General features: G+C 37.6%; 4 protein-coding genes across 6 annotated transcripts; 3 read left to right on the forward strand and 1 right to left on the reverse strand.

The window, feature by feature from the left end:
* The first annotated feature begins 8,491 nt into the window (after window positions 1–8,491).
* Window positions 8,492–31,799, forward strand: LOC116309032 (QRFP-like peptide receptor). 3 transcript variants are annotated; one of them, XM_089036305.1, is made up of 4 exons: window positions 8,492–8,592; window positions 12,027–12,220; window positions 27,262–29,453; window positions 29,806–31,799. In XM_089036305.1, the coding sequence occupies exon 3, from the start codon at window positions 27,827–27,829 to the stop codon at window positions 28,976–28,978; it is 1,152 nt and encodes a 383-aa protein (XP_088892431.1). In that variant the 5' UTR covers window positions 8,492–8,592; window positions 12,027–12,220; window positions 27,262–27,826; the 3' UTR covers window positions 28,979–29,453; window positions 29,806–31,799. The 3 variants fall into 3 exon arrangements, with proteins under 3 accessions (XP_088892431.1, XP_088892432.1, XP_088892433.1); XM_089036306.1 differs by lacking the exon at window positions 8,492–8,592 and having other exon boundaries at window positions 12,022–12,220; XM_089036307.1 differs by lacking the exons at window positions 8,492–8,592; window positions 12,027–12,220 and adding an exon at window positions 21,632–21,711.
* Window positions 31,709–54,880, reverse strand: LOC116309031 (nuclear receptor subfamily 2 group E member 1). The gene is made up of 5 exons (XM_089036304.1): window positions 54,707–54,880; window positions 53,952–54,179; window positions 34,932–35,418; window positions 34,110–34,309; window positions 31,709–33,643 (listed from the first exon to the last, which is right to left on the reverse strand). Exons 1-5 carry the CDS (start codon window positions 54,747–54,749, stop codon window positions 33,402–33,404), a joined length of 1,200 nt encoding a protein of 399 aa, XP_088892430.1. The 5' UTR covers window positions 54,750–54,880; the 3' UTR covers window positions 31,709–33,401.
* On the forward strand, window positions 39,275–43,833 carry LOC116309034 (uncharacterized). Its single transcript, XM_089036303.1, has 5 exons — window positions 39,275–39,416; window positions 40,138–40,223; window positions 40,336–41,463; window positions 41,534–42,533; window positions 42,840–43,833. Exons 1-5 carry the CDS (start codon window positions 39,356–39,358, stop codon window positions 43,736–43,738), a joined length of 3,174 nt encoding a protein of 1,057 aa, XP_088892429.1. The 5' UTR covers window positions 39,275–39,355; the 3' UTR covers window positions 43,739–43,833.
* LOC148906837 (uncharacterized) lies at window positions 48,312–50,901 on the forward strand. The gene is made up of 2 exons (XM_089036389.1): window positions 48,312–49,390; window positions 49,676–50,901. Exons 1-2 carry the CDS (start codon window positions 48,439–48,441, stop codon window positions 50,899–50,901), a joined length of 2,178 nt encoding a protein of 725 aa, XP_088892515.1. The 5' UTR covers window positions 48,312–48,438.
* Window positions 54,881–72,089: the final 17,209 nt, after the last annotated feature.

Consider the following 72,089-nt stretch of genomic DNA (forward strand, 5'->3'; position numbering starts at 1 on the left):
ATTCAATTAACTGGATATAAAAGTCTTTAATGGATTTCTTATATGAGCATACCCGTCCAACATAATAAACCAGTTTCGGGTTCTTAGTCGCGTTCGTTTGTGTGTTATAATATTCAGCTATTCTACTACTCAGATTCTATTCTTCTATTTTAGCATTTTAATTAACACGTATTGTTACGTAATGCTTATATACATTTCCTACTATACAATGGACCGTAATAAAAGAAAAGAACACATACAGGCTAGGACTGAGTAAAAGCGATATCAATTTGGGAGTATTAGCGCAAGCATGATGTTTTTAACTCGCTCGTAACGCGTCAAAAATACTCGGGTATTTCTAAAGTTAGCCATGTAGTAGCTCCACAGGGAACCCGGCTATATTTGTTTTCTTCTTTTGGAAAAGTAATTTGCTCTTTGTGGGTTTCCTGTGTTGTGATCGGTTTCCTTTTACATAAGCTGTAATCAGATCTCTGCGCGCTGTGATAACCGTTGGTGTTTTGTTTCTTACTATGGGTTGCCTGTGGTGTGTAACGCACTTTCTAGTAAGCAGTCAAAAGAAGAGAAGGGCTGAAACAAAGCAAGTGTCCGATTTTAAAACCCCTGTCCAAATTATTCATGAAGGTAATTTATTAATAAAAAACCCACGAAATGTTTGCTCAATCAATAAACTTTGGGTCGGGATGTTTTATTTTGTTGAACTCGTAAAAGTAACGATCCTAGAAAGTGATATTTAAAAACTAAGTTTTAGTTATATGTTCACCTCCAGTTGCTCGGACCGCTTAGCTTATGAAACAGGATGTATCTGGTGTACGTCCAATTTGAAACAAAAGAATTTGACAGCTTGTTGACAGAGAGATCTAAATTTCCATATATTGTGAAGAGTAATCGTAGGGAAAACTTGCTTTAGTTATCCTGCCGAATTCATTCTCAGGCAAAACATTTTCTTTATCTGAAGTCTACTTGTGCATCTTCAAGATTTGAGATACTGGCACTGTTCCTTCTTTACACACCGAAAAGTTTTTCAAAAGCCTTAAATCAAAAAAAAAACAAAAAAACATTTTCTTATTAGAACTGATAAAATATAATTGTTTTAGTTTAAAAAAACGATTAAATTTGAAATAGCCGCTCACCAAAATACGAAATTTGAATTCCCTTGTTTACAGGATTTTACATCTTGAACTTTTTCGAACAACATGACGCAATAGAAAAATGAAAATCATCAAGACTTCCTGCTGGTTGTACTAAAGTAGCTGGTCCGAGCAACTGGAGGTGATGATCATACAATAAGACTTGCTTTGTAGTATGGAGGGGGATTTTGGACAAAAATGCCATTGGATACAATTTCCTTCCATTGCATGATATATTTCATTCCATTCGATCGTATTTCATTCCATTCGATCGTATTTTATTCTGTTGGATAATATTTTTTGTGTGGATTAATATCTGCCATTCCATTGGATCATATCTTGCATGACATTCGATCACATCCGGCCATGCCATTGGATTATATCGGCCATGACATTGGATAATACTCTATGCCATTGGATTGGGTGTGGCAATACCATTCGATCACATCCGGTCATGTCATTGGATAATACTTTATGCCATTTGGTCGATGCGAACAGTTGAATTTGAAGATCTGTGTATAAAACCGGAATATGAAATATCGCCGTTCGTCTGAAAGAAACTCCTGCTTTCAATAAGTTGTTTTCGTAGAATTTAGTTTACCGGATATTACCTAATGCAAGGGGATATGTAAGGGTCAAATAAAGGTCACAATTATGAAGAAAGAAAGCAGCCATGTTATAACTAATATTATTTGATAAAGTTTTGGTCGACTACTGAAAAATTGGTATAAGTATTGAAAAGCATTAAATCCTTAATTTATCGCTTCAAAAGGTTCTCAAAGTATTCGAGAAAAACAACATTTATCGTAGCAGCTTTGAAATAATAAATTCGATCGCTGTTCTGGTATTTGTCATCTTTTTTTTATAGCCACTGTTAGGGAAATCATGAAGGATATTGCTAATGCACAAATCCAACTCCATATCACTCATGTTGCTATACGTGGAGCGCACTGACATCCCGAGCTCTGTTAGCCGTCTGTAGATTGTTTTTCTGCTTACTGCAAGCATTCTAGAAATTTCGGTAGCTGTGAAGCCTTTCTCTAAGAAGTACTCTAGCTTTTCTGGGCTTATCAAGAATTTTGGTCTTCCCTTATTTCCTGTGAGTGTAATATCTACTTGTTTAGAAGCAGATGTATCCCTGTCTACTGAAAGTAGTAACTCACGAGCTTGAATCAGCTTGGGAAGCATAGACGCTTCATATTCTCCTCCCAGCCGCAGAATAAAAGAGGAAAGCCATTCTATTTTGTAAACGGCAAAATCATACCCTGTATATGTTTCAAGACAACGAATGACATCAAGAAGTGCATTTCGCATGCTATTGTTTATAAGATTACGAGGACTTTCTTGTTGGCCATCCACCATGTTCGCCGCCATCTTGGCTTGTTCGTTGTAAGCTTTCATGTGATTTCGTAGTGTTACAGTCACGAAAATGTTGGAAAAATGTGGTCGCTTTGTCACTCTAGCTTGTCCTCTAACATTTGAAGGAAAATTTATTTTCATTTATTTATTTGATTTTCTATGCAGCACCGAAATTTCATTATTCGATACGAAAAAAAAATTCTTCAGGTCTGTTATGGAAACAAAGTGAATTAATCAAGTTGATAACTCCATCAAAAGTTAGTTAAATAGAGTGGCAAAGCGACAACATTGTCCGAACATTAAGGGACCATAACATCACTTAGACGCGTGAATACCACACCCAATCCAATGGCATAAAGTATTATCCAATGTCATGGCCGATATGATCCAATGGCATGACCGGATGTGATCGAATGGTATTGCCACACCCAATCCAATGGCATAGAGTATTATCCAATGTCATGGCCGATATAATCCAGTGGCATGGCCGGATGTGATCGAATGTCATGCAAGATATGATCCAATGGAATGGCAGATATTAATCCACACAAAAAATATTATCCAACAGAATAAAATACGATCGAATGGAATGAAATACGATCGAATGGAATGAAATATATCATGCAATGGAAGGAAATTGTATCCAATGGCATTTTTGTCCAAAATCCCCCTCCATACTGTTGCAGCCCTTCTCCTCCTTTGAGTGTTTACTAGAGAGTGCGTTACCAACGGTTATTGATTTGAATTTAATCGGCTATCAGTTTACAGCGCCGATCTGATTACAGCGCAGATCTGATTACAACTGATGTAAAAGGAAACCGATCACAACACAGGAAACCCACAAAGAGCAAATTACTTTTCTAAAAGAAGAAAACAAATATAGCCGGGTTCCCTGTGGTAGCTCAAACAATTAGGACTCTACTGAATAGTGTATTCAAAATTGTATATATTTTTAGTTGCGATTGCCGTTACGGGCCGATTTTCTAGCACGGTTTTTCACAATCACAGTCACACGACTGTTACTGGATGGCAAAAAAATGAGCTTCCTTTATTTAAAGAGCTTTTGCTGGATTACTAATGTTATATTCAAAACCTTTATCAAAATACTTATAATAATACAATCCTTTACTTAACGAGGGTGGCACTAAATAGCAAAAACTATGATAAAAAACTTGTGGCCCTTGTTTTTTCCCTTATAAGATACTTTCAATTTCAAGATATGAAGCATTTTAAAGTTTGTTTGCCATCCAGTAGAGCCTTCCCCAGGGGACCTTTGGCTGAATTTGATTCGATATCAAAGTGATATGTCGGCACGTGACTGTTTGTTGCAAATGGCCTATTTTGGATCCCTTTTGTAACTATTAGCTTTACTTGATCACGGACGAAGGCCCTAGACGGCGTCAGTAAAATGAAGTCCCTTTTTCTAATTTCAAATGATTCATTTGTTAAATACTTTATGATGGTGGTATCCTGGTCTAGGGCCCGATTCCTAAACCTAGCCTTTGGTTCCGAGAGTTTTCGAGTTTTCCAGGTTCTTTTGGTTTTTCCTCCCTCCGCAAAACCTAAACTAACCCAACCTTGCATAGGCTAAGCTAAATTCCAATTCTATCTGTGAGTCAGCTGTTCCTGGTTCACACGGCCCATAGCCCATTGGTTGTTTCAAGTTGAAAAAATTGAAGGAATACATATAATATGTATGCCATATATATTAAACAATGCAAATAAGTGTAATTTCCGCTTAGGTTTTTGTTGAGTAGGGTTCATCGAAAGCACGAGTGGTCGAACATCATTCAAAATTTGAGTGACCCATAAATTAAAAAAAGAGTATACTTATCTTAAGCGAAGAGTTTTCGAGTTCTCCTGGTTCTCCGTTGTTTTTTTTTTTTTTTTTTTTTTTTTTTTTTTGCCCTCCAAAACCTAACCTAACCTAGCCTAGGCTAAGCTAAATTCCAATTCTATATCTGTGAGTCAGCTGTGCCCGGTTTAGATCAGCCCATTGGTTGTTTCAGGGTTTGATAAACTTGAAGAATTACCCTATCCATGCCATATATGTTATACCATGAAAAGAAGATAAATGAATTTTTTTAGGTTTTGTTGGACTGGGAGCGCTGTAGTAACGGTTAATCGAAAACGCGAGTGGTCGAATATTGTCCAAAATTTTACTTATCCATAAAATTTAAAAAAAGAATAAAGAATGATATTTGTCTTGAGAAAGCAGTTTTCTTCATACCAGGTGTTAATGAATAAGATGGTAAAGCACTTGGTATTAGCATTATCCATTTACCCGATCAAAAGAGTGGACCCGATCAAAAAGAGCCAAATGATTGAGAATTGATTGACGTATCAAAAAGAACCAGATAATTGGCTGAGACGATTGACGTCAAAAGGAGTCATATGATTGGCTGAGAGAATAGACTGACCTCAGAAAGAGCACTTTAAGCACAAATGATTGGTTAAGAGAATTTACTGACGTATGAAAAAGAGCCAGATAATTGACTGAAAGAATTGATTGACATCCCACCCAAGACTAGCTAGCAATCTGTCGTTTCGTAAAGAGGAACATCATTTACGGAGCTTGAACAGAATGATTGTGCATGCCGCGGAAAAATAAAAATGAAAAACATCGATTACGGTTTATGAAATGTATACACCGTTTTTCCTTACGGTTAACCCCTTTTAGAACCTTACAATCAATTTTTTAAATGTGTTGGTTGTCATTTGATCAGCGATGACGTATAATTGAAGTCAATCATTTTGAATCGGTAACAAAATTCAAGTTGTTTATCATTATCCACACTCCGTGTATCGTACTCATTTGAATATTGTTACGTAATAAATATAAGTCCCGGCATGCCGGGCTAGCGACGATATATCTTGGGCCAGTCAGTGATGCGCCCACAACACACGGTCTGGCCAGGAAGACTCGAACCATAAGGTTGCGCTCGTTTGGGTAAGAACTGTTTATCTTTTTTGACCTTAAGGAGCCTGTGGGTAGTTTTGGTCTGGCACACCTAGCCGCATTGAAACGGCTACAACTTCGTCTTGAATAATTCGATCTGCAAGCGCTTTTCAAACAATGTCAGGAAAGGATTAAAGGTTTCAAAAATGATAAATTAGTTTAAAACGGCCTTTTCGTTATGACGTAATGATGATATCATAGAAATCGTTTACCGCTTATTTTCTCGAAAACTAGACCTAAACTTTCAAATCGACTTGCACCAGTCGATAGTATTCATCAAGGCACCTAACATATTGCAATACGAAAAAAATGTATGAGAGCGTTTTCCAAATATTACGCGATGAATATTTTCAACTTAAAACCCTCAAAATCGGGACTTTAATTTAGTGGATTCAATATTTTTAGTAGCTAGAATATAGGTGCGGATATAGACACTGTCCTTATTGAGTATGAATCAAATTGTGACTTTCTTTCTAATATAACGTTATGAATTTCTTGATATGAAGCTAAAAAAGCGATAGAAAATATCGATGAAAACGGCATTCAAAAAATCGTCGAATGATTTTTTTCTAAATGAAGTCTCCGAAAGATGTATCTTTTACAAATATTCTCCTTTAATTTCGTATGCATTGAATAAAAATAAGTACGCTTATAACTATTTTCGCTTACGGCTGCTTACTGATTATTCACGCTTATATACGGCTGGCTGCACCGCTTACGCTTTGCTGAGCTCTGTCTACAAAGTCTTGTAACACCAGCAAAGCGTAAGCGTACTTATTTTTATTTGACTGCCTTAAAACCCTTCAATGCATATGCAATGCGAGTTAGGGGACTTGGTGCAATTCGTTAAAAAATACTCTGCTTATCCAGTGAAATAGTGGACCAGTTTATCCCACAGAGTCAAGTCAAAAATCGATTACTTGGGCACGTCGCACGCTATTAGAGAGTATAATGTTTAGATTTACGTTCACAGCAAACGTGAAACGTCAGTTGACCAGTAAAAAAATTCTTTTAAATTACTGAAAAAGAATCGCAAAAAAGTCCAAGTAGTAGAAAAACAAAAGAGTATTTGCGTATGGTGAGAAGGTTTGTAAAAGGTAAAGGAAAATAAAGGAAAACTATGAAAACGTGGTCACGTTTGCCGTTTGCGGGGAGGGAAAAAAGTCAAACTAAAACTCTCTATTAGCTTTACTTGATCACGGACGAAGGCCCTAGGCGGCATCAGTAAAATGAAGTTCCTTGTTCTAAATTCAAATGATTCATTTGTTAAATACTTTATGATGATGGTATCCTGCCTCCCACCTCTGGGGTATAGGGCTCGATTCCTAAACTCAGTATTTCGTGTAGATAGCGTTTGTTAGGCAATCTAAAACTCTCTAATGTCAATGCGTTTCCTCCAAAAAAATTTCCGTTTTCATTATTCGCCGTTCACCGGCATTAAAATGCCTAGCCGCGACGTTATCAAAATTTTTCCACCTTTAAAAGGGTTTTTAAAAAAGGATTGTTTTCAGTGACCGATAACGTCGTCGTAGTGTATAGACGGGAAATTAAAACGGATTGAAAAAAAAATTCACGGATAAGAATTTGTTTCCAGATTGACTATCCGGACAATGGACGGGGTCTAAGTATTGTGAATGATAAGAAAAATAATTCATTAACGCCGGAGAATATTTTTCTTTCAATCTTCGATATTCTAGACGATTAATTCTAGACGATTTGAATTTGAAATGAGAGGGCCTGAATTGAATATGAATGATTTAATGTGTTAGTTGATGTCTGGTTCTCGGTGACTAACCGACATCGTAGCTGAGAAGAGCGCCGTATCATGAGAAAGAAAACTATCTTTTCCCTTTGACACTCCTGTAGCTTTTTACGTAACACAATATTCGGCGCTTTCTGTATCCCGATTCCGTGTTTGTTTTCAGTGTCCCGTATCCTGTTTTTGTCTGCCGTTTTCCCGCCGCGATAACCTCTAAACAGTCCGTCCGAAGCAACGACCACACGTTATCCACCGAACAGTCAATTGGTCTGTTTAACCTCATACTGAACACATCGCACTAAAACTGAAAACACTTACAGCAATACTTACAATACAACAGATCTAAGTCACAACGATCTAGCTTTTTTTGAGAATTTTTTTCTTTACTTGCCTTTTCAAGAAAATAGCAGTCGAAACCACAATGACAACAACGAGGCGTAGATGGTTACCCTGTAATAGCGGCACGTTGCGTGCGTAAAGATAATTGAGCTTGAATAGTGAAATGATTAAAAACGTCACATGGGTAAAAACATTTAGGTGAAGAAAAGCAGACCATTTGTTCTTAGGACTAATACCTCCAGATTCAACAACCGCATTCAACAATTTTTAAACAAAGTAAGGGAATGGGTCCGGACATGGGTCCATGGCACCTTCATTAACATCAGCAGATAATCATACGCACTCATCTCATGTGAAAAAAACTCATCTTCATATTTGTTCGTATCCCAAAACACTACAACCTCTGGGCTGATGGAAGTCAGGGCTAATTCACATGTCAAACCCTGGAATAACCACTGGGCTGATCCAAGTCAGCGGGGCACAGCTTATTCAGTGATCGGAATCAGTATGGTCGCTAGCTTGTTTTGTTTTTCGGAGGTAAGAAAACAAGAGAATCTGGGAAAAAAACTCTCGAATCAAGGGAGACCTAAAAAACATTTCCGGCAAATGCGATGCTAGGTCAAACCAGAGTTAATATTAACTCTATTAACTCTGGTCAAACTTCATTCCCTGAACTGATGCAAAAACCGAATATATATTACATGGCATATCCCGCATAGGCAGTGAGTGAAAACGACTGACAATTTAGGAAACATTGAAAACTCGGCGTGCTGACCCGCTTGTTAGGTTATCATATGGGTTTTGTCTGCTTTTGAGTTAGTGTCAGACTCTATAGCCAAAGGGCGTTTAACAACTAAGGTAGCACAGACGTAATACCGAGTTTGATGTTGCCATAGTAATATATATATATATATATACGAGATGGAAAATTTAAAATCATTTTCGTTGTATACAACAGTGGATGGAAACATACAGTTAGAGTTCAAATCAGTTATTCGTTAGGAACGCGCTAGGAACGAGGCCTGTCATACAGTGAAGACTTCATCAAGGTATTTAACTCTTCACGTATCGAACTTATTAACTTGAAACGACTCTAAAATAACTAACATGCGCGTAACAAGACGTGCTAGCTCCATCCTAAGATATTTTAGCCGAGAATAGGTGTGAAAGATAGAGGATATTAAACGGTGGCGCGAAGATATGAAGTTTATCTTCGAGTGGTGAAAACAATTTTACGAGTGAGCGCAGCGAACGACTCTCTTAACAGTATCGACACATTCACAAACATCACAAAAATATGTCGCTGAGGTCCCGGATGTAGTTCGTATGAAAAATACGACTGGCGTATTTCCCAGTAAAACACTAATGTTTATATAATGAATATAAAAAATATGTAACGATCGTCATACATGTTTATTTAAAAAGATGCAATGCATTTCAAAAACTGAGTGAATTACAGTTTGATGCGCTTATTGATAAATATGAGCTGGAACCTGATTAGTAAGGCTATCCCTTGCATGGGGTTTCGTCTAAGTAGAAAATGTCATAAAATAAAATGAAAATCTCATAAAATGAAGTCCAGCCAGCCAAGCAAACTCTATAAACTGTAGGAACCAATCACATAGTTCCTGATGATCGATAGAGTGCAAACAATTAATCCGTGAAACACTAATCACTAAATATAAGTACAACATAGTGCTAATTACACAACAGAAAACAATGGAATTTGCATGGAATTGTGCTATTTAGTATTACTAAAGTTTCACGGTTATATTGTTTGCACTCCATTAGTGCATATATACCCGGGATATATAGTACTTATACCATGATCATGTCTATCAAGAACTCATGATTTCATCTCGGAGCTGTAATTTCTAAACTTTGAGTCGAGTCAGTATAAATAAATTAAAAATAAAGCAAAATACAAAAATTACAAAAATTATTCTTGGTTTAAAATAAAAACTAAAGCGACTTTGAAATCAATGAGCAAGTAAAACAAATGAAGTCAGTATGACGTCTGTTTAATTTCTTATGCTTGTTTTTAATGAAAAATTGCAAATCAAGGTCTACGTCATAGGTGATATATATCTACATCAAGTTGTAACCAAATATTTTCAAAACCAATGACATATTAAGGTCGCTCTAATTTACTTTATTGTCCTATTTTCATGCAAATATGAATGGTCGATGAAATATTAAAACATCTGCCTGCAGACAAATCCTGTCATTTACTCCTAAAAGATCGCTCATTTTGATAGTATTGGTATACCCCAATATTTTAATTCTTGTTGATATTATGGTCTTGTTGCACGCGCCTCATAGAAAAAGCTCGTTGAGTATTTTATGGCCAGTTATCTACTTAGTAAGGAACAGGTCAATCAGATTCGGTGACTACAGAATATCGTGATTTATTATAGAAACTATAGTCGTTTACAAAGATTTCTACAACTGAGAAATTTCGTATTTCAACACGCGTAAAAATACGATAATTTTCACATGTAAAATTATAACCAATCAGTTTTCAGTATTCTGTGACGTCATTGCTCTCACAGACGTGGGAAAATCACAACGCTCGGCAGCTTTGTCTCGTATGTGGTCCCAAAGATTGCTCACTGAATCGATAATTTTGTTGAAATTATCGAAAATTAAGTTCAAAAACATGGCTGAAAGGTTTGTCAAATTTGATTTACAAGACTTCATAGATTTTGTCGTGGAGGAGAAAAATGCAAACACCAAAAAAAGACAAAGAACGACCTGTCGCTCATTCAGTCATTTCTCACAACTGAGAAGGAGACTCGACCGATTGAAGAGATTTCCCATCAAGAACTCGACTCGTATTTGTCCAGATTTTTGCTATCAGTCAGAAAGAAAAGCGGTGAGGAATATGAACCAACCACCCTACTACTAGAGACTGTATTTATAAATTCTCGGTTTTATGTAATAAAATTCTTGAAAAAAAAATACAGTGCCATGGTTTATATAATAAACAGAAAAATACATGGCCGCTTGGAGATATGGAAGTTATCTTCTCGTGTTCAAATTTGATATCTCGTCATATCTAAATATGAATTATTTTTACAAAGAAATATTCATTTCACGTAGAATCAATAATGAAGCTATTAACTATGAAACTATGAAGAAAAAACGTAGTCTGAATGCAAAATGGTTAACGTGCCTATTGTAAAATATACATTTTCAATATCTCAGATTTAACATTGGCTGATTTTTTCATATAGTCTGTATTATACAGTATCTTGTGGTATACCACAAAAATATTCAGAGAAAACGGGCATTTCTTTTAATGGTTAAAACGTTAACGTTCTTTACTTCAGTCTTGGAGCCGTGACGAGCAAGCGTAAACGTCTATGCAGGCGCAGGCGCAGGCAGGGGCTTCAGAAGCTAGCGATTAGTTTTCCCGCCTAAAATTGATGTTAATAAAGCGCAAGTGAAACTACCGTGAAAAAAAAAAACAAAAAACAAACCAGTAAGCTAGATGAGCTTAAAGAATTAAAAACTAATAATGCTGAAAAGTCAAGTTGATTATTTCCGCAGAGTAGGAAATTAAAGGCAATTCATTCATATTAATCTTTGCTGTAAATTTTAGAAAACGTTTTAGAGTTTATCAAAAAGTTATCAAAACTTTCTTCTGAGTAAAAATCTTTCTAGAAAATAATCTCATGCGAGCAAATACGATGTCGAACACAGTGCGCGAAGTCACGATTGCGCGCAGTTGTTAGGACTGATATATATTATATTTGTCAAATGATATGTCAGGGGAAACTGAAACTGAGTCGAAAACTCGTAAAACATGATAAAAGGCTAGTACGAGAAAAATAAAATAGGTTTGTAAGGCTCTGCGTTAATACTTCATATACTATATAGATTAAATATTCACTCGTCTGAAAAAAATCGTACTGAGTCATTTAGTAAATTTTTTTTAGGTCTGTGTTTACGTGTGGTGGTCGCACACAAATGGCAAACGAAACTCATCTTTTCCATTGTCTGTTCACATGATGCCGGCGGGATCGACTTTTAGGGAGTAAAAATAACCAAGACTACCTATGATTTTTCCCCCCAAATTTTCTTCATCCACAGAGAGAAAAAAATTAAAACAAAATATTACTGATTTCAGGCCGTATTAAAGCGGATTTCGATTGCAATTCGATAACAAAACGACCGAACGAGCTAAAGAAAAAAAAAAATTAACATGGTCTGTTTGCACCTGCAAGCCAAGTCTACAGGCCCAAGCGAACATTAAACAAAAGGAAGCCTAAATGTTATTCAAAATCAGGCAAAGGGTTAAAAAAAATCGAGTGTTAAATAGTAAGTGGATCACTCACGACCAATTCTGGATAAAATATGACAATCTTTAGGTAATGACACTTTGATCAATGAAGACAGCTCTGTGACGCTGTATACTTTTTCAGTTTTGATTGGATCTGCTATTTTCATTTTTTTTTTTTTTTTTTTTTGTTCAATTTAGCGTTGGATTCTTTTAAAATCCAGGGATACCAAGAAACTTTGGGATTGAAGACTGACAGGTAAACCGTTTCAACTCGAGTCCAAAACTTCGTGAAAACCCTGCGTGGGAGAGTCATTATATATCGGGGTGACGAACTTAACGGCTCGCTGGATTAGCGAAGGATTTTTCAACCTGGTGAATGGGATCAGCGAGTGGTAAGTAGGGCAAAACCTTCACGTGTAGGCATGAAATTATTTATTTATAGAGGTGAAGTTTTCAAATAAAAGAAGCCTGAGAGTATACTGATACCGTTGATCGCGATTTTAAGGATCGAAGTCGAACTCGAGACGCTCAAACCGGCCGCCAACGACTTTTAGTTTATTTAGTTTATATTTTCGGTTATTTTCTCCTCCAAACTTTTTAATATCTATAGAGTTAATGTGAAGGTGCTAACATAGATATTCTAATAAAGGAAATGATGATAAAGTATTAATTGTTTTGTGATAGGAAAAATAAGTGAAAATAAAGGTAAATAAAAGGTTAAATAGTAAGCTATCATAGCATTGTTTTGCAAAAACACTGAGAGCTGGACAACATTCGTTTTTCGATCTGAATCTAGTCCAAATATCAATCTGAAGCCCCGTTTACACCAGCGATTTTTGCGGCGATTTTTGCTGCGATTTTTGCTGCGATTTTTTGCGATTTTGTCCATAATAAATAATGGTAAAGAATTTACTTGTAAAGCTTATTTCAGGATACAAAGATTTTCCTAGACGAATGTCTCTTTTGAAGGATGAGACAAAAGATTTCATATTTCCGAAAATTGCCACAAAAATCGCAGCAAAAATCCGCAGCAAAAATCGCCAGTGTAAATTATGGGGCTTGAACTATCTCTTTAATTTATGGCAGTGGAAGTTCCCGGCCAAAGACAAGTCCAAACTGCCTAGTGCAATATTTTCGGAAGCATTGGAGTGTCATTTTTAAATAGAAGTTATAAATGGACTAAGCATTAGAACTCTTTTTTTATCTATCGCAGCGGGAATGACGTTGGACAGAGCCTAATTTTTCATTTGCGCTTTGATGCAGAAAGCACCTCCCAGGTCATAAAAAGCGTTTTCGATTCTTTATTCTCGCGTCAATAAATTGAAACATATCGGAAGACGTTCTAGTTCACCTTTGTAAGTTGTTTGAGTAGCCAACACAAGACAGGATGTCATGGAAAGAGCATTGACATGTATTATATATTACGGCTAAGATTCATAAACACGAAGGTTTCTGCAAAAAGGTCTCAAGTTCTTTGATTGTCGAAGAACAACTTGCAGACGGCAAACAAAGATCAACCGAAGCATATGACAATCGTTTTAACAAGAAGCGTGAAGTTCCACGGAGATTTCTTTTATTCAATGTTACCAAAATGAGAATTTCAAGACTGAATCGATTTGATGCGCATTAATTTTAGTCCACAAGATTTTTTGAATCAATATTATGCTCGTAGTACGTAGGCTAGAAAACTGACACTGAAGAACCATGGAGGCGTGTCCCGAAAGAAAAATCCAGATTTCCCACCTCTTATTTAAACCAATTTTCGAGTATTTCTTTTCCTGTTCATAAATCTAAAAATCTGTTAAAACAGTATATGCTGCATGTGAGCAGGATATTCGCCTGCACGTAATCATAAGCCGAATATTCTCCGCCGTCATTACTGGCTGCCTTTTTCGTATTTATCAGTATAGCATACTATATCCGTGACTGCTGTTTGTCTGAGAGTCCTGTTTTCGTACTTTCCGTCGCTCCACGGTTAGATCCGAGATCACGTCAAAACCAGTTGCAGTTCTTGGACTTCAAGCTGAGGGAATGACATCATTAAAAACTCTCAGTAAGATGGACGTAATGAATGATCTTATTTTATCGGCTGGACAAACGACAGTGCGTAAAAAGCCTTTTATCAATCTCTTACAGCTCACTCTAGCTAGAATCTCCCGCCTACGTATTTTTCAGTTTACTCAGTCTTATCTCTTTCTATTTATCCAGCTTTTCTAGCAAATTATTTGCACTCATAAAATTCCATATTGAACGGTGAAGACCTTCTCAACCAATCCCGTATAGCACAAGAAACTAAGCCCTCACTTTTTGAGGACTGATAATGTCGGACTACTCTAGTGCAGGTTACTAGTTGGTACGGTGTTGAAGACCGTCTTCAACGAAGATTATCACACAAAAAAACAACATCTCTCAAAACGTTCCGTATTTTCCTTGGATAAGGTACGTAACTTCCATGTCAAAACGGTAAATTCAGCCTATTTTGAAGATATCTTTATGTATTTTCACATGACTTGATTACTGGCACTCTGCATTTAGAAATGTGAAGAGAATATTAAAGAAACCTTTATCTCAGTTTATAGATAGAAACTACAAATGCTAAAAAAAACACTTTGAAAATTTTTTGTTTGAGTTTTTGATAACAAAGCGAGCGATTTTTAAGCACGTTAACACAATCTTTTACCAGCTGCCAGATACTGCATACAATACAATATGTAATGAATGTTGTGGATGGTCTAAAAATGCGAGTATTTGTTCGTGAAAGGGTGGGGATGATCGTCGTATCTTTTAGAGGTTGAAATCGTAAGTCACAGAAAAGCTTTTCTTTTTTAACAAAAATCAAAAATTTCTTTTCTAAATCATTTATCTTTATTAAAGAAAAATCGTTTAGGGTTATAGGACTAAAATTAAACCACGCCCCCTCCCCCCGGGATGAAAGGCTGATCTGCAACAGTAAACTAACGCGCTTCAACGTCTGCATAAAGTTATATCGCTTTTGTGTCTTGAAGTAGTGAAGGTTGGGGTCACACACACTCACACACATAACTTAAGGCATTCTTAACTCCGTAGCCATCACCGTACAAAAAACATGAACCAACGACTCCTGTATTGCGCAACTTACACTGGCTCCCTGTTATAAAAAGGATTGAAAACTAACCGTTTATAAAATCTAAAAATTTAAAAATGGCATGGCTCCTTCCTATCCTCACTTCCTCGTTAAAGGTCCGCCACACTAAATGCACTTTAAACTCAACTACTTTGGTCTTGCTACTTGGAAAATGCAAAAGCGGCAGTTAATGATTCAGTATCAGTCATAAACCTTTTAAAAGTAACCCGCAAAGGTGGTAGTACGACTCAGATGGAGTTCGGAAAATAAGGGGTCTTTATAGGACAAACAAAGTTATACCTCATGCCAGTTAAGAAAATTACAAATAATATACAACAAAATAAACTTACCTATCATTGATCGGTCGGTTGTCTGGCCGTCGTAAGCAGGTTTAATTACAGATATACTGAAAAAACATTTTTTAAAAAGTCATTAGAGTTGCACTTATAGTTTGTAGCCGGTTAGTGAGACCTATAGCTGATTGACTAGTTTGATGGGAGGAAAAAGGAAGCTCGCTAATCGACAACTATTTCTTATTTGTTTTACTTTTGTTCACTAGAATGAGTTTTGAGTAATCAAGACTTAAAAACAGTTATGGAAAATCAACGGCTTAATATCTTAATGGATCATTGTTTTAGTATGACATTCAACAAAAACTAAGTGCAAAAGGCTTATCGATGTTTTGCAGGGAAAACAGGGAAACTATTTAAGCGGACCGCTGATTAAATAACTCAGGGAACATCGTTAAATGAATACAAGTCCCTGAAGTATTGCATAAATTCAAGTCTTAAATAAAATTATCGCTACCCTGAAACAACCTTTGAGCTGATCAAAGTTAGGGAACGACTAACTCACAAATCGACTAACGCATTATAGGTTTTGTGGAGGGCGCAAAACTGGAGAAAAGCCCTCGAATCGAGAGTAGAGACGTGACGAATTCTACTCACCTGTGATGCATAACTTTTCTAATTTCGGGATACCTATTTCATTTTTTAGTTTGATATTTTAACAATATTTAATAAAAGCTCTAATAAAAATATCTTCACCAAATCGGAGCCGTATTGCGTCCTTTTTTATTAGCACAATGTGTTATTTAGGTTTTATTCATGTTATGACTATATCCTGAATGGCTGCTTTTAGTTTGGATCTTCACGCGTTATGCCTTTAGGCACTCTTCGCAGCGACTCGGTCGGTAAATTATATATGCGAAATCGTAGACGTACAATCTTCTCGGCTTCGACCAAAAGTGGTAAGGCAATACTAGATGCTTCAAAAACCTGTGAGATTCTACAAGATGTTTTTCCTAAGATACGTATCTCGGGACCTTTAAAGGCTGGTTTTCAGTCTTTTTGCTCTTAGAAATTAATCCAATACTCATCTCCAAAGTGACAGCTTTCATGCAGACCTTCTTTTGCAACGATTGGTTATCGTTTTTTATTAAATTTTTAAAAGAATCTTTTCATCTAAACCCACGCAATCCCTGACATGAAATATTTGAAGAGTTTTTAAGGCAATGAACACGATCAAGGAAGTGACTCTAATAGGATACCTAACGGCATAAAGCGCAAAGAAGAAAAAAAGCATAAAGAAATTAGAGGATCAGAGACCAGTTCATTAAAACCTGTCACGTTCGTCGCTTATATATTTTTAAAACTGTCACCTTAAGTCCGTTTCTGTCATCTTCATAGTTTATAAATCGGTTTTAAAAAACCTTGTTTGCAGTTGATAGGCGACAAATGTCTTGTTGTTATTAGAAGTTCAAGCAGTGTGTCATGATCAGTTGTCCCGGAGGGGGGACTCCGGGAAAAAAGTACCGGGATGCTCGTCGTATCTCTTAGGGGTAAAAATTCGCGATCTGGTATCTTTTAGGGTGTTAAATACGAATTTTTGAAATCAACATTTTCTGGTATCTCTTAGGGTGTCGGAAAAGGAGAGAAGCGCGCATCGATATGGCTTTTTGGGGGTCTTTTTGAAAATTTCCCACGAGCATCCCCGGTACTTTTTTCCCGGAGTCCCCCCCCCCCCCCCGGGTAAGTTGTGCATTATTCGAGCAGTCTTTTAATTAAATTCTCACTCATCCAGCCCGCACTATGGAGTGACTATAGGTGGAATCGCTGCCTTCACAACGCGATAATATAGATAGTAAAATATGCTAGGGATTTTGGTTGAAAAGCTGAATATTTTAAAGCACTTGTAATCGAGACTAAGCCTCAGCAAAAGAGAACTAAAAACTGGAATTTATTGTGCTAGGTTTTGCGGAGGGAGCCCGTAAATCGGAAAACGGTGGAGAACCCAGAGAAGAAAATTCGAGTCACGTGAGAAGCCTATCAAACTCTGCTCACTAGTGATACCGATAGAGTACAGGAATCGAACCCAATACGTCACATTAGAGGTGACAGACGAGAGAGCACATTGATGGTTTTCACGGCCGCCATGTTGGAGGAATTTAAGAAAAGGTTCGTCATTAGTCTCTTTTGTTATATCCTCCAACATGGCCGCCGTGTCTTTCGTAATTACATTCTCTTGGGAATGATTGAAAACCATCAATTATCACTACGCATCTTTGATTTCCTTTATTATTCCATGATGTTAGAATTATTGACAAGTAGCTTTAAAACTGAGTGAAAATTTTATAATTAAAATAATTGAATGCGATTGGATAAGCTTAGCAAAAGAAAAATGATTATAAATAATTTTTAATATTAAGTCTTATCAATAGATAGCAAATTATGTTATCAATATTTAATTGTGTCTAATTAAAACATAAGTAGTTCAGTTTTACGACATTTGAGAGTCATTAAGTCTAAAGCCGTTGCATATATTTAGATTTTTAGTGTTTTTCAGATATCTTATTTTTCCAATTTTTAAATTTTTTTGAGGTTTCGCATTTCGCTTTTTAAGTTATGGTATGTATCTAAAGACTTTTCAATGCATGTCGAAACCCGTTTAATTTTGCATACATAATCAAAAACACTACACATAAACACACACACGCACATTAAAACAAGAAAAACTATTTGAAACCAGTCTTACCCTCATAAAGCTGCGTTCATAATGTAAGGCAGATGGAGGGGGGCGGGGGCAGGTGAAATTTTTTAATGCAAAAACAAAAACAAAGACAAAAAAAACTCAACACCCCACCCCTTTCACAATTCTCAAAAAAACTAGCAATCCCCCCAAGCAATATGTAGCCTCTTCAATTCCTAAAATTTTGTATCCCCCCACATTTATGATTAAAAAAATCAAATCCTCCTTTTTTCTTGTAATTTTTTCCCTCAATCCCTTCTCAATTTCACCTGCCCCCTCTACTATACAATATGAAAGCAGTGTAAGTGCAAAACACAGAAGAAAAACTATTTGAAACCAGATTTATCCTTAGAAGTGAATATAAACACAATTGATATGGATGCATGGAGGCGAGTATCTGATAATATGCATAGAGATAGATCGAAGTACTAGGCATGATTCTCTTCAAATCAGCCATACTGGAGCCATAAATCTTGTTTTCGAGTGCGTACACAATGTTTTTTAGATTGCTTAATCAATTGTTCATTTAGCCATAGTGTCTTGAATACGCGGCCATATCAATCGACTTCTTATTGATGAATAAATTATCAGTTCAGATCAGAGAGAAAATATCATGCCAGGAAAATATTGGATCACTAATCAGACGTTGCTAGTGCTTTTCTAGATTTTACTTGTTTGCTTTTGATTTCTTGTATCTACTGGTAAGTATTTTTAACTAAAATCTTACGCATTTTTAAAAGTTTGATTCATAACTTATGACTTGTATTTATTCTGATTTGTCTTTAAAAGAAAATATTCTTTTTAATTTTGCAACGGCTTGTGTTCTTGTTTTTTTTCTGTTTTCTCTATTCACTATTTCAAACTACCGAATGTTCTTGAAATATTTGCCGTCAGAATTTTTAAAGTTAAGAATTTTATAATTTTAAACATTGTTTTAAAATTTCTTAACCTACGGTTTCTCATCAGTGTACTTAAAAATGAGAGTAAAGGAAAGTACAGTACGTTTTTAATAGCGAGGGGAGCAAGGGCTTGTAGATTCACAATAAACCTTTTATTTTTTTAATGTGTGTCACTCAATACGAAATTCACGACTGTTCTATAAGAGTCAACAAGGAAACAGCTTTCATCAAAATTAAGAGGTTGACCCTTCAAAAAAGCTAATTAAAATTTTTGCTGATGACTTTCTCCTCTAAATTCCCAGTTCACCCCCTCTCCTCCCCCTCCCCCTCTCCCCCCCTCTCCCCCCCCCCTCCCCCCACCAGATAAAAAAATGTACCTTTCCATTAATGAGTTATAGAAAAATAAAAGATAAGGAGAAATCCTAACGGCTTGTGCACTTATGCAAAAAGTAAATTCCTTGGGTATTCGCAAAGCCTTTTACTATGAAATGTTAAAAATAACATTAGTTTCGATTAGTACTGCTATAGAAATCACAAGTTGCGGTGTGTGATGTGGCTGTTTTAGTTGTATGTATCTTGCAGTAAACTATTTATCTTGTCTTTTCTTTTGCGTTTTTTCGTGTTTTTTTTCCAGTGTTTCTGAATGACTTGATTGCTTGAATATTTTGTACATTTTCGAGGGACTTAAGTGAAATATTCCAGTTCTTACGTTTTCAATATACGAGTGCACTCCACATATCAGTGGGGAGAAAAACCCAAAGGTATATCGTCTAATCCCACGTATTTTGTCCAAAATAGTCGACATTAATACGGGAGCAGAACATTGGGAACAAAAGCAAATACCTTTGTTGGGTTCACTACTGAGCAAATATTCATTTATTTTACAAAACTAAATAGTTGATAACTAGTAGGAGAGTGCATATTATAGTCTTAAAACTTTTAACCACTACATAGCTGGTCATTTGATTCACTGACATAGACCATGGCGTGTACTTTATTATGCACGATAAATAGCAAGTAAAACATGAGAGGGCTAACAAGTAAGGACAAAAGATCTTTTGGGCTATTTATAACGAAAAAATTCCGTAAAATTGATTTTTAGGGAGTTAATCAGCCAAAAGCCATACCTTATAATACAACGCGTACCATGTACACGTTTGTTTGTCTGTCATGCGAAATTATCCTTTTGGATTTATTACACTTTTTGATTTTATCTTGATTTTTTATCAGTTTTATCGTCTGCTCACTAAACTTCTTTTGCTTTTTTTTCTTTCCTATCATTATGGTTTTATATTTTTTTCTTTCCTTCCATCATGGTTTTATTTTTTTCTTTCCTTCCATTATGGTTTTATTTTTTTTCTTTCCTTTTATTAGTGGTTTTATTTTTTTCGTTCCTTTCATTATTATGGCTTTATTATTTTCTTCTTTGCTTTCATTATGGTTTTATTTTTTTCTTTCCTTTCATTGTTTTTTTTCCTGTTGTGGTGTCCTTTTATATCTTTCTTCATTTTCTTTTATCTTTCTTCATCATTATCCTGATTTGCCTCTTTTTTTAAAGTGTTTTCTATGATTTTTCTAAACAGTTTCCCTTTCTTACTTTTCTTCTTGATTAATTCTTTGTTTGTAGCATTTTTATATTTATTTTTTGTTCTTGTTTAGTTTGCTTTTCTGTTTCTTCCCTTTTGACTTGTCATTTCTTAGTTACTTCTCGTGTATTTTCCTACATTTTGGGAAGCAAGAGTGATATTCGTACTTCTTTTGTTGAAACAATAATAAGAGAAAAGAGAAAAGAGACAACGGGGGTGACCGTAATCTCTAAGATCTATCTACATACATTGTTGCAATTAATACATTCAAACTCCTACTAGACGTGCATATCCTTCATATCCGATAGAAATATAACATGTTGTTTAGTCGATTTTAATAGCCTTATATTATCGGTCTAAAGGAGGTAATGCGTTGTCCTATTGAGTCAAACGTCAACGACTATTAACATCACACATGACCATGTACTCGTTTAAAAACTTTCAGCGCTTGAAAATCGCCCTAAGTTTGTCAGCTGAATACAATGTATAGAGATCGAGATCAAAAAGAAAAAAGGTAGGAAATATTTGTCGTAGTGAATGGCTCAGGTAAATACAGGATCCAGAGGAGTATGAGTATGAGTATGATACTTTCTTCTCTCCTTCCTCTAGAGGTTAATGGATTGCAAGAGTAATCAAATCACTTAGTTTAAAACAATTACGTTACTTACGAAAGCTAAGTAATACTAAAAAGATGTTCGGCGCCGTTTTTGCTTTAAGATCCACCAAGAAACTATATATTGCATGTTACATGTTAGGAAGTAGAGAAGATATCTGAATAAAGGCCTTTTTCTTGCAACCTCTCTGCCCTTGTTGGTAGTCTTCCAATGTAACTAAATTTTCTTCGAATTTTGAGAATATTCGAAGAGCCTGGCTACTTCAAGACTAGGGATACCTGAAATACGCACTTTTAGTTTGGCTTTCCGGCAAAAAGCCATGTACTAGCGTAGCAAAAAATATATAAACCAGGAAAAATAAATAAATAAATATATATATTGATAGTATTGGACGAGTAATAAAAAAGGCAACAGATTATACTATAAATATTTGGACTATTGTTTGCTTATTCAATTTGATATTTGATTACACCTGAGTTGATCACGTCACTTATACGTTGAGAAGTGAAATTCATTTACATATTGTCAAGCTAAAATCGAGGCTATGAAGCTTTATATGACTAGATCAAGTTCAGTCATGATCGTGCAGAGCGGATTGTTACAGATGAATCCTGAACTTCTACGACTCGAATATTTTTTCCTTATTTGCAGAAGGTAATTCTATTTTTTCCTTCTCTTTCCTTACTTCATTTTTCTTCTAATTCTCTTCAGTTTCATTTTCTATATTTCCTATGTCATCTTGGTTACATCGAATTCTTAGTTTTATAAGCTGTTTTCTAGCATTGAATATTTTTCACTGCCAGAGAACTATGAAAGTTACCGTAATATGAACACCATGAACAATACTGAGCCTAATCTCGTGACGTGCGCCTTTATTTTCCATCTTACAGTGATTATACACTACAACATTCTATGATCGTTCACTGTGTATCTATCCCGCCATTTACATTGTAAATACACCAACATATCTTGCTATAACTCTCGTACTTCCATCACTATTTGCGGTTTCTATTTCTTTTATCTCAGTATCTGAGTCGCATTTTGACCTGACGGTCGGTTGCTTCACCGGTCGGTTGGTTGCATGGTCGTTCGGTTGGCCTATTGCGTCAAACGATTATCTGATCGACTTTAAGAATTGATTTCAAATATAATCTTGGCATTTCGAGTAAAGTCTGGTGATATAATTTCTTATCGGACTATAAATTTCGGAATAAAAGCCTCGTCGGTCCGGGTTTTCATCTAAAGGATAGATATCTCAGATCATGTTATGTTATCTAGACGACCTCTCTAGCACATTGAATTGAAAAGCACGTACGTACACGGCTTTGGCCAGAAAAATAATCTACACTTTAATTAAGTGGCAAGAAAATATATGATATCTATTCAAATATGTGTTTACAATGTAGCAAACAATAATCACCTAGATTTTATCTTACACCATAGTTAATTATGCTTACACGTACTTGACGTACAGCATTTCACTTGCAACTTGCAAAACCTGAAACTAGTTTTTACTTTTTTGAGGTGGTTTAAGGAAACAAGCTAGGGAATTTTACCATTAACGTTCGGGGAACAAGGGATATTTTAAAATAACTGGGAAGAAACGAAAAAAAACAAACATTAATGGGAAAGAAATGAGCTTTGACCCACCCCTTCTCTCCTGCGAGAACTTGAGTTTTCGTTTTTAGGTTTTAAAAATTCTCTAATATGTAAGAAAGAATAGTGAGAGATTTTAAAATGTTTCGATGACACATCTTTCATAAACCAGTGAATAAATATATGTTACAGTGTATGAAGCAGTATTAATAGCACTCTACTTCCGTCTTCTCTTTTTTAATAATCTTTTATTATGTTAATCTGTCTATCACACTCCAGTTCTTAGAAATCGGCAAATGAAAACAACTATATCATATGAAAATTATGAAGTGAGAATAATTGAACATAAAAAGCTAATTTGGAACTAACATAACAATAATGGTCGATTTTTTTCATGTTCAATGTCCATTACTATTATAAGAATGTCTAATTTATTCTTAATAATATCTCATGGCACCATAGTTAATATTATCTCTGAGAGATATACATCTTCATTGCTCTTTTATATATTTTCATCTCATTAGATTATTATAGAATGACGTTGTTTTATTCAAATTTTGAGGTAAAATGGTATATTTTTTCAAACATTCTAATGTTTTCACCACCTGGCAGTCTGACTTGGTCGCTGTTTTGTCTCAAACGGTACCAAATAGACAACTATGTAAATACTATGTATAAACTCTGGTAAAAACGAATAAATTTGACTTCTCTTTGATATTTTCAAATACAACAGTACTACTAGAACTGACCCAATTCCGCATGGACAGAAATTGTTTTTTTTTTGGAAAATTTAGATTAAGTTTCTTGATGGCTCGTCTACGTGTGGTGACCCATGTTTTTATTCATAGCTGGGTATAAATTTCGACATTGCAATTTTCACATTTCAACGTATTCGAGATTCCGGAAAAGGGTGCAACATTAGCCACTACCCCTTCTCGCTTTAAATATTTTTGTGTTTCGCTTGTTTAGATGCGCACTATTTGTCAGTGTTTACATTAGATATGGCAGTATTCCATTATCACAACAGTACTTGCTTATAGTTTGTTTCAAATAAAAGTCAAGAAAACGCGATATAATTTATATCAAAAGTTTATTTTCGGATTTAAAGTAACAAAAACCTTTTTCCTTATTCTAAAAGAAACCAACTAGAAGCTTCCTCTCCCTTTATTGTCCCGTCGATACTTCCATCCAAACCTATGTATTTACTAATTATTATTAATCATCTTAATAATTGATAATTATTAATCTTTTCTTTTACGAGGATAGCCCTTAATATCCCGTGACTAAAAATGCTTCTGTCCTAATTAATGATCGATTTGGAATTTAGAACATGATTTTTGCTGGAGAAGGAAAACTAGAGTGAAAAATCCTTGAAGCACAGAAGGGAACCAATAAAACTTCACGTATGATGTGGGCCTATTCTCTGCATGCTAGCAGTCTCCTTCGTTGCCGATTCTTGGAACGAGGGAGACTCTGCTAGAAGGAAAGTGGGCCTAGAGATCGAATCCACACTACAGCCGCGAAAGCCGGCCGCGTACTAATAGCGCACAATACCTGTTTTTCTCACGGCAATAGTTCTGAAATTCAATGACCGCGGAGAAATATCTTTCTAGAAGCCTGGAATTACCGTAGGAGTTCAGGCCAGTTGATTTTCTGAGATGTTTTTGTGACCACCTGCACTTGATATAAAAAGGCTATAGTATAGGGGCGGCGACATTTCACTTCATTAATCTAATGGACATAAGGAATGTTTGGAAAGCTTGCAAAACGCTTCAGGGAAAAAGGAGGGAACAAATACTTTCATTTTAATAGCTCTTAAAATACTCAGAGAAAACAGAGGGAAATAGCATTCAAAGATTTTATATGAACAAGATATTGGATATTAGCCGGAAGCGGTTATTTTCCAAGTCCGATAGAATGGGCCTTAAGTAAGATAGCGAAACTGGACGTGCATTGTTGTCTAGGCTGGGTACAAATAGCTTTTGTTTATCGTATCTTACATGGTGTATATGGTACCCTATACTCGTCTTATGACCCCTAATATATAGCTCCCTCCCTCGTGGGATTAGATTAAATTTAGACTTACTCCCAATGTAATCCCATATACCTCTTTACATTAGGTTGGACGTGTCCTACTCTTGGGAATAACATTCTTTATTATGGTTGTATCTATATTTATGTGTCTTCTCATGTACAACTGTTAAAAAGAAATGACATGTGGTCTGAAATGGAAAAACATTACGCTAAGGTAAAGAGGTGTATTTTCTCTGCAAAGTTCTGTTTGCTAGTGGTTGGGGCGAAACTAAGAGAGGATGCAAAGGTAATAACGATTTGGTCAATTGATAGCTTGGTGCGGTGCTGTACCTGATTTCATCTGCCTCTAAGATTCGTTGATTAAATTACTGAGATAAGTCATTTTAAATGAAGATAGCACTGAATAGCTTTATACTGAAGTGAAATCTGAAAGGTGGTTTTTATGACGAGAGGAAAAATCCGGAACAATCGATACTTTACTTTTCTTTCTGTTTTATACTATGATAAAGTTTGATAAATACGGGAATGCATGTCATGTTGAAAATTCAGAATAAAGGAAAGGAATGAATGAAAAAATTGATCGTCCGCAAACTTTGCATCTGAGATGCAATGAAAGCAAGAAAGAGAAGAGAAGAGAAGAGAAGAGAAGAGAAGAGAAGAGAAGAGAAGAGAAGAGAAGAGAAGAGAAGAGAAGAGAAGAGAAGAGAAGAGAAGAGAAGCTAAATTAAGAAAGAAAATGATTCTACCAGTACCTTAGCAGTATAAGATATCCCTGTACGAAAGCCCTGGAGGGTAGAAAACAATGAAGTTTTAAACGGATGTTTGCGTTCGTTATATACGTGGTATCAGTATATATGGTCCGGATATTACAATATAATCCATTACCCACCAAAAATATATAGCCTTACGGCAGCAGATGAAAATAGCTTAGTGGTTATTTAACTGTTTAAGATTTTGAAGTGAAGTGAACATGCATTTGTTTTTCATCTGAATACGAACCTTACAGTAACAGGCTAAATATGGTGGTGTAGTGCACCCGCCTCTCGAGAATCTTGGTCGATTCAGTCGTGGACCTGGCGTTCGTGTGAGTACAGTTTGTTAAGTCTTTTCCTTGATTCGGAAGTTTTTCTCCGTTTTTTCATTTCCGTCAAAAACTTAACACACTTATTCCAGTTCGATCTGTGAGTTAGCCGTGCCATGTCTTACATCAGCCCAAATGTTCAATAAAACTGATGTTTTTTGTCAATGATACTAACAAAGTTTTTGTTTCTAAGTGATACGCACGTTTCTAAGCTGGCGTATAGTCAAATAGTCGCTAATACTATGGAAAGGTATCAAGACCCATATCGGATTTCAGGTTTTTTTTTAATTGTCTGTATGCGCCCCTTTCCCAGTAAAATGCTTGTAAAACTAGGTAGGGAATGGCATCAATATTCGTAATCAGTTTACAGAACAAGTTCAATGAGGAGTTATTGATGCTATATGGTAAGGTTGTCGCTACCAGAGCAAAGCAAGACGTCCAAAGAACAATCTCTAGTGATCTCAGGCATTTATCTCAAATATGTATCGATTGAGTATCTCTCTTGTCGAAGAGCAAGAGGCGATGGAAATCCTGTAATTATACTCCTTTATCTTTCAAAGTCAATATGATATTAACTATTTTTTTATCAGCTAAGGTGAATTACTAAGAGGCGGTTTCGATGACTGGGAGTGTCGTCACATTCACTGTGGTTTTACTTTGCATGTCGTAGCCATGTTCCGTTTCATGTTTCCGAGGCCTCTTTCAAACTTATCTTGGGTGCTCTAGCTAGGCGACGGAAAAATACACGAGAAAAATCACATTTTTTCCCCAATTGAACTCAGTTTTTTGCCATTTCTTTTGTATTTTCTTATTAATCCTCTCCGCCAAGATAATGTTTAAATAGACGGTCTATTCAAATAAGATCTAGAATAATAATTTTGTATCTGAAGCGGCATGAGGATCGATTTAGGAAGATGAGCTGTTTAATTACCTTCAATTCTAGTAGCTTCTATTGTCGGTTTTTCTTTATTCCTCTCTTGTTTTTATTCTTGGCTGTAGCAGCTGAAAAGAATAAGCCATTATTCCAGTTATGCTACACAATTAAACCTTAGCATTTTGAAATAATTAAAACAATTATTGTATTTTGGGGCTGTAGTCACCACTTAATGCATTTGAATAGTTGTCCCTTCTTAAAGAAACGAGTCCAGTTAAAAAACAAAAGGACAACACTTTCTTAAAACCCCAAGCTCCAAACCACCTTATCTACTCCCAAGTCCCAGTGATTACCTTTATCAACAACCCCTTGGTTTTGAATTGTTCATTTCTTGACTTAAATTATATATTTTGACTCGTAATCAGATCTCAAACAAATCGAAGAAAAAAACACATATACTACAGCTGAAAAGTAATTCCAGTGGTTTTATTACAAACTTCTTATGCAAGATGTTTTTAAATGTTTTTGCACTAAACTGCACTGGACTAAAAAAATGTTTATGTTAACTGGCGTCGAAAGAAGGTACTATTGTTTTAAAAGAAACTACTTATATTTTCAGAACGAAACAAGAGACTCCTCAAGCTTAAAAGGTCTTAATAAAGTCCGCCGAACGAGAGCCAATCAGTAGCCGACTTGTACCTTTGAAGTCATTCGGCACTATCCACCGCCTTTTGAAGCAGATTGGTTTTGGATCTATCTTGACAGTTCTCAAAAGCGTTTACTCCCCTCCAAAGAGTTTGTCAAGAGGGTAATTTGGAAATTATCTTAAAATAAATCGATTGGTTGATTGCGTTTCCATATTCGACTCCTAAATCGTCTCGCAATCACTTGTAGCGGCCGGGTAGACGTCTTGGCTATAAAGAGAAGGACAGCAATTTGAAATCAGAAAAAGGGGTCGTAAACAGGGCATATTTGTAGTTAAGAGGAGAAAAAACATACTAAAACAAACGTTTGTTTTAAAAGCGATGAAACTGTTAGGGGAAGAAAAAGGAGAGAAAACATTGATAAAATGCTAAGAAAAGCGTACAACAGGTGCAATATGCATTAGACATTCGTCGAGCTCTTAAGGAGTCATCTTTATTCACCGACCCAGAACTAAAAAAACGCAAAAAATCTAGTCGAACATGGCTCTGAATAACTCCTCTCTCAACAATGGGACTTTCTATTCTCCAGCTGGCTACAACTACATCGAAAAGGTATCCATAGTATTTATGATGTGCCTGTTTACAGTGCTGGCCATCCCTGGGAATGCTATTGTGATTTTCATCGTCTCTCGCGTGCAGAGCATGAAAACATCAACCAATTTCCTGCTTCTGAACTTATGCATCGCGGATCTGTTGATCGCAGTTATTTATTTGCCATTCATCACGGTCGCTCTTTACATTACTAATGGATGGATTTTTGGGACATTTATGTGTAAACTGGTATCGTTTTCTCAGTCAGTTGCTACCAAGGCGTCAATTCTTATCCTTACCGCGCTCTCTCTAGAGAGATATCTGTCAATATGCCGACCAAACCGTATAGTGATCACAGCAGTGCGAGTCCGAATCCTCTGCGCAAGCCTTTGGATCGTTGCTATGGGAACAGCATTGCCTCTCTTTATTTACAAGACAACGAGACCGTATTTTGGGAATGAGTATTGCACGGAGTCTTGGTCATTTGAAGCCGCGGCAGCTTACACCTATGTGGTCTTTGCGCTGTTCTACGTAATGCCACTGCTGGTTATGGTAGCATTGTACCTTAAGATTGGACAGAAACTCCTGCAAAGTACTCGAAAAACCAGTAGCATGAGACACCCAAATAGCACAGGCAAAGCAACGCTGTCCTCAAAAACTAGACTCACTAGGATATGCGTGCTTATAATACTCAGTTTTGCGCTGTCTTGGGCTCCTGCGCATATTATTACTCTCCATTATTATTCAAGTGTGGATAGTCCACTGGGCAATGAAGATATTATTTATCCAATTGTAAGCTGTATATCGTACTCGAATTGTGCTCTCAACCCTCTACTGTACTGCTTCATGAGTCAAAACTTTAGAAATGCCATTGTTACTGAGTGGAAGCGTCTCACTACAAGGCGCAGGCAAAACATCTATGGTGGACTGCCCGGCATGTCGCTCAGGGGACGTGACTCTATCTTGCGTACTTTGTCGATGCGCATTCAAGGATCGCTTCAGTCATCGAAAGAACAAGAAGAAACTGAAACTGAAATCAAAAGCAAACACGAAAGTATAGATCTAGAGACTTCTTTGACCGTGTTCGAGTCGGCGTTGTAGTAACAAAGTATTACTGAATGTGTACAAAAGTGATAAAACTCTACTCTTCCTTCGTGTACCAAGAAATTCCAAACTTTCGTTTTTGAATATACAACTCGGAGCAATCAGTCGTTATTGTGGGTCAAACATTATTATTATTGTTAAGCTCCAATAAAGATCATCTCCAGCAAGAAAACATGTTCAAAGAAAAAACTATACTTAAATCATGATTCATCAAAAATGCTGTGTCCGGTCAAAGCATGCAACCTTGGAAAAAAAGCTTAATATCTTAGGTTTCAAAAATGTGTCGTAAAAGTCATGAAAAAGAATCAGTCCCAGCCTACGTTGTTGATGTTGTTGATGACCTATATCCCACGAGGGGTGTAGAGGCTTAGGAGGAGCCGCCTACGTTGCCTTTAGGCGTATTACAGATGAGTTTTGCCGCGCATTGATTGCCAAAGACAGGAAATATATCTTGTGTGGTTACAGCTATGACGTAAGTAGAAAAATCATTTTTCTTAGCTTGTTCGTTAGGACTCACAACCCACCACAACCCGAACTGAGAAACCCGAACCGAGAATAACAAAACGCCTTCATCGATGTGTATGACCCCCCGGTCCAGAACTAAAAGCGTTTAAGGCTGAAACCATCTTGGGGAACATAGTATGTTTCCAAAATGGCCGTCATGTGTTTTGCTTTTCTTTTATCGTTTTGTATTGTGAATTAAATTAGAAAAATAAACCCGGAACGCCTACAGAATACGTATTAAAGTCCAGCGGATAAGGATTACGTGCAGCTTGTTTCCAGCAATTTAAAAAAAATACTGATTTCATTTTTTGGCTCAACAGAAGTGCAATATAATTTTCGTATCGAAAAGGTGAGAAGGACGAAGACTGGAAAAGCAAGAAGAGAATATTAAATCATGACAAATCATGAAGACACGAACAAAACTCATCTGAAACGGAGTTTAATCGCTCATGTATAAGTAACCCGAAGATAAATATAATATAGCTACGATAGAGAATATTTTTTATGATTTGACTTGGGTCGTCGCCATGACGCGAAATCACATCAGCCTACTATTTTATGTCAAACAGTGTGAGACATGAGACTCTGTATTGACGTTATTTATATAAATAGTAAGCATCGTATCGAATCCGTTAGTAGGGTAGGCCAGTTCTAGGGGGTGTACTCCTCCTTCAATCTCACCCTACCCACTCTTACATGGTCTTTTTTTTTGTTCGTGGAGATAAATTGGTCCTTTGCCATTAAACTCTCTGTAGCACGATTCACTAAAGGTGCTGACACACGGTGCAACATTGCATGCACATTGCACGCAATAGGACTGTTGCAGCGTGTGTCTACCCCAAACTTGTTGCACGCAACGCTGCATGCAACAAATATGAAGTTGAATCGCGCTCTACTCTTGCAACATTGCGCGCAACAAATTTCATCATAACTGCTGACCAAATATCTTAACATAGCAGGCAATGTGTTGTTGCAATGTGTGTCACCCCAATTCAAATTTGTTACATACGATGTTGCACCGTGTGTCAGCACCTTAATGTGTTCACACTGCTCCGATCATTTAAAAAAAAAAAAACACTCGGAAAACCATTTTAATGCCTGAGCTGGTGGGGTGATTCTAATGCTAGAAGTTTTATCTCCTTTTCTGGGGGGATACCAAAAGCTATAGAGATTAGTACCTTAGCAGTACCTCCAATAAATATACGTAAACGCGTACGGGCTCTAAAAGGCCATTTAAATGCTCATCCTTTTCTATCGGTGGTATATTTTACTTTCTGGTGACACAACTACTGAAAAACAAAACTGAATATTTTGAGAAAGTCATTTCACTGCTAGGAAACACTCAATATAATGGTTTTCATTCTATAAGAAAGCCATTACACTACTGGGTCATTCAGAAATACCAAATTGTTTTCCTGTTTTGGAGCTCATATTTAAGTTTGGACGTAGTTTGCATTCCATATAAAAGCCATTAATAGTGCTAAATAATTCAGAAAATCAAAATTGGTTTCCTGTTTTTGAAACTCATATCTACGCGTTGTACTTTAGTTCGAATACCACAGAAAAGCCATTATGCTGCAAGGTCATTCAGAAACTCAAAATGGTTTTCCTGTTTTGGAAACCTCATACGTTAGTTGGTATTCAAAAGCCATATAAGATAAATCAAATCAATTTTATTTAAGTGTCTAGTCGTTCTAGCGCTTTCATACTAATTGGGGACACTTTTCGCTCACACGCACTACCATTACATTAAATGTTCTATGCACACAACACTCAACTCAAAAGCCATAAATTCAGAAAATCAAAATTCAAAACTCAACTCACATGTTGATTTTTACGGAGGGAGGAAACCGGAGAACCCGGGGAAAACCCTCGTAGCATAGGAGAAAACAACACATCTAACAAACTCAATTCACATGTGGCGACCCGTAGGGCTCGAACCAACGACCCGACCCGTTGGACTCACAGCGGTGAAAGACGGTGCGTTAGCCGCGAACGCCACCCATGCTATATTAGTGCTAGGTCATTTAAAAAAATCGTTTCCCCTGTTTTGAAACCTATATTTACGTAGTGTATGTTAGTCTGCATTCTATATACAAGCCATTAGCTTAGCTAGACCATTTAGAGAATCCAAATGTTTTTCCTATTCTTGTAACCCATTTTACATTTGTACGTCCAACGGAAGCAAATCCACAAATCCAAAAATAATAACTGAAAAAATACTTTATGTCGTTATGAGCCTGCATAACATTATCCTTTTATTTGATTATATTAGAATAATATAACAGATATAATAAATTAATGAAAAATAAAAAACCTGAATCATTGATTTACTTGAGATATTGTCTTTTTGTAAATAAATGTGAAGTAGCTAACAGCGTTATTTAAAGTTTTTGGTAAGTTTAAAAAGCAGAGCAGGGAGGGAGCAGGGAGGAAGGGAAAGGAAAGGAGAGGGAAGGTGAGGGGAGGGGATTGATTTGCTTCCCAGTTTTTGCTCTATCCCAGACCTTTAAAATAGTGTTAGTGGCAGAAACACAAGAACATAGAGGTTAAATAGACTCTCGTGTTGAGATAGTAAGCTCTAATGGGCAGCTATAAATGAACGCACACCTCACACTCTCTTGAAAGTAAAAAAGTGCGATTACTAGACACAAGTTTCCTTGTGGACAAACAAAGAGGCCCCCCTAGCAAAATGTCATTATCCTATGTTTTGGTGTAAACGCGGCCTTAAAAATGATTCCTTTCTACCCGTGAAACAAATAAACAGTTTGTAACAGTTGCTGTCAATCATTTCAAAAACGTGCGGAACAAAAAAAATCAGGGACGGACATTTATTACTGTGGGATGGAGGCGTGATGTATTTTTCGACCTTTACTGACCACTCCCCTGCTCTACACCCTGCGTCGATATAGTTAATTTTGCTCGATTAACATTCCTCTACCCCACCCCACTCCACCGCTATATTACTTCTAAGACCTTTCTTTTTGCTTCAAACCACTCCCCTTATGAACGTTCCGTCTCTTTAGAAGAAGTTTTCGGCTTCCTTCTTTGGAAAATAGCCTGAACTTAAACTACGATCTACGATTTGCATTCTAATCCTACAGCATAAATATATATGATAGATAAAATCTTTTAGCTTGTAATTATATTTAATCTAACTGTACATTATTATAATAATTACTTTAAATTTATTTTATACTGAAGGTTGTCAAATGTGTGCAACATTTTGGAAATTAAAAGGGGGGGGAGGGAACTGAGAAGAAATAAAGCTGTGCTTTTTTATTCCCAGATTGATTCTTGCCAGTTTTAGACTTGACATTACTCAGAAAACTGTCTTCTAAATTGCTTGTATTTGGTTTGTCCAACATTTCATATATGCGCACTTTTCCTTATCCAAGAAACTGGTGCCTGCCCGTGTAGTCGTATAAAACAGTAACTGAACTCCAAAATCCATCTGCGAATAATCAGACCAGCTGTTGAATCATGCATTTTACTTCTGCCAAGCCCTGCTTGGTATGGTGAGTTTTTCCAATGTCAACAATTGGCATCTTCCTTCCGTTTCATCTTTTTTTAAATTTGGCGCTATTGGATGCAACAGATCTTTTTCTTTTTAAATGTACTCAAAGGAATGGAGAAAACATCGAACTGATCATGTAATGCTGTCTTGGCGTATAGTAAGAAAAACGTTTTCTTCTTAAAGCCCATTGGGCTGTAGAAGGCTTTTTTAATCCTCTTTCTAGTTCTTCTTTCAAGTCAGAAGATCTATACATTCGTCCGTCTTTGATGTTTATACCTCTTCGTTTTCTTCTTTCGTTGCGCACGGGCTATTGCGCAATCTTTCTGCGCTATTTTGTCTTCTATATAATTTGTTTTGTTTTTAAATGACAACTTTCTCTCAGTCGTAATAGAAGAATTTTCAACAAGACTTAAACATATCAGACAGCAATCTCTCCATGGGAATGGAGTCCAGTGTGCCACGGAAAAAGATCTGTTCCACGGCCTTACTTGATAGGGACTTTAAGATGGGTAATGTAATAAGCAGTTTACCAAACCTAACTTGCTGATCCGAGTAATTAACTCGGTCGTATTCGCCCAGCATGCTTTGCGCTTGGTCTTGGAGATATTCTACGTCTCGAGAAGAACGAAGTCCCCGGATGTCTGTGGGAATCAAACAACATTACAGTTAGAAATAAAGAAATTTTAAGCCGTCTATATACGCGCTTTCGTGACGCACCAATAGAAACTTTTAGCTTGGGAGTAATGTTTCCGCATATTAGATCAGAGAATAAAATCATTTGTTTGAGTTGTATCCATACTCATGTGTCTTAATGCGCAAGCGTTAAATAAAGATACTCTATGGGGAAGTCTCAAACGGTCTGTAATGGAAAAAAAATTATGCTCAAGCTAAAATGGTCCAATAGAGGTTTTGCACCACCACGTGTCGGCAGCCATGTTAGATGGCAATACAATCGTTTTACATGAGAAAGAATTCAATTCCCAAAAGCAAAATGATTTTGTTGTTCTGCCATCTAACCACAGGAAGCCCAAGGAGTATTATGGGATGGGCACGTGATGGTGCAAAACCTCTATTGCATTTGACCTTACAAGATATAAACTCACTAACCTGGCTTAAAAAGTAGAATAGCTTTAAGACATGCAAACTCAGTCTGATCAATATTGGCTGCTCTGAACCTTGATACCATGTATTGCAGCGTTCTGATATCATTGATACTGGCTGCCATACCATCTGGAGAGTCGTGGCCGTTACCCGCAGCAGCTGCGATAAGAGAACCCATATCTAGTACCATGTTCCACTGAGCCAGGCTGTCACACAATGGAGAACAAACTGATTAATGTTTAGCGGATTACATTACAAGTATCTGTATGCCAGGGTGCGAGGGTAGGACGCATTAGGCACTCACGTTTTGCTTATATGCACTGAATTTCCGAGTCTTAGCGCTCCCTCTCTTAGTCTTATGTGTACTAGTCTGACATATTTTCCAAAACAGTCACTTTTTTAAGGCCGGTTTAGGCGGTACGATTTTCGCTTACAATTTTCGTATGCAACACGCTGGCGTCTGTCGTAGGCGAGTTGTAGGCTTGATTTACCGCACGCTACGACTCGAGTTGTATACGATAGTTGTAGGCGAAAATCGTACCGTCTAAACCGGCCTTTAGGGTGCTACATGATCGTTGCTGCGTAGATTCTTACAAGTTTTAGTACTGTATGTCACTACGAACACACGTCAAGATCTTTTTACTTATTCTAATTTTAATAGCTTTCTTTATGATATTCATCTAAGTGGGACCTAAGCTGCCATGGAAGGGGTTAGCACAACAGAGCTGGGTTCTAAATTTAGTGCACCCGAACGAAAATGTTACGAAAAAAACACTCACCCGCTAAACCAAAACATAATGCACAAACCAGCAATATAATTAGTCCTACCTCAAGATGAAAAGCTCAGACCAACTCTCTTCCAGTAAAATAGCCTGGTCACGAAATGGTAAGTCCAGGAAGGTAGGAATATTGCGCACCCACTTGACTGTCATGTGTAATATCCTGACGGCTGATTCATAAATCATTTCTGGGGAGGCCATGTACATGAAGGGATAGTTACCATACTGCGGGGTGGGTGGTGGGGACAGGTTTGTTGCTATGGTAACAGGTGTTAATTCCTTGCCGTCTGAAGACCTCACAAGAAATCTTTTTTCCATTGAAAAATTTTCCTGGCTTGTCAGATAGGGAGATTTCGGAGAAGAAGGCGAATCCTGTCGGAAGTTTTCCTTTTTAGAGGGGAGTTTTATCTGGCTTGGGTCGTTCTCGATGTCTTCGGTATCAGCGTGCTTGCGCTTCAAAGGCTTGTCACTGTTTTGTGATTTCTGTGTTCCTTGCTTGTAGTGACCAGTTCGTGGAGCTCTTTCGTGTTGTACGGCTGGAAAATATGGACAAATATGAATATATTGAGAATTATAAGACCAAACTAACAAATATGTGTTGATAATTGCAAAGTTTTATAGGTCTAGGTTTTACTGAGGTCTACTGAACTCACTAATTTGTGCAATATCTTACAAAGGTTTTTCACGGATAGATTGCATATCATATATCCTTGAAATAGTTAACAAACAAAATTGTACAAATTACGCAAAGCTTTGTAGGTGTACGGTATACTGAGATCTCAGTACTGAGCTTACTATATTTTGTGCAATGTTTTACAAAGATTTTTTCACGGATATCTGGTATGCACTCTACTGAGTCAATTCAATGGCTAAAGCCGGAGTAAAAGAGGTCGTAAAGAGTAAAAGTTTTTTCTCGATTCTTTTGTCAAGGACTATAGGCTTTCGACTGAGCCTCGATTGTCACCGTTTTATTAACCCTTTCCTATACTTGATGTCAGGACACATCACTAACTGAGAAATGTAGACTAATCCTTTTTTGCACGGTATTTTTTAAACATAAAACAAGGACAAAACATGCTACGGATATCTTAACCATGTCCCACCCACACACAACGCCGCACATGTAAAAAGTAAATTGAACGAATATTAAAATCAGATGAATTGGGTTAGAATAAATAGAGCATACGAATTGAATGTTTAATAGCGAGAGAAATCACAAAGTAAAAATTCAAATTACTAGAGTGCAAATAATATACCCGTGAAATAGTTAGGATGAAATAGGAGATACTTAGACGTTAATTAGACAAGACATAGGAATTCAGTGAGGCAAGACAAGGGCATGGGCGTTTACTAGAGTAACAACTCAATACGCAAATGAATAGATACGAAAATGCGAATATGTCAAATTATACAAAGGAAAAGCATGTACAACAAAATATTACAGTTTTTGTAAGTGTGTGTTTAAAAATATTTTAAAATGCCCGCCCTTGAGTAGCACACGTGCACTAGTTTACCCGTCACGGCTCGCCTATTTTAACTAATTAGACTTAGGCAACCAAAGGTTAGTAATTAGTTAGCTAGCTATCTATTTCACGGTATATTATTTGCACTCTAAATGGAAACCTGTTATACCTTATTTAAAACAAATATCGACTTTCACTCAAAACTAAATGTTTTTTTGCTATATGTATAGCCTAAATCGAATGTTTTTTTCTTCTCAGAAGAAATAGTCGTAATGTTTGTGACGTATTTATGTAATAAGGTAACTACTTCAAGTGTATTTTTTAACCGTTTGAACGTATTTTTTCTCAGAAAATAAAGAGAGAGAAAATCAGATGAACTTTTTTTTACTATTACAAAGCCAGTGATTGTTTTTTGTATAAAAAATTAGCAATGAAAAAGCGCATATTCAAGGAGGTGATTTTACTTGAAAAACAAAACGAATGCAAGTTCAGTGGTTAAGAGCGTATGTCTGTAACGGTCGAGAAACCCAAGACAGTTGCAAAAAATCAAAGTTGATTTTATTTCACCAAAAGAACCTTTATAGATAGGTATTTCAGAAAACACGATCAAAAAGTGCAAGCGCAATTTTATTTTTGTGAAATTTACGAAAGTTTGAAAAATCGATTAAAATATTGATTTTTCCTAATTAATATGCATAAATCGAAAGCCAACTTCAATAAGCACTAGACGGCGTAAAAAGTAACCAATTCAAACCATATTTCCCATGAAGCTAACTTAACATTGTATCTTTAATACGTACTATTTGGTTTTTTAACAACTATTTTATTTTCACTTATATTTAGCTTCTTAAAACCCTCTTTCTTTTGTGATCAATTGACGGTCAAATTTTAGACGAAATTAAGACACCAATATCTCTGCTGGTACCTAACAAATCGAAAAGTAATCCACATCACATTAAAGAACATCCCTTCAAGTGTCTTTAGGCCAAATCGGAGCTTCTACAAATAAAACGCCAACCCGCGAGCGAATTTTATTTGGAGGCGGTGAAACACGAAATGCGACTAACTAATTTCCAACGCTGGCATTCATTATTGAGATATGCAAAATATGAGAGAAAAAGAAAGCTGTTCTGTTACATCTTAAGTGTTATTGTAGAGTAAAATTGTGCTTTTTAAACTTATTAATCGTAAATTAATACAAAATTGATAATAAAAAACTGCTACGAGTAAAAAAGTATGTCACACAACGGGTCAAGATCGTTTACATATCAACGGAAGTAATGGCTGTGGCCACACTTGGGCGTTTAACTATAGTTTAGCAGTAGTTTAGCTTAGTTAAATGACGTAATACAAACTATAGTTATACTCTTTCATATATGGTTAAACAACTTTGAGGTCACACATGTGAGGTTTAACCATAGTTACACCAAGAACGACTCACACTTCTGTGACTTATCAGTCAAAACACGAAAATGGCTGACAGAAGAATCTTGAGGATTATTCTCCTGTTATTCAAGCAAAAACGAAAAAGGACGAAATTTTTTATTATTTAAGGGTTATTCAGTCATCACGGCGATTTAGATTGCTTACTATTTCAGTTATCGCACCTTTACTAAGACGTAACCGATACTCGCAGAGTGTGGATCCTTCCAAGACCTCAGTTCTGGTTCAATTCTATGCTAAATGAGTGTGTGTATGAACATGATCCGTATTGGCAACAGCAATTTCGAATATCAAGAAGTCCAAAAAACCTATACCTTAAAGAAAAATGAGAAATTAAAGGAAAACACAGACTACCGTGTGCTACGTATACGTTTTGGCGGGACTTAATTGTCACTTTATTGGCGCGACATACTTATTTCACTTACACAAAATAACCGAACCTAATTGGTCATTTTTTTCTTAATAGAATCTATACCATGGGTTGTACCTTAGTTTAACTTGGTTTAAGTTCCATTGTTTTACCTTGACGACCAGCATAGCAACTAACAATAGTTAATTAAACAGAAGAGAGGTCACATTGGTTTTGAAGTTAACAATTGTTAGAATTGGCTGAACTATAGTTAAACGCCCCAGTGTGGCCACAGCCAATGTATTCTCTAGGATTCAATACGTAAACTTTCAACATTAAATGCTTTAAATCTAGTAATATTTGTGTTGAGATAAACATATCAAATCACGAAACAAATACAGTTGTGTTTACTTTTTTCTGGTAAAGTTGGTGTATTGCATATCAGTTGCCGATTCATTATCAAACTGACTCGCTTACTGACCATATATATTAGTCATCTCGCTCTATTACTATGCTCAGACTAAGATACAACTAAAGAAACATATTACCTTTACCTACTTACCGTTAGCTAGGTCTTTATACAATTCATATCTTCTTAACTCTCTTTCATTTTTGTGGTAAATTTTATGCATCACGTTAAAAGAAGAAGATATATTTTTGAACAGAACGAACCACACAAATCAGACCATGGAATAAATTACCGCAAAGTTAATCATTATCGTATAGAAATTTCGAAACTTACAAGATTGCATAAGAAGTTATTTTCATCGTCAGCCTAGCTGTACACGTAGTGGTCGGACGATGGCATTTTGTAGCTTTTCGGAGCTGGTTGGAGATAGTACTTGTGGACTCTGTTCGGACTACCCCGACCAGTTAAAATGCATTCCCCTAACTGAATGTCAAAGAGACATTTCCAGACATTTACAGGTATACGGTATTTCAGAGGACCGATCTCTTGAGAGTGAAATGGCTTTGATTCTGGCTCGTGAAGGTAACTGTCGTACTTCTAATAATGTCTTTATCATATGAGTTTTTTAAAGAGCATTTTCAATTTCATCAGGTGTATTTACGCTTGAAGAATCACATTATACTATGACTATATGCCCTAAACACCGACATGAATACGGGATTCGATGGTGATGCCGCAGAGTGCGATGTTCGGTGCCTGAACCCCTAGCTGCACACAAGAAATCAAATGCCAAAGCCATCAAAAGATTAATGTGCGAGCAGTCTTCACTGATTCTAAAAAAGACAGGAATCCTTATAGCAGTCGGGTCACGTAAGTATTTTTGTGTACATTTTGTACGTTCAATCCTTGAATTCCATTCAGGCCGGATGCGCGTTCTCCCGGTGGGGGGGGGGGGGGGGGGGGGGACCAACACCCAGGGTCTTTAAATAACTGAGGAGAGGGTGCTGCCTTTGTAATTACATCTGCAAATGGTTAGACCTTCACGTGGCTCGGATGATTACGTTAATGGCGGTCCCGTCCCTAATTAACTAGAGACGTTAAAAGAGGACCACACGTTTATCAGTTGAATTACAGTGTTATTCTCTATAAACAAAGTTAATTATTATTATTATTATTATTATTATTATTATTATTATTATTATTATTATTATTATTATTATTATAGAACCTAAAGTTATATGGCTTACTGTCTGTTATATATGATTAAAAAAGAAATATATAAAGAAATACGAGAGTTAAACTAGCCTTCACCGCAGCGAGAGTTAAACTAGCCTTCACCGCAGCGTTTTTTTTGTTTTTGTTTTGTTGTTGTTGTTGTTGTTGTTTTTACTTCTTCAGGCCCCTAAAAATCGTATAAAGCGGAATTAAGTAAACTCAATTAAAGGGGAAAGAATTAAAAAACAACAACATATATTTGTGATCATTATTACTATTATTAACGTTAAGATATGTCTTTGGTAAGACATACTTGCGTTGGCGCTTGTACATGTATTTCAATTATGTTGATGTATCGTTTTTGTTCTTTATATAGCAATATGTGTAACATGTGCAGCCTATCTAAAAAGTATTCGAGAGAACGAATCTGAAGTTGTTGAAACTGTGCTGAGTATTGTTGAAGTAAGTAATGTTGTATATGATATACATAATTATAGTTCACCTGACAGCTATCCAAGGCGCGAAAGCTTATGAGCAGTATTTTATAAGTCAATGTTGATGTTTTTTCATTTAGGGAAGTAAACCTATGCATGACGAAGAAAGCGATATCGACTCATTCGATGAAGTCATTCAAACTTTCAACCAATTAAAGATTCAGGAAGAAAATTCGCCTACTCCGGAGACTACGAGCGACACATCTAGCGATGAAGCTTCTCCATCCGCTAAAATTTCTGATGACACATTCCTTAGCCCTGACACTGCAAGTACTGGATCTACGAACAGTAGTGAACAAGTGATACGACGTCATCACAATAATCCACTTGAAAAGTTGAACGACTTTTTAGTTGTTTCAAATATTCCACCTATTCAAAGGAGATGGATAGACTGGGATGAAATAAGTGAGAAAACGAGGCAGCGATATACAAAGAGGGGCGCTGAAATCGTAGCCGCTGTTGTCCAAACCATCTCTCCTGAAAATGCTGGACCGATTTGGAAGGCTGTATCGTCATCTTCCATAATCAGTAGACTTCTTGTTGTAAATGAAGTTACAATGGCTGACCAACGTTATTTAGATGCTTTAGCTGAATCGTACAAGAATGCGTCGAGCTGGGATACCCGAAAACAAGTCCTGTCTATAATGACTGATTTAGCAAGCTATGCTGTGATATCATCCTTTATTCCTGGTCTTACCAAGTACAGGTACACTGCAGCAAATTTACATCGTTTACAGTTTGGTCGTGGTGTGCCAGTTCTTGTTCAAACGTCCGCTCGTATAAGAATAGATTCAAAACAACTCGATCACTTTTTATCATTTATAACTAGCCCACATTTGGTTCAAGATCTTCCTTTTGGCCAAAAGCACCTCACGCTTTCATCTGGCAAAGTCTTGGAAGTACCGAACGTGATACGTACAATGATACCACGACGGATTGTACAGCAGTATAGTAGATACTGTGAAGAAACAAATTTCCATCCATTGAGCGACAGTACGATGTTTCGCATACTGTCAGAGTGCAGTGCTTCAGTCAGAAAATCTCTTCAAGGCCTCGATTACTTCGCTGCGGATGGATCGCGAGCGTTTGATGAGCTATTATCGCTAGTTCCCAAGCTTGTTGAATATGGTGCTACTGACAGAGAATGGGAAGTGAAAACAACAGAGAATCTAAAGACATCAAGACTTTACTTGAAAGGAGATTATAAGGTAAACAAACATTATTATTTACAATCTTAACAGGATTCATCATAATTTGTTAATTCATTTTTTTCCACAGGTTCATCTTGACAATGCTGATAAAGTAGCAGATCACTGTTTAGTCTTTTCCCTTAGTGACAGTAGCGATGCTGACTTCAAGAAGGAATGTAATCACAAACATGATGCTGTCTGCGAGCAGTGCTTAGCTCTTGAAGAAACTTTAAAAGACATCGAAGGATGCTTCAAAGATTTTGAGTTTCCCTCTGTTGATGAGCGAGATGAAGTACACTACACTGTACGATCAGCCATACTTGCCATTCAGTCATGGAAATGCCACATTCTCAGGTCTTCAAGGCAGGATCAAGCACGACTCGATATTCTTGAGCTTCTTGATGACAAGACGGTATTAATTGTAAGTGATTGGGCCATGAAGTTTTTGCCCCAGAAGTATAGAGAATCCCAGCAAGACTGGTTTGGCAAACGTGGTATTTCCTGGCACATATCTGTTGTGTACAGACGTCAAAGTGGAAAACTACAGTGGCAGGGTTTCGTGCACATCATTCAATCATGTAGCCAAGACAGCCCAGCAGTGGTGACCATAATGGAGGATGTACTTCGAGCCCTGAAGCGCGAACATCCCGAAATCACAACAGCCCACTTTCGACAAGACAACGCAGGTTGTTATCACTCCGCGACAACAATCCTGTCCTGCCACACTATAGCGAAATCATCTGGAGTAAAAATAGCCCGCCTTGATTTTAGTGATCCCCAAGGTGGCAAGGGAGCGGCAGATCGCCTAGCAGCAACGTGCAAAAGCCACATCCGTGCTTACATAAACGAAGGCAACGATGTACTTACTGCGAAACAACTCGAAAAAGCCCTTCTCTCACATGGAGGTATAAATGGCGTGCGCGTAGTTTCAATGGAGTCCATTGGAAACACAGATGAGTGTACCGAGAAAATACCAGGCATCAGTAAGATGAACAACTTTGAATTCATGCCCGCAGGTAAAATTAAAGTCTGGCGTGCCTATGGAGTGGGCGAAGGGAAAGTTATCAAAACTGTCAAACCATCAGCAGGTATATCATGTAATAAATATATTCCTTCCTTGATTGATTGATTGATTGATTGATTGATTGATTGATTGATTCATGGATTCATCCATTCTTTCATTAATCCATGTGTAAACCTTCGTTTGTTCGTTCGCTCGCTCGCTCTCTCGTTCATTCATTCATTCATTCACTCATTCACTCATTCACTCATTCACTCATTCACTCATCCATCCATCCATCCATCCATCCATCCATCCATCCATTCATCCATCCATCCATCCATTCATTCATTCATTCATTTATTCATTCATTCATTCATTTATTTTGTTTTAGAGTCTACTTACAAGTGGTTGGAGTCAAACTTTTCATCGGGCAGCTTCAAACCCCTTTCTCAAGAACGACGCAAGGCACATCATGAAAAAGACCAGGTTGCAGAGAAAAGTACTGACGGGAATAACAAGGATATCAGCCAAGCCGTCTATACTTGTCCCCATGATGGTTGTGTGCGTGTCTTCCAGAGACTTGGTAATTTGGAAAACCACCTGATATCTGACAAATGTACGAGGACTTTGGAGAAACACACACTTTTAGATCTGGCAAAAATGGGCTACAAGAATGCGTTGGAGGAGGGCGTTGGTGTAATACCAACTTTACAAGCACGCAAAGCAGGACATGAAGAGAGAAGTGCTAGTCCTCTTGCTGAAGGTTGGGCTCTTCGAGCATCCAAGAAGGCATACCGTTTCAGCAAGAAACAAAAAGATTACCTCTTGGCCAAGTTTGAGATAGGTCAATCAACTGGTAGAAAGGCCGATGCTAATGTTGTAGCCCAAGATATGAGACGTGTTCGTGGTTCAGATGACCAAAGGCTTTTTCAAGCGTCAGAATTCTTAAGCTCTCAACAGATTGCCTCATATTTTTCCCGACTTGCAGCAAAGCGTAGAAACCAAGTATCCACTGAATTCGACCTTGCTGCCATTGAAGAAGAAATTAACTTCATGAGGGCAAAAAATAGTGCAATCGAATCCATCGGCCTTCAGCACCCAATTATCTACGGCCAATATAACATTTGTGCGATGGTAGAAAATAACACCCTGAAAAATCTGAAACTTGGAATGTTACAAGTCATAAGCGAGAGTCTTGGACTACAAGTTCCAAAGAAGCCAAAGAAAGCAAAAGCTCCATATTTAAAACTACTGCATGATGCATTCAATAGCTGCAGCTGTCAGCAGTAAGGGGTATTATTACAGATTCAGCTGTACAGACAAGCAATACTATATAATGCATAACTGTTGCATACATGAGTTTATTACCCTCTTGTCTTAGGCTATGTATGAGCAGAGAGAGAGGGGGGGGAGGGGGGGGGGGGGGCATTCCTATATATACATATATATATAAGGGCGGGGATGCTCGAAATCTTGAAAATGACCTCTAAAAATATCTGCGTTCTGTCCAGTTGGGCCTGGCAACTGGTTATTATTATGCCTAAAAGGTAACTATTATCTTTGAATGCTAAGTTACAGAAGTCAGACAATGAACCGAATTACAACTGCCATTCTGACTGCCATCATTCAAAAAACACTCTAAGAAGTAGTCTTACTCTCTGGTAATCCTTTTAGACTTGTGACAACCTAAGAGCAACCAAATTGCAGATCTTGAACCCTAAAACAGGCTTTAGCCCCCCACTTTTTGTGAAATTTTAATACATTTTCACTAAACTCAGCCCCCGCCCCCCACCTCATAATAATAATAATAATAACTTTATTACTGTCTCTATATCTTCTAGCCGGGCACAAGTGCCCTACTAATCGGGGAGACATACAATGCCATACAATGTCACTATTGAGCCCCCCCCCCCCCAATCAAAAAACTGCTCCGCCGTCCCTGTAAAAAGAACTGCGAGCATCCCCTGCTCTCGAAATTTCCCTAAGGTAATGATTAACTTTGCGGTAATTTATTCCATGGTCTGATTTGTGTGGTTCGTTCTGTTCAAAAATATATCTTCTTCTTTTAACGTGATGCATAAAATTTACCACAAAAATGAAAGAGAGTTAAGAAGATATGAATTGTATAAAGACCTAGCTAACGGTAAGTAGGTAAAGGTAATATATTTCTTTAGTTGTATCTTAGTCTGAGCATAGTAATAGAGCGAGATGACTAATATATATGGTCAGTAAGCGAGTCAGTTTGATAATGAATCGGCAACTGATATGCAATACACCAACTTTACCAGAAAAAAGTAAACACAACTGTATTTGTTTCGTGATTTGATATGTTTATCTCAACACAAATATTACTAGATTTAAAGCATTTAATGTTGAAAGTTTACGTATTGAATCCTAGAGAATACATTACTTCCGTTGATATGTAAACGATCTTGACCCGTTGTGTGACATACTTTTTTACTCGTAGCAGTTTTTTATTATCAATTTTGTATTAATTTACGATTAATAAGTTTAAAAAGCACAATTTTACTCTACAATAACACTTAAGATGTAACAGAACAGCTTTCTTTTTCTCTCATATTTTGCATATCTCAATAATGAATGCCAGCGTTGGAAATTAGTTAGTCGCATTTCGTGTTTCACCGCCTCCAAATAAAATTCGCTCGCGGGTTGGCGTTTTATTTGTAGAAGCTCCGATTTGGCCTAAAGACACTTGAAGGGATGTTCTTTAATGTGATGTGGATTACTTTTCGATTTGTTAGGTACCAGCAGAGATATTGGTGTCTTAATTTCGTCTAAAATTTGACCGTCAATTGATCACAAAAGAAAGAGGGTTTTAAGAAGCTAAATATAAGTGAAAATAAAATAGTTGTTAAAAAACCAAATAGTACATATTAAAGATACAATGTTAAGTTAGCTTCATGGGAAATATGGTTTGAATTGGTTACTTTTTACGCCGTCTAGTGCTTATTGAAGTTGGCTTTCGATTTATGCATATTAATTAGGAAAAATCAATATTTTAATCGATTTTTCAAACTTTCGTAAATTTCACAAAAATAAAATTGCGCTTGCACTTTTTGATCGTGTTTTCTGAAATACCTATCTATAAAGGTTCTTTTGGTGAAATAAAATCAACTTTGATTTTTTGCAACTGTCTTGGGTTTCTCGACCGTTACAGACATACGCTCTTAAACTTTACGATATCAAAAAAAATACAATTCGTTTTAAGTCGCAGGTTCATAAATCTCGTAGCTCATAAATCGCTCGAGCCAAGGAATTAATTTAAAATCTTTTTTTACTCGGGCTACCTGCAAAGTAGACCGAGTCTAGGTTTCGGTTTTCTATCTATCTATCTATCTATCTATCTATCTATCTATCTATCTATCTATCTATCTATCTATCTATCTATCTATCGACGTTGTCGAAAGTGTGTAAGCCTGCGATGCTCGGCGGTCTGCGGTGTTCCCCTGCAAGTATGAAAACGAGGCGGGTTACCACAAGTCATGTGACTTGCTTTGCTTTTCGAAGGTTCTGTAGGTCTTTTTCCTTTTGCTTATCTTGCTAGCTGCTTCTCGTGCTTTATCTTGAAAACTGAGGATGCCTATCTTTCCAGTTAGGAAGCGAGTTAGGAAGCGAGTTAGGAAGCGAGTTAGGAAGCGAGTTAGGAAGCGAGTTAGGAAGCGAGTTAGGAAGCGAATGATATTTTATTACAGAATATTTACAGAATATTTACAGAATATTTACAGAATATTTACAGAATATTTACAGAATATTTAATATATATTTAAAAAAAGAAATCGCAAGTAAAACGTCTGCATCAGCCGGTAATTATTAATTTTATGGGTGTAACGCGACTGTTTCTCGTTCGCTGACAACATGTTTGCTGGCTCAACAACGGATCTGTCTGCTTCTCAACACGATGTCGGAAGACGATGTCTTATGTAGTAGTTCTTGGCGTTTTCTTAGCCATTGGACTCAAAGACAATTAGATGCGATGCGGAATTAGTAGTCCTTAAAGCTTCATATCACTGAAATCTTGCAACCTAGACAGTTCTGCTAGTGTTAAATTTATTTCGGTTCTGATAAAAAGTGCAATTCTTAAGTGCTTGTACTTTAGTAAGGATATTTTATTACTTTAAACCTTATTATTACGATGTTGATATTGTTATTTAAATTTTAATAAACGTTTTATTGTTACCGTTCATTCAATTGGTATCCACGAAGGTAATTCTGGCTACTCGAACATCAAGTTCCCAAGAAATTGAAATTCAAAATAAATTGAAAAGCTGGTGTTTGGTGTGTGATGATGTTTAGCACGGAGCATACGCACACACGGACATAGCTTTACTTTAATCAAAAGAATCAAGGACAGATGCAGGATGAAGTAAAATAATAAACTACTCGTACTATGAGTCAAATGCTCATTTGAAGTAAGTGAGCCGAAATCGTAAACAAGTTCAACTTTGCAATTCTTAGAGTGGTCGCACTAAACCATGAAACAAATACTTACTCTTAGTACCAAATATTACTAAATAGTAAGATATAACTAGCTAAAAACTAGTGTGAGCTGCGTCGGTGTTTCTAATGAAACGCTAATGATAAAAAGGTAAATTATACACCGTGAAAAAGATGAAAAAACTTACTGACGTTTGGGACGCTAGTCCTTCGTCGGAGTAAAAAGGAAAAAGGTAAAAAGGCTTTTTACTCCGACGAAGGACTAGCGTCCGAAACGTCAGTAAGTTTTTTCATCTTTTTCACTGTGTATAATTTACCTTTTTAGTAATGGTTATAGTGGTTATTAGACAATGGGATCCTGGGGGGTTGTAGTCGACCCGGTTCTGGATAGAGATGTGCCGCCAGAGGTTACAAAAACCTGTGCCTATTCTTAAAAGACACTAGAGAGTAAAAAATTCATACCCTATTCAAAGCAAGTCGGAAAAAGAATGGAAAAAAAAGCGTTTTAATGTCCTCATTTGATTGCGATTTTGGTTCATCTAGCTAACAACATGCTGGAATTTGAGCTTATTTTTAAACTTTCAGATATTTTTAGTTAGTTCTTAGAAAATAGTGTTTAAAGTAGATGTTCCTGAGTTTTTAATTTGTGAGTTATGAATTGTTTTGTGAAAAGGTTGATTTCCGCAGGCAATTTTCTTTTCAACCTGTCAAGATGGCCGTATTCAAAATTCATTATCTTGAAAACAAGCTCAGGACAGCCAATTTTTCTTTTCATTTTTGAAATCAGCGTTAAACTCTCTATAAAATATCTTTCTAAGAACATTTTGTAATGATTTCTTGATAAAGTAGCTAGTCACCTTAAGACAATCTTGGCTAGAATGTATGATTTCCTAATTCGCTTCCTAACTCGCTTCCTAACTCGCTTCCTAACTCGCTTCCTGACTTGCTAGTTAGTTTGTCTCTTGAAAACTTATTGGAAAGTAATGGCGACTTGCTGTTCTGCTGAGGCGCTCAAAATACATACAAAAGCACACGCCGTTCGCGGTAGACCCACTCTAAAAGATGTCGAGCGTCAGTTTCGAAACGGGTCGTTCCGCGAACTCAAAACCCAAAAGAATACCAGAATAAATAATACTCAAAGCAATGCCAAATATACTCAAAGCAATGCCAAATATACTCAAAGCAATACCAAAGAAACTCAAACGAATACAAAGTCAAATGTACTCAAAGTTACTCAAAGACACTCGAACGAAAGAACAAATACTAACTCTTTAGTAAGCAGGAACTTCATTGACAAAGAAGATGAGAAAGACAGGAAACTGAATATCCCAAACAACATGGACGCCATATTGAAATCTTCCAAGATAACATTTAATGCGTTTCCAGAATCAAGAAGCCTTGGACATATATCATAGACAGTGAGGATAAATCTTTTATTTATTGTATTGTTTTCGTTTACGATTTTGAATATATTTTTCAATACTCTATCGTTCTTTGAACTATCAGTAGCGAGCGTGTTGATCGCTGCCCTGTGCATGGTTCTTGTTGTACATTTCATAAATACCTCGACCAAGACTTTCGTAGATTCTTTACAAAATGACTGCGATGTGTTTGAAAAAGCTGTACAATTATCTGTATTTGTTTATCCCAATAAAGAGTCACATTTATTAGAGGAATGCAGGTCTCGTTATGCTAAATTTCATATTCATCAGTATGTTGAGCACAAGCCTCGTGTTGTTTCGCGTGATCGAGAACCAAGTAGAGTCCCAGTTAAACGACTCACCCAACTTTTGCACAAAAGCAGAAAAATACAGAAAAAGGTTCGTAAGTATGTGGTCAATAATGTACCCATGTCATCTAGAATTCATTGTTTTCTTAATAAATGTAATTTCAATCCCGAAGAAGTAAAATCATATGTCAAAAGTTGTCATCGAAAGTTTAAGAAAAACACTGGCCATGGTAGTGCTTTACCCAGACGGAGGAAATTATGTTCTAGAAAATCACTTTTTTACTTACACAAAAGAGCAATAAATGCAAGTTATAAGCTTATTTATTACTTGCCACTCTTGACAAATCCAGGTTCACAAAAATATGCTGGTTTATCCCATGTTTACAAAAGTGTCAATCACAGAATCAATCACAGTAAGTTTACCCTGAGCAGAGACGTAGAAAAAAATCCTGGCCCATACACAGTAACTGATCCCAACAAAACAGTTTCTGCTCCATATTCTCAAGGTAACATTGCATTATTTGGGTCAAATGCTGGTCGTCAATGTGTAGCGATGTCATTGTGTGCATTGATATATAAACATAGGAGTTCATTAAGATCTTCAGGAGACCTAGTAAACATTATGAATATTGGGAATGAGTTATATTGTCTTTTATCAAGGTTGTACAACCAAGACTTTTTACTTTTGACAGAATTACCTTGTATGGTAACAGTATTAGAAACTAATTACCAGCTGGAATACAGTCCAAGCTATACTGGTAATGTACATGATGTGTCATCTACTGTTGATTACATTTATTGTATGCCCTTGGGCAATGCTTTGCAAATTTTAGTTAGAGAAAATTATCAGTCATTTCTTTTAACTATTCAATGTAGTACAGTAGCTATTTATTGTCATGATGATGGCAGATTTAAGATATTTGACTCTCATGCTCGTAATTCATATGGCCTCCCCCATCCTCAAGGTACTTGTGTACTCCTAGATGTTGATGACTTGAATGCTTTAATAAATTACTTTCAAAGTTTGTATGATAATTCAACAGGTTTATTTGAACTCAGAGGAGTCCATATCACAGAAATGTGTATACAAAGCAATGCTACTGAAAATTCATATAAAAATCCAGAAATCCACACAGCTGAACAGCTGAGTGAAGTGATTTGCAAAGCTACTGGTAATGATCAGCAAAGCAACAAGAGTGGAAAAACAAATTTAAATACCAATAATACCAGTAGTATTCTTTTGAGGCATTGCTGTGCTCTATCATTTTATTGTATTTGTTTTTCTGTCATTAAAGCCTGTAGCTATTGGAATTCAGACACCCTAGACTCCATTTCTGATCATGGCAACATGTTTTATAATCAAAGCTTGAACAAACACTACCTTACAATCAATGATTTACCAGCAAGCCTCCAGATATATGATGTAGATATCAGGGTGACTTATAATTTACAAAAACAAATCAAATTGAACTACACACATGAGACAAGTAAATTAGAACTCCAGAAAATAATAATAAATAATATACATTGTAATACAGGATTTTTAGCATGGCTGTCGACTTCTTGTGTTTGTTGCATCTTTCAACATAAATCCAGGACCACTGACTTCAATCTCATGATGTTAAATGATAATGGAGACTTCAATGTATTCGAAAAAGTGAAAAATGTATCCACCTTAGTACAGAAAATGATGGATATTACAACAAAAACAGTTCAATCCGATGAGCAAGATTTCTCTATTTTATTTCTATCATGCTCAAGTCAGTTGTCAAACACTACAAGACAAAGTATTCTAAGGAAACACAAATCAAATGCACAAAAAAACAAGACTGCTGAGAAATGCAAGCTAAGCTATGCAAACATGGAACCTGCTCTTAAGAAACAACATTTGTCTCAAAAAGCAGAACAGTATAGGTCTATGAATTCTGGAAAAAGAGAAAATAACCTTTCACGTTTGCGATCTAACAGTCGAGCATGGTACAACTCCATGGACACTAATAAAAAACAAAACCGTTTATCAGACATGTGCACTAACAGTCAGACATGGTACAATTCCATGAGTACTACAGAAAAACAAAACCGTTTATCAGACATGTGCATTAACAGTCAAACATGGTACAATTCCATGGACACTACAGAAAAGCAAAACCGATTATCAGACATGCGCACTAACAGCCAGACATGGTACAATTCCATGGGTACTACAGAAAAACAAAACCGATTATCAGAAATGCAATCTAATTCTCAATTCCAGTACCATTTCCATTAACTAGTGCTCTCTGTTTTCCCTTTAAAGTTCTACATTCTATTATACACAGGTAGCCAGAGTATACGCCTTTAGGGCGTCTAGTTCCCCTGAGAATATCAACCGCAAGATCTTATTTTTCTATTCGAACAGTATCGACGCATACAGTCAAGCACTCCACTATCAGCCAATATCTGGGTACTGAATGGTTACGATTCTTCAAATTCGTCGGCCCCACGTGAAGCCACGACTCCAATGACAGGTATCAGCTGGCCGGGATTCAATTCGAATTTTGTGGTTATCACGACAACGAAACCACTACTACTATTGGCATGCAATAGGATTGCTGACTTTTTATCGGTCATTTTAATGGGTAAATTGTTAATAACTAGCTGCCAAACTATTGGCTTGAAACCTATTGCTATTTTATTATACTTTATTCTTTGTTTTAGATCGAATTACATAAACAAAAAAACAAAAAACAAAAAACAAAAAAAACAAAAAACAAACAAACAAAAAAACAAACAAAAAAAACAACAAACAAACAAAAAAAAAAAAAACAACTAGCGAGTAAACGAGTATTTCGAGCTACAAAGTATAAATAATTGGAGGACTAACTATATGGCCTTTCATCCGAAACGTCACTGAGTAAATCGTACTTTTTCAGGTCACCATGTCTAAGTTAGTGATTCTTTGCATCGAGTCAAAACAAGTGTTTTACACCGATAATAGGATGTCAGTATCTCCAAGTATTCTATACACAAGGGCCGGACAGGATAACTATAAGTCGTTAAATATTGGGGTAATAGCGACTTAATAACTATTTAATAAGCTGGAATGATAATAAAATCTTTGTCGGTCAGGTTTCTTCAAAATTATTAGTTCAAGCTAAATGGTCAGTTTTTAAAAGTATTACGAAGATAGCGGTATAGAAGGTAGGAAGGTATTGGAAATCAAATCACAGCACTTGCTAGAATGACCCTATATATCTTGGAATCCTTACCTCTGTGTATCTGTCTGTCTGTCCGTAAAGTTTCCCCCTTGTTCAATTTAAATTAAAATTTACTTTAAAATTCTTCAACAGAACAGTCGATGTTTTAAAACCCCATGTGCACAATACTTATACGAGTAAATCAATTGAAGTCTCTTTATTCAGACTAGCAACAATAGAAAACCTGTTAAGTGCGGTGCTATAGTTTTCTCAGCTGTCCTTCTTAGTGATCAAATAAACCATTGCTCTGATTGGGTAATTTTAGGCCACTTTACACATGGCAGGCAAATGGCCTGTTCGTATTTGTTCTACACTAAGACAATAAGCAAAAAATCTTCATTCCTTCACTGATTTGATATTTTAAAAATATTTGATTTAGACTTCCATTTTGGCCATCTATCGACTTTCTAAATACGCTAATTATTTTCAATAATGATTTTTTTTTAAACTGTAGCAATTTATATTCCAAGCATATGTACTTCAACTAGGTCCCTAAATTCCTAAGTACTTAAAATACCTTGTTTAGAAATACTTTACATGTGAAAGATAGACAAGCCAGTCACGTAGACATCAAGAATGACGTTCGACGAAAATCAACCTACCTGCGCCGGTTTCCTGAACCTTTAATTCTTTTCAAGATTACTTCAGCCAAAAACAAATAAGAGCACGAAAAACTTAGGAAAGGTTTATTTAACCATAGATATGGGGTATTAATTACAAGCCAATGTTTGCAAAACTTAATTGGATTGGAGGAAATATTTCTTAATGATCGTCAATCTGAATTTTATTTAAATTTTAGTTAACTAAAAACTAAAATCTGATAATACGGTAAAGTCTACTTTTCTTCGAGTGTTTTTTAATACAATTGTAAAGGAGTAGTGATGATAATTAATTATTCATCTTAACATCTCGAAAGAAAGGGCTTTGTTCTACTTCAGGTACTACTTTAAACTACATGAAGCCAAAACAAAGGCAAATATAGATTGTGACCTGCAGGGTTTTACAGTTCTAAAGAGAGTGTTGTGTTCTTTAATATTATTACAGAGATCCTTGTGATAACAATTTATAATATTATCATTTAAGAAGGCAGGATGAACACGAACCTGATAATGCATGGTTTCGTTATTCAATTTATGCACTAAGAGATACATAAAGATAAACTAAATCGTTTAAAATTTTTATTAAGAATTTGAAGCTTAAAATATGATTAATAAAAGCTATACTGTTAGACTACCGGTTTAAAAAAAATTAACCATCACCTTGTATTAGCAATTACCGATATTTTTGTTGCAAAACGTTATAAACTAAAACACTTTTTTTTGTATTCGATGGTGGAAATTGAGTAAGCATTGAGTATATCTTTAGACTCAAAAAAGCTCCTTAAATAAAGGCGGAATAAACTATCAGGCACTGTCAGTGTGACAAAAAGCGTGGATATATCAGTGATCCACAAAGTTTTCTACGGTGCACAAGAAAACTGAATTACAGAAAATAATTAATGAAAACAATTTCGTTAACGGCCAAGTTCATCTGTTAGCAACTTCACAGGAAACGATCGACAAGTAATTTACTAAAAGCGATCCAAGACAGGCTTATGAAAAGATCAAGCATGTGATTTCTCAAAATCGGGCCACTTTACATTAAATATTTTATATTAACAAGAAATTGAAAAATATTTATTTTCCTGAAGGTATGCTTTTTGTTTTAATTTTTATTAGAATAGAATTGTATGTTGCGTTGGTTTTTAGATTAGCAGGTAATTTCATTACTTATTGATGGGTCGTTGTGAGTCCATCATTAAAATTCACTCAGTCTTTGAACATTAAAACACTGATTTTACACCGTATACTTAACCTTTATCTTTCTTAAAGCCATCTCAGAGGCAAGGAATTATTTTTTATGATCATTGAGGAAATTCCTAAGCTGACAACTTGAGAAAATTGCTTCATATTTATCGCTATTAAAGCAAGTTGTTTAACATAATTAGCTTATTAAATGTATGAACAACCTCTTAATGCTTGTGTGAATCCGTGTCGAGTCTTATCCCTGTCATTAAAATTATAAAAACAAAAATTTCACTTACCATTCCTGTTCATCTGGACCTCGATACATTTCTTGAGCCTACAAGCCTGGCATTGATTTCTTCGGGCAACATCAATAGGACACGCCCCGTGCTCCTTGCATTGATAGACAAGATTGCGTCGAACACTACGTTTAAAGAACCCACGACAGCCATCACAGGTCGTAACACCGTAGTGTTTACCCGAAGCTCTATCTCCACAGACTTTACAAAGTACAGTCTGCTTGGGATCTGAAATCATGAACCACAAACAATTTATCACTCAGTATTATTGCGAAAAGTTGACAAGAAAGTTTCAATTTTTTGTTGTTTTTGTTTTTAATATTCGCCCCCTTATTTTGATTACGACTCTGCATCGGGCTCTATTTATACTTTTGCAGTTATTTCTTTTTATTTCTTCATTTTTCGGCCCAACCCAACGAATCTAAAGACTTGCACAATTCTTTGTTCCTACTCTTAAAATTTAACCAAATTTAAATGGAGATCAGTTTATATGGTTATCTACTCACGGCCTGAGGTTCACCTTGGGAATACTAGTACTTCATATGAAGAGCATAAAAAATCTCCTGCATAAACTTTCTTGAAACTGATTTTCAATTATTGGGGGGAAAAATCCTCAACAGCTGGAGTTTGGTAATAAAATTGATAAGTGTGCTGAGTTATAGATTGTCAAATTATCTACCGTGTGCATTCTGGTCTTCAAACCTAGATCAAATCACGATTTGTTTGCAGAACATGAAGATCTACGGAGTACATACCATTTTTGTTTTTCTGCAGATGTCGTGTCTCTGTATCCGCCATTTCCTTCTTCAGGGCTCTGGATTATTTTCTCCTATTTTATGTTTTTTTCTTCCTTTAAAGCAAGGGAGAGTCTGCAGATCGTGCAGATCTATATATCTCGAGTGCTTTCTTATCGAGGGTTTGTGTTGTTTGGTGCGATTGTCAGCGACTAAAAAAACTCTAAATACATGCTACTCTCGTAACAGGTGAATAAAAATCCAAGGCCACCATTGGTCGGGATTTTAAAAAAACCCAATCTGATTGGTCGTCGTGTGATCTTGTTATGCATGGCTGCATTTCTACATGATCTTGCTTGCAACTCACTCACCGATAACAATAGCCGGTCCCAGCAACAAGAAAATGAGGAGTGTCGCTCTGCAATCATGTTACGTTCATATAATGCTTGTTTTTACAAAGCTAGCCATGTGCTCCAGTTCACCGTATTTACTTACCCGCTCATACAAAACTAAAAAAGGTACCATTCATTGGCTATTCAATGCAGTTCTCTGGTATTGTTGACTGGTTTTTACTTCAGTCCGTTGCTTAGAGATCAATTAGTTATTTGCGCTCAAATCATAGGTTCTAATTGCATTGACCTGCAATTCTAAGATGAGGATTTGATTCTAATCCCCTACATCAAAAAGAACTCCGTAATTTGGAGGCTTATTTCGTCCAGATAAAAACACACCCAGTAAAACACTCTTTAAAATTGTTGTTTTTTTAGTTGAAGGGAGTAATATATATGTGTATATATCTCTCTTAGAAAACTTCAGTATAGATAAATGCATGTTGCACGTGTAAAGGAATATTGTACTGGCGTCTATGACAGCTTTAAAGCTTCATCACTCGAACAAACTATCATTGAAAATGTTTAAACTTTGTTGCTTAGTCGTAAATTGAAATAATTGATAAGCGAATAAAAAGAAATTTAAAACTGAACACCGTGAAAAAAAAAAAAAAAATTCGTAGCTGCAATGAATGACGTTTCGTACCGCGTTTTTGAGGACCCGATATATTTATTTAGTATGCCCTCGTAAACCAAGCCGTATTTTTAAGTCCCTCGTCTATTTACGTATACTCAGACGATTGACTAACGTTCGAATCGTCAGTGTTTCAATTTTCATATCATTAATTTGTGGCTTGTATTCAATACACCAACGCACGCAGTCCCACTAAACATTATCCACTATAGTCATTATCTGAAAGTCTACAAATCACTGTAATTTTGTTTTTAAGAGATACATTTGCCTATTTAACGTAACTACACATTGATCCCCCCGTTGACGTATTGATTTATTCGAAAAAAGACACTTGCTCAGCTGCAAAGCCTATGTCAGAAATTTTAAACTGACTATCAAATTATGAGGTTTTATGAGGGTTTTTTATTGTGAATAAAAGCGCTTGATTCTAAGGTGACGCCGGAAGCAAGTTGTCAACTTTATTGGATTTTATTTAACCTTTCACAATCACGGTTTTCAAACTGGATTCAATAAAAACGAAAAAGACTGCCGGAACTTCTCGCTTCTGCTTTATCATAAAGTAAATGAACAAATTCTTCAGTCTCGTGATCTCGCGCAATTGCTTAGCTAATCCGTAGGATATTTTGTAAGCACATTGGATTTGTAGCCCTTAGGCAAATAAGTATGACTGCTATGAGGTAATCAGGCGAGTTCGTTTATTTGTTCTGACATCATGGTTGGCTTTATGACGACTGTTACGCCAATAAGTCAAGCCTCAAAAGGCATCCGCGTCGTTCAGTTCGGTGTGCGAGCGAAGTCATCTTTGTCTTTTAGCACCGATTTCAATAATAGAGAAGGACTTAAAAACCAAAGGAAAAGTGAGGGAATCTTCAAATGAATATAATCAGTTGATGCATTATCTACATTTGTCCGAGCTTTTGAATGGCTTCGTCAGTTTTTGACAAAACTTGAGCTGAAAACATTAACTAGTGAAAAGCTACTTTGAGACTTAGTGACAAAGTGAGCTTTTTTCCTTTATCTACCTTGTAAAGATTTGGTTATTATGATCCTACAAAGTAATAATATAACGAACATTAGACCACCTGCAAGACAGCGCCGTCAGTGGCGGAGTATAGGTCTATTTTTGACGGGTATAACTTGAGGTTTGCCTTTTATCGGTCTGAAACTAAACACCCATCCTTTGTTTATATTCTATAGATTTGTCTGGTAAGGCAGGTCTATAGTTGTTGTGCATTCAATGAATTGCCTAAGTAATTCTAATAATTCTTATAGATATAGTATCCTATTAGGTCGGTTCAGCCAAGAATTTCTAGCTGCCACCCGGAGAACCAGTATTTAAATGGCAATATATATTCTACAACTAGGCTTATCAAAGAATGTCTTTCATTTAAAACTGGATCGGAACAAAGGCGTTTTTCATGCCAGTTGCTGCGAGCTGTGCATTTTCACAAGTACGTTGTGTATGTGTGTAGCCTTGTGCGTGCCCTTTTTACCACCACAATGAAGACTTATTTATTTAAAACTACATAAGAAAGATTACGACAAGAAAAAAAAAAACAACAACAACTTTGGCTAGTGTAAGGCGTAATCATTTCAAGGCTGAAAGCCAATAATATCCGTTCTGATGGTCTCTATTGGCAACCTTTTCAACAAAAGCAAAAACAAAACCAAAAAGAAAGAAGAAAAAGAGAAAAAAGAAAAAGAAAAAGAAAGAAAAGGCGATAAGAAAAGACTTTGAGCGATAATGTTCTTTGTCAAAGATAAAATTTATCGTGTGCCTAGAAACACTTTAGAGATAAAAGGGTTTAACAATGAAAAAAAAAGTACAGCTCTAGTTTCAAGATTTCAAACTTGACCACTGGTCAAACTGGATAATAGAATGGCTGGCTTTTGTGTTTTTAGTTTTCAGGATATATGATCAAGAGGTGTCGTATGCCAGTGAATTTAAACCCGACAGTGGTTGCCTAGGATGCAAATCAAAAATGAGTTGATACATTATACTCGTTTTTGTTCAATGAAAAATATTGAAGTTAGACTTTCTTTGGGCTCCCCCAAACTTGACCTATTTGCAAGTCAACTGTTATCTGCTAGCGTGGCAAACCCGTGGCAAATTAGGTTTTATATTTAACTGATCCAAGCGAACAATCTCTGTCGCCAGGTGTACAAGAAATATTATACATGCAGTTTAGACAAATACATAGAGTAAGGTTTCTACTCTGGTCTATTATTCAGCTCGTTTTCAAAGTGCCTTGGCGAAAATCTTTAAGTAACTAAAAAAGCAATACATTTCCGGTTGCTTTAGTTGTATTAGAGTAAGTTCAGGATTTGATTGAAGGGGGTGGCTTGACGGAGAACGTGTGGATCATTTAACGTGATGTCATGTGATGTTAATTCTACAAGTCTAGCATCTACAAGTCTAGCATGTAGAGATTCTACGGAAACCATAAAGTAGGAAAAAATAACAGAATTTTAACAAAAACCTCACCATGCATGTAAAACAATTGCTTTGTTACTGCCCAACAACTTGTTTGCAGTAAAACGCTAATTTATTATTGATTTTTGCCTCGAAGATTAGTAAAGCAAGTTCCATATGCTGATCATCATGCTTTATGCCCCCATCAGGTATTTCTAAAAAGAAAGCGTTAATTTCAATGGGTTCGGGAAAAGAAAAAGGAACACACTGAAAAAATGACTGAGTTTGTTACGTCTCTTCTTCATTTCGAGGGTTTTACTCCAGGTTCGAGTTCGGTTTTTCTCCCTCTGCAAAACCCACCACGCATAATTCTAATCCGATCTGTGAGTTAGCCGTGCCCAGACTTTAATCAGCCCAAAGTTGGTCCAAAGTCGGATAAAAGGGTGTTTTGCTATCTCAGATTTGGTCGCCTTCTGCATGGCTTTTCTTAGAGTAATTTCAATTGTCACTAATTAATTTCCATTAACCAATTAATCCAAATAAATAACTTGTATGGTATATATTTCATGACAAAGCAGAGAGTGAAAGTTCTATAACTATGCCTCGCGTGCATGCTTCGCTCCACTATCCAAGACAGTGGTTAACCTCAGTGAAAGCTTAACTCCTTCATTAAACCACTAGCCTGCGCAAAGTATTAATAATTTTGTAGGTCATATATTTGAATTTGAACTGAACATGTAATGACAGTGATATGTAAACAATTTGGTGTGTTAAATAAGAAGAACCTTATAACTGATGTCCAATGTATCTGAATGCTGTTGTTTTGTCACTAAAGTTTCTCAAGTCTTCGTTTTTTAAAAAATAGTCTTATTATTTGAATAAAAATGACCATGTTACTATCTAATACGTATTGAGATACAAGCACACCACTTCTCTCCTACTGGGACGACCATGCACCAAGAGAATATGAACTAAGAGAAGGAATCCTACTATATAGCCTTGTAAACATCATGTGCACAGTTTGATGCTATTTTTAGCTTGGAGATATTTTGAGCGAAGAACCTGATTGGTTGATTTCTTGATGGTAGGCGTCTTGTAGTAAACAAAGCCTGTGTTTTTGTCGTGCTTGGGCGTAGCGAAATATGGCGCTTTTCGTGTCCTAAAACGAGGCATTAAAGGGAAGCATGATTATAGCGCGGGCATGGTAACGAGTTAAAAATAGCATCAATGATTCTAAAAATAGCATCAAAGTGTGCACATGATGGGGCACGGGGATTCCTTCCCTTAGTTCATTTTCTCTTGCATACACCTATTCGATTCCTATTCGGATACAGGCACCCCACTTCTCTACTAGATGACTACACTCCTATTTGATTCCTATTGATCTTCGTTTGCACGTTACGTCATCGCGGTTACGTTGGTGCCATTTAACAAAAGATTTCTTATTAGCATCCATTGTTAAGTAACGGTACCACAATGGCCGCCATGCTTTTGTCTTTTAACTCTCTTGGGAATGCTTGCAACCCATCAATTCGGGTACAAGCACCCCAGTTCTTAGACTTGCCCCAAGTCGACCTCTCTTGTTTTCTCGGCGTTTTTTTTAATTCGAGCGCAGCGAGCGAGCGACGAAGTCGCGAGAGGTCGACTTGTCGAACTTGCAGGATATTCAATTGCGTTTCCCGCCATTTCCGAATTTGATACGGGAGTGTCGGCTTTCGGGGGGGAAGCTAAAGAATTGTGGTTTTCATTTATTTGTTTCTTCATGTTATATCCGGAGCAGCAAAACATGGTTTATCAATAATAATGGTTGATGCTATAACTCCAACTAAAACTGTTGAAAGGATAGCGATATCTCCAGCGTCCAAACAAAAAATATGCTTTCTTTGCGCCAGTCAAGTTCCGAACAATGACTATAGACGGAAATTGTTTAGTCGTCTCCAACATGGGAAGCAGAGATCCAATTCGATTTCGAAATTTGATTTTAAAGACGTTACTTGGTCTTTCATTAAAGAAACCAAAGGGACAACAACAACAACAGTCTCGATTAAGTTTTTCTCACCGAACCTCATAAAATCTAAGGCGAATGGAGCGATCTCAAATGTCAGGCTTTTTCCCGCTCCTGTAGGTGCAGATATAAAAATATCTCTGTCTGAAAGATACGCTTCTATACTTTGTTTCTGGTATTCTCTTATAGTTTCGTATCCTAATTTACTTTTACCCTATGATATGGCTTCAGATATTGATCTCATGTTGTCAGACAGATGTTATGTTGACAGATGCCGATGGGAATCGTAGAGATAATCTTACTAATATTACATTGTGATTGACAGCTTTGATTTCGAGCATTGTGATTGGCTATAATTTACCGACTGATTTTTGGGTCGGTAAATTTGGCGGGAAGCAAGGTCGAAAAGTCCGTCGTGCGCCCAGTAAAAAAAAACAAAGCGGGCGGCGGACTTTGCGAAAGTCTACCCAGTTCTCTCCTACCGGGATGACGATCAGTGCTTCTATTTCAGTGCTTCCTATTCGGATACTATTGACAAGCAACCATATTCTATCCTACCGGGATTTGTGATGCTTTTATTTGCTTCCTATTCATCAAGTTCAAGCGAATAACAAGTAATGTTGAATAAATTTGTTTTTATATATCGCGTATCGTAAATCTGGCACTTATTGACCCTGTTCTCCTCACCGATCTTCGCTTGTTCTTGCAGAGAATACTCTTTGAAGTAGCTGAATTAAAGCATTGGTAGTTAAATGAATTTCCCATTTAGCGCCATGGAATTTGAAAATGCACTCTCGTTTTTATTTCCTTCGCCCGTAAAAATGTCAAAGGAGATTATCTGCTCGCGAGTGGAACTAGCTACTGGCCAATTGGAGTTCGCGTAAGAATTGAACCGGGCAAGAGCCAATCAGAAATCGCTCCTTATTTCGGGTCACGGGAACAAGGATTCTGGCGCTGTTTCACAGACGGTTTTTATTTGGAAGAAATTATATACCCGCTGAACGCAGACTACTAAAAGCAGGTACCTGTAATGGCTGGCTTCATAATAATAAGCTTTATTTATCAACCTTGAATAAAATATACGGTGGATTTACATGGTTAAAATTATTGATATATATCTAAATATTATGTACTTATGAGTCTGGTGGCCCTGGTTGTCCTTGATGTTGGAATCCTATCTAATTGCAATCCTAATTGAACATTAGATCTGAGAGGTTATGTGTTTTATTTACATTTGTGTTTATAAATATCTGATTTGGGTAATTGGCGGTATTTATCGTTCTTTCGATCTCACGTTTTGTACTGTTTTCGCGCCGTTCTTTCAATGTTGGCAGGGTACCTCTCTCAACACCAATTATGTCCACACGTTTCGAAACTTTTGTAGTTCATCAGATAGATATTTTGGAATTCCTCCCCAGACAGGCGATGCATACTCCAAAAGTGGACGTATTTTAGTGCAGTAGATTGTAATGCCAACTCCTGTTGGCCTTCGTCCTGCTTTCCTTACTTCCTGTAAATAATACAGCCTTTTGTTTGCTTTTTTGATAGTTTCCTCAATGTGATAGTTCCAGCATAAGTTGTTCTGATGCCAAACTCCAAGGAGTTTAAACTTCTCTACTCTCTCCAAACATGAGTCGTTGATACTTAGTTGAACAGGATAAAGTGAACCGAGATGCCGAAACCCAAGGTGCTTTACCACGATCAAAACATCATAACAAAACAATTGAAATGTTATTTTTCTATGTTTAAGGACGTTATCCTTGGAAACTCAGTTGTATTGAGAGTATGAGGTTCGATTGCTTACATCACTCAGTTTTTGTCTATAAGTACCCGGATATTTTTGAAAACGCAATTCTTCTAGCTATTCCGTTTTCAAACCAAATTCTCGTCCACACGTAGCTTTTTCGAATCGTTTTCGCCCGTCGAAATGTAACCGTATCTGAGTTATCTAACTTATGGCCACGAGATGCCCTCAAACTGGACAAAAAGTAAAATCTATAAACCTGACCCTATATTCATAGCACTGGCCCATGGAGTACTCCATCGAGTACTCCTTATAAACGAACAAATCCAAAAGAAAGCTTTATGTACTAAGTTAAGTACTTGAAAATGAAAGGACAATGTTGAAAGATGTCGTCCTATCTTCTTGAAAAAAATATTTGCCCGATAAAATTCGAGCAGATATTTTTTCCAACACCTTAACATGTTTTTTTGGTTCAATTTTATTATAAAACCTTCCAAAAGGTTTTTAAAATCCTATATTTTTACAGGGCAGTTTGATACAAAGCTTGATGCGAAACAGGAGACAAGAGACAAATTTACGTAGGTATTGCAATAAAGTGAGCAAAGTTATGAACACTTGCCACAACGTACGAACGTCAGCCGCAGTATCAGACGGTCCGGAGCCTCATGTTTTTCTAGCTTCGCCTAGCGTAGTATTTGCTTGCATCAACAAGTCTTTAATTTGCTACCTTCAAGTCCATAATCTAAGGCGTTTTCACATGACTAATATAATAATAATAATAATAATAATAATAATAATAATAATAATAATAATAAATTTTATTTTTTAAAATAATAATAATAATAATAATTATTATTATTATTATTATTATTATAATGAACATTTAAGCAATAGAAAACTTTTTCCGTGTTTACATAGCCTGATAGCAACACGAGGGGAGGTTGGGAGAATTCGAGACAGTTATGCAAACCCGAGACGTAGTCTCGGGTTTGCATAACTGTCGAGAATTCTCCCAACCCCCCTGTTATGAGACATGAGGCAATATTGTTGGGTTCTATCTTGGGTTTATTCCTTGTAATTCTTAACAACAGAACTCTCGCATCTATTCGCACGTGTTCGTTTGTATGCCTCTAATGCGCATGCTCAACGCTCCTGAATATGCATATCATTACATCCCTCTTTCTCTTATAATAATGAACAGTAACAGTAACTTAAAATGTTCCACGAATGCTGCTTCTTAATGCTCTTGCCTCTTTGGTTCAACATTCTTCGAATCCGTAACGAATTGGTGGTCGTACAGTTCGCCCACTCCTTGTGATGTTGTGACCCTCTTGAGGAGTTGTGACGTTCTCGTTTGGTGAATCCTGCTGGGAATGGTTATCCTCGAGCTTGGACGGAAGAGGTGCTTCTCTTATGTGGTGGCGATTGCGTCTCAGGTCTCTTCCTTCAGACGTTGTTACCGTGTATGATCGAGGAAGACTCGGAATGTTTTCTTTTACTACAGCAGGTGTCCACTTGAGGGTGGTAGGTTCCTGAATGTTGACGTGTTGACCGGCGTGGAGCTCTGGAAGCGGTCTGGACCCTCTGTCATAATAATGTTTCTGTTGTTGCTGTCTATGTTGAAGCCTTTCGATTATTTCGTCACTCGTGTTATCTCTTTGGATCTTTCTTGGAAGGTTGTTTTGTATGGGTCGTCCAAGGAGAAGTTCAGCCGGTGTCGGCAATTTGTTGTCTATGGGGTGGTTCTCAGACAAAGCAGTGCCATGTACGGGTCAGTCTTGGCCTGTTGTGCTTTCTTGAGGGTGGCCTTTACGATCTTCACTTGTGACTCTATGAATCCGTTGCTTTGCGGAAAATTAGGGGAACTTGTGATATGTCGAAATCCGTATTCCTCTGCAAAATCTCTGAAGGATTGACCATCGTACTGGGGCCCATTGTCAGATCTCACGACTCGGGGAATACCTTGCTCGCTGAAGATCTGTTTTAGGAGTAAGACTACTGTCCTACTGGTGCTTTGTCCCTTTGGTATCTTCCCGACAAAATTGTACTTTGAGTAGTAGTCAGCTATCAGGAGGTAGTCTGACCCGTCAAGTTGGAATAAATCTGTTCCAACTGTATGCCACGCTCTAGGTGGAGTTTCGGCTGGGTTTAATGGTTCCTTCCGTTGGCTGTCCTGTAACTCCTGGCATGTGACACATGACTTTGTTACCTCCTCAGTGTCCTTGTTCATACCCCTCCAGTAGACGGAGGCTCTTGCGCGGAGTCTAGTCTTTTCTGTGCCTTGATGGGGCTCATGGAGTTTCCTCAGGATGTCGGCTTGCATTTCTTTCGGTATAATGATGCGGTGACTTTTCAGCAGGACTCCTTCTTCGATGGCTATTTCGTCTCTATATGACCAATAGTCCCTTATTATCTGTGGCACTTGTTCTTTCTTTAGGGGCCATCCGACATAAACCTGTTCCTTGAGTATAATCAGTTCAGCATCAGAGGTGGTGTTCTTCGCAATTCTCTCTATGAAGGACTCGCTGAACTGCGGGATGATCTGGTGAATTTCTACATTAAGATCGGGGATTGGTCCTTTCTCTTCTGGAGATAGTCTGGAAAATGCGTCAGCAAGCTCCATCTCTCTGCCCGGTTTGTATCGTATGGTTATGTTGTAGGGCTGCAGTCTGAGTAGCATTCGTTGAAGTCTTGGAGGGGCGGCCATTAGGTGTTTTAGGTGGATACTCTCCAATGGCTTATGATCTGTCTGGACGGTTACGCTGCGACCATAGATGTATGTGTGAAATCGTTCACAGCCATAAACAACTGCTAACAGTTCTCGTTCGATATTTGCATATCTGGATTCTGTGTCCGTAAGAGCTTTGCTGGCAAAAGCAACAGGTTTGTTGTCTTGGAGGAGAACAGCCCCGATGCCTTTTAGCGACGCATCGACCTGTAAGGTTGTTTCTTTTGCAGTGTTGAAGTAGGTCAGGGTTGTCTCGTCACTGATGCTATCTTTTACGTTATCGAAAGACGCTTGGTGTGAAGAGCTCCACTTGAATTCGTTCTTTTCTTTGAGGAGTTCTCGCAGAGGCGCTGTGTGGCTGCTCAGGTTTGGGATGAATGGGCCCATGTAGTTAGCAAGACCTAAGAAGGTTTGTAACTCTTGTCTGTTGCATGGTGGTTTCATCTGCTTAATTGCTGAGACTTTATCTGGATCTGGGCGGACTCCTTCTTGGCCACAAATGATGCCGTAGAATTTGATTTCCTTTTGCTTGATCACGCATTTGTCGGGGTTTAGTTTGAGTCCTGTTTCTCTGCATCGCTGGATCATTCCGTACATGTTGTTGTCGTGGTCTTCTTCTGTTTTTCCGAAGACGACGATATCATCTGCAATTCCTACCACACCTGGACATCCTTCAAAGGTCTGATCGATTTTCGTCTGAAACACATCCTGTGACATCTTCAAACCAAAGAGCATTCTATTGAACCTGTATCGCCCGAAGGGAGAATTAAAGGTAGTTAGATAGCTGGACGCCTTATCTAAGACAATGTTCCAATATCCACATTTGGCATCAACGATGGAGAATGTCTTTGCTCCGCTCAGCTTGGGTAGTAACTCCTCCAATGTTGGGGTAACATGGTGTTCTCGTAAGATAGCTCTGTTCAAGTCTTTTGGATCTAGGCATATTCGTAGTCGACCGTTGCTTTTACGCCGGTAGACCAAACTATTCACCCATACTGTTGGTTCTCCTTCTTTGATTTTGGTGATGATTTTGTTCTTTTCCATTTCTTCTAGCTCTGCTTTGATGTCATCTTTCATACTTAGTGGTACCTTTCTTGGTGGATGGACTACTGGTGGTATAGTGAGGTCTAGTATGATCTTATATTCTCCTTCGAATTTTCCGATTCCATCGAAGCACTCTGGAAATTGCTGGACCAGGTCTTTCTTGTCTGCGATGGGCTTTTTGTCTGTGACGTGGTCTTGAACTTGTTTGCTGATTCCGTAGTTGAATTTGATGAGGTTGAGCTTCTGGCATGTTGGTAGGCCGATTATTGCATTTCCAGGGGCATCTGTAACGTAGAAGGTTGCTCTTGTTTCTTTGTTCTTGAATTTACATGGAATTTTCACAGTACCATAGTGATGAATTCTTGTTCCCCCGTATGCTGTTAAGATTGTTTTTGATTTTCCGAGGACTCCTCCTTTAGGCAATTGGGTGTGGTTATCGATGTTCTCAGGAAACATTTGACGATATCGTCTGATTGGCAAGATGTTCCCTTGAGCCCCTGTGTCAACTTTGGCTCTGAGTTTCGTCTGAAGCTGCTTTTGCTGGGGTAGTTCCACGTCGACTGTCACAAATATCGACTGCTTGGATAATGCGTCCTCAGTAATGTGATTTATGTCTAATTTAATGGACAGGAATGTCAGGGAGTCGAACTGGTCCTGGTCTTCATCGTGGCTTTCAATTTGGCTTACTTGTTTTTTCTGTCTGCAGACCTGTGCGAAGTGGTTCAGTTTGTTACAGTAATGGCAAAACTGTCCTTTTGCCGGGCATCTTTCTGATCTGTTATGGGCTCCTCCACAATTGTAGCATTTCGTGCTTTGGTATTCTTGTGGTGCGCGTCTGTAGTTTTCCTGGGATCCCTGTGGTTTCACGCCTTGCTGGGCTTGGGGTTCCTGTGTTTTCGGACGCCATCTTGGATTCTGTGGATTTTGACCGATGGAATTTCTTACTTGTTGGCGTACGACGTGCATTTGTACAGGAATATCTTCTTGAATTCCGCTTGCCATCGTTTCCAACTCTTTCCTTGAGGATTCGTGCGATTTCGCGATGCTGATGGCTTTTTGCAGAGTTAGCTTGGCGCCTTCGTCGAAAAGTTTCTCTCTTATTTTTTCTACTCGTGTGCCGATGACGATCCTATCGCGGAGCATTTCGTTTTCTTCTTTAAATTCGCAATCTTTGGCTAGCTTTTGAATGTCAGTAATAAATTCTTCTATTGGCTCGCCTGGTTTTTGGACCCGTTTATGGAATTTGTATCTTGCAAATACTGGGTTGGATTGGGGACTGACATGTTGTTCGAATCGATCATAATATGTCTGAAGTTTACCTTTATCTTCCTCTGTGATGTCTGACCATGTGTTGAAGATGTCCCTGCCCTTTTGGCCTGCCCATATTAGCAGATAGCTGCATTTCTCTGCTTCATTTCTTGGTTTGAGTGGGCCAGTGAACATTAATTCGGCATGTTGTTTGAAACGTCGCCACTCTTCTCGGAGGTTTTCGCCATCCCAGCGCATCGTTGGGGTTTCAACTCCACTTAAAGCCATCTTGGGGAGTTTTCTCAGACTTCTGACACCATGTTATGAGACATGAGGCAATATTGTTGGGTTCTATCTTGGGTTTATTCCTCGTAATTCTTAACAACAGAACTCTCGCATCTATTCGCACGTGTTCGTTTGTATGCCTCTAATGCGCATGCTCAACGCTCCTGAATATGCATATCATTACAACCCCGAGTGTTGCTATCAGGCTATGTAAACACAGAGAAGAAAAAAACTAAGGGAAAACATTACCACTTGCAAGAAAATAAATCTTTATTTAAATTTGATTCTCATATCAAAATACAAATTCTCCATACATCACAAACTTCAATCGTTAGCCAATCAAATTTCGTGTAATAAACGCCAAGGAGGCAAATGTGAAGCGTGAAAGAATCGCTACTAGCTATATATTTCATACATTTATCATTCTAAAACTTTAAAACAAATACAAAGAAATGTTCAAAGAGTAGTATAGGGAATGGGGGTTCCAGCGCAATCTCAACACGGGGTAAGACCCGCGTCAAAAATCCACCTACGGAAACAACCCACTCCAAGTGTGGTTGGGGGCAACAGCGCAAATATGTTAGTCTATATATGGAGTGCGAAGAATGTAAGAGAACTTTTAAGAAAGAAGCGGATTTGAAAAAGCATTTGAAAATGAAGACGAAGTGTATGAGCAGTTATGATTGTGGATGTGGTAAGAAGTTTGAGACTAAGGTTAAATTGTTTTGGCATTGTCAGGACTGTGAGTACGACTACGACGACCTAAAAAGTGCTTGGTATTAGGTATAAAATATTTCCTATTATATAGATGGAATCCCAAAGCAACTTCAGCACGGTGTCAATACCCGGTAACGGTGAGATTGACGTTAGACAGTTTTGGCGTCAGTCAGAAAGGAAGGTTAAAAGGACTCTCCGAAAAGGTATAGAAGAATTAGGAGCCCTGAAAGCGAGCATAATGGTAGAAGTAAGTTTGTCAAAAGACGAGGTAATGACGACAGCAATGTTGCGATCAAAGTCGTTAGTGATATTAGAATCCACGAATCTGGATAGGTCACTCAGTGAAGCCTTAGAAGCAATAATGGAGTCGCTGTCTAACTACACGAAAGAAGGATCGGGTTGGACAGTAGAGGAGGTTGAAGGAATAGAGATAAGTATAGCCAGGTACGTACCCATACGAGGGGGGAGTTACGTACCGCTACCAACGTGGGTAGAAAGGAAGAAGGCTATTGTAAACGTGAAGAATGAAGACAATCGATGCTTTATGTGGGCAATCAGGTCTGCACTGTATCCAGCAGAGAAGGATCCCTGTAGGACAAGTAAGTATCCCACAGATGATTTAGAGTGGGATGGTGTGGAATTTCCCATGCAGTTGATAGACATCCCCATATTTGAGGAAATAAACGATCTAGCAATTAACGTTTACGGAGTCAGAGAGCAGACGATAGTACCGTTAGTTCTGTCAAAAAGTAAAGGAGAGCGCGTACATTTATTCTACCACGGCGGACACTACTCATGGGTTAAACACATTAGCAGACTATTCTACAGACATACTAAGCACAAAGGCAAAAAGTACTTCTGTGACTGCTGCTTGCTGTCATTTACATCCTTAAATACCCTAAAGAAACACGATGAGATCTGCCGCGGAGTCGAAGAAGTGGCGCAACGGATCCAGATGCCCACCAACAAAGAGCTTTCATACGCAGACCATCAAAAGCAGATGCAAGTGCCTTACGTGATATATGCAGACTTCGAAGCGTTGATAACTAAGGAAGAGCAGAAACGTGGCGCCACGAATAAGGTAGGATTACACGAGATCTGCTCCTTTGGTTACATAGTAGTCAGATCAGACGGTAAAGCAAACCCTCCTGTGATTTACCGAGGTAAGAACGCAGCTAATGAGTTTCTAGAAGCATTGCGAGAAGAGGAGGGGGAGATTAGAGAACAATTAAGATGTCCAAAGAAGATGGAATTTACCAAAGAGAACCAGGAGGCTTTTAACAAGGCAAAAAAATGCTACATTTGCCAACATACGCTTCGTCAGTTTGGAAGACGAGCCAAGAAAGCGTGGGATGAAGATGGAAAGTATCTAGGAGAAGCTCATTTTAAATGCGGGAAGTATGCTAAGAAAGGTGAGAAGCCGGGAAAGCCCTCCACGCACTGCATTCACTGTCACAAAGCATTTGTTGAGGATTTCTATGTGGATAAGGTTAGGGATCACTGCCACATCACGGGTAAATACAGAGGAGCGGCTCATTGGAAATGCAATATAAACTTCAAAGTAAATCCAGACATGGAGATTCCGGTGTTCTTTCACAACCTCCGCGGTTACGACTCCCATTTGCTACTACAAGGAACAGACGGCTCCGACGTCAAATGCATACCCAACAACAAAGAGCGCTACATGTCCGTAACTGTGGGTAAGCTAAAGTTCTTAGATTTGCAGCAGTTTATGGCGGACTCCTTAGCAAACCTCGTAAAGTATAACACCAACTTTCCCATTTCCAGTCAATACGGCGCGGAAAGGAAAGGAGTCTACCCATACGAATACATGGACTCCTGGGATCGATTCAAAGAACCCCTACCACCCAAAGATCGCTTCTACAGCACCCTAAACGAGTCTGGTATAAAGGATGAGGAGTACCAGCATGCGTTAGACGTGTGGGAAAAGTACTCCTGTGAGAACATGGGTGACTACCACGACATCTACCTAAGGTCTGACGTAGTGCTGCTCGCAGATGTTTTCCAAAGCTTCAGAAAGATGGCTATGGAATATTACGGATTGGATCCCGCTAATTTCTACACGGCTCCTGGGCTCAGCTGGAGTGCTTTGTTAAAGAAGACAAATGCGGAGTTGGATCTCCTAACGGAGTACGACATGTATCGGTTTATGGAAGACGGTATTCGTGGCGGCGTATGCGGACCCAGCCGACGTTACGCCCGCGCAAACAACCCCTTAGTAGAGCACGACCCAGAGAAACCAACCACATACATTTACTACCTGGATGCGAATAACCTTTATGGTTGGGCAATGTCACAGTACCTACCTGTGAGAGACTTCGAATGGGATCCAGTGAAGCCGATAGACTTCTACATGCAGGTAGGAAAGGAGGAAGACAAGGGTTACGTCTTAGAAGTGGATCTGGAGTACCCAGAGCGCCTGCACGACGAACACAATGAGTTCCCCTTAGCACCAGAAGCGATAGAGATACCATTTAAGCAGCTAAGTCCGCTGCAAAAGCAAATGTGCCCTGGTTACAAACCGTACAGGAAACTAACTATGAACCTGATGGATAAGAAGAAGTATGTGGTACATTACCGCAACCTGCAGTTCTACGTGCGACACGGAATGCGTGTAGAGAAGATCCACAGAGTCCTAAAATTCACGCAGGAACCCTGGATGCGCCCCTACATTGACTTTAACACGCAAAAGCGTACCGCAGCGAAAAATGACTTCGAGAAAAATCTCTTCAAACTGATGAACAACAGCGTGTTCGGAAAGACAATGGAGAACATCCGCAAGCGCGTAAGCGTAAAAATAGTCAGCACCAAAGAGGAAGCAGAAGCATACGTGTCACAGCCAGGCTTCGTTAGATACGTAGAAATGCTGAACTTCTACGTGATTCACATGAAAAAGGCAAACCTCTTACTAAACAAGCCCGTTTACACAGGCTTTACGGTGCTGGATCTATCGAAGCTGCTTATGTACGAGTTCTACTACGATAAGCTTAAGCCAAAGTACGGAGACCGCTGTCGCCTCCTGTACACAGACACCGACTCCCTAATTCTAGAAGTGCAAACGGAAGACGTTTACAAAGACTGCCTCCCCGACATAGACGAGTACGACACCAGCGGTTACCCGAAGGAGCACTTCCTTTACTCTGCGAAGAATAAGAAGGTAATTGGGAAGATGAAAGACGAAATGTTAGGAAAACCCATCGTGGAATACGTGGGTCTGAAACCAAAGATGTACAGCGTGCTAAAGTTAGACGGCGTAGAAAAGAAAGCTAAAGGCGTAAAAAAGTATGTGGTTAAGAAGGACATTACGCACGAGTCCTACCTCAACGTATTACGAACACGCAAGGAACAGCGGCATAAGATGAACAGCCTGCGCAGCTATGGTCATCAGATACATAACATCACGCAGGAGAAGGTGTCACTGTCTGCATTTGACGGTAAGCGATGGATGTGTGATGACGGAGTGCATACGATAGCATTCGGACATCACACGATAAGCAGTTCTTCTTTGACGAACCCACGCGTGGGACCATCATGAAGATAATACAAGATGGGCTGACCCTTCTTAGCTATCGCACTTCGGATCTGGTAAGTTTCCAAAGACCAATTAGGATCCGTAGCTCTTTTGGATCCTCCTTCTAATTCACCCGGCTCATAGAGATATCGAACCGTGACATTACCTAATTTCTTTTCATGGGGGAAGACCGCCCTCGAACTTCTGATGAAGGACTTGTGTTCCACGTGTTTCTTTTTTATGGCATCCCTGGGTTTCATTCCCGTAGCCCTGGCCGCCTCGTTGTTCGAAGCTGCGACGACCTGGGGGAGCCTCTGAGTCCATTCCCTATTGCGTTTGGAGGGATCTTCCAGCTCTTTCCAATACTGGTATCCAAAGAGACGCTCGGCCAGGGTCTTATTGAATCTTTCGACAATGCTTTGACCCCTGTGGTACTCTGCTTTAGCTCTTCTAATCTTAGTGTCGTGGTCTTTCAGGGTCTTGGTAACCACGCCCATAAACTCCGTCCCCGCATCCACTTGCAGCAGCTTAGGCCATTTCAAGACGCGCTTATAAACCCTACCTAGGGCTTCTGCGACTTCCCCAGAATCCTTGCTGGTTATAGGTTCGGCGTCCTTGTATCTGCTTGCGATATCGACTACGGTCAAAGCGTACCTATAGGTCTT

The sequence above is a fragment of the Actinia tenebrosa genome, unplaced genomic scaffold (genome assembly GCF_029948245.1).
Source record: "Actinia tenebrosa isolate PJP-AT-01 unplaced genomic scaffold, QUT_ActTen_1.0 PGA_scaffold4__44_contigs__length_22323623, whole genome shotgun sequence".
Taxonomy (NCBI): domain Eukaryota; kingdom Metazoa; phylum Cnidaria; class Anthozoa; order Actiniaria; family Actiniidae; genus Actinia; species Actinia tenebrosa.

Bases quoted from the DNA above. Each gene is read 5' to 3' on its own strand.
- LOC116309032 (XM_089036305.1), top strand. From the start codon at position 27,827: ATGGCTCTGAATAACTCCTCTCTCAACAATGGGACTTTCTATTCTCCA.
- LOC116309034 (XM_089036303.1), top strand. From the start codon at position 39,356: ATGTGCGAGCAGTCTTCACTGATTCTAAAAAAGACAGGAATCCTTATA. The intron at 39,417-40,137 runs GTAAGTATTTTT...TTCTTTATATAG, and splicing joins CCTTATAGCAGTCGGGTCAC to CAATATGTGTAACATGTGCA. The intron at 40,224-40,335 runs GTAAGTAATGTT...TTTTTCATTTAG, and splicing joins CTGTGCTGAGTATTGTTGAA to GGAAGTAAACCTATGCATGA.
- LOC148906837 (XM_089036389.1), top strand. From the start codon at position 48,439: ATGGTTCTTGTTGTACATTTCATAAATACCTCGACCAAGACTTTCGTA. The intron at 49,391-49,675 runs GTAATGTACATG...ATAATTCAACAG, and splicing joins ATACAGTCCAAGCTATACTG to GTTTATTTGAACTCAGAGGA.
- LOC116309031 (XM_089036304.1), bottom strand. From the start codon at position 54,749: ATGGCGGATACAGAGACACGACATCTGCAGAAAAACAAAAATG. The intron at 35,419-53,951 runs GTAAGTGAAATT...CATATTTTCCAG, and splicing joins GGTCCAGATGAACAGGAATG to CCGTACAACACGAAAGAGCT. The intron at 33,644-34,109 runs GTTAGTGAGTTT...TGATTCCCACAG, and splicing joins TATTCTACTTTTTAAGCCAG to ACATCCGGGGACTTCGTTCT.